At 42.1% G+C, this 72,089-nt stretch overlaps 1 protein-coding gene across 1 annotated transcript; it reads left to right on the top strand.

Moving 5' to 3' along the window:
- Window positions 1-15,828: 15,828 nt before the first annotated feature.
- grk1b (G protein-coupled receptor kinase 1 b) lies at window positions 15,829-42,616 on the top strand. The gene is made up of 7 exons (XM_034177452.1): window positions 15,829-16,709; window positions 33,877-34,004; window positions 38,802-38,959; window positions 41,610-41,693; window positions 41,769-41,893; window positions 41,967-42,168; window positions 42,420-42,616. The coding sequence occupies exons 1-7, from the start codon at window positions 16,011-16,013 to the stop codon at window positions 42,614-42,616; spliced, it is 1,593 nt and encodes a 530-aa protein (XP_034033343.1). The 5' UTR covers window positions 15,829-16,010.
- Window positions 42,617-72,089: the final 29,473 nt, after the last annotated feature.

Below are 72,089 nucleotides of genomic sequence, written 5' to 3'. Positions count from 1 at the left end.
AAATGACAGAATTGACATTAAGGAGTTATTCTATCGGTATTAATGTTATTATAAATCAAAACCATAAGTCAACACTGCTTTATTTTTCCAAGACCTCTGCCTGACCGGAACATTGTGATTGGGTAGAGAGCTGGCTTTGTGGCTGTGGCTGCTCTCAGGTTGCTGCTGTGCTGGAAGCTGTGTAGTAAACAAGAGCTTCCAGCAGGGGGCAAGATATTCAAAGACAGAAGCGTGGGCACATGTTTGGGTCTGTTGTTACTTTGATGCTACTAGAAGTGATCGCAGTGTTAAAACTCAAATTCAGTTTATTAGTAGTTGCAAATGTACCAGAGACCAATACTGGAATTTATCGGTTATCTGTAATTTCTGATACATTTTGGGTGGTTTATTCGTTTTATCTTCATCAAAGACAACTTTCAGTTATGTGATTCTCTGTTATCAAAGTTAATTTTTTTGGTCATCTGTGCCCACCACTGCAAATACACTATGAAGATGCAATTATGATCTTGGCTGGATTACATTAATTACAAATTAATATCCATATATCTTCATGCGTCCAAAAGATGGACAAAAATAGATGCAACATTGCTATCGGAATTTTTTTTTATTCAAAAGCATACTTTTCAAGCAAGGCCCACAGAAAAAGAGTTGAACGATAATGCTGTGTTACTGAACACATTCCTCATCAGTAATCTGTCCTTCAGTTACACTAATAGCTTCTGTCGAGGACTAATCCTCACAGCTAATGAACAATTAAGCAGGATTTCAAGTGGCAGTGAATGTCTTCAACACACCATGTTGAAGGACAAAACGTGAGAAGTGGATATTTGGAATGTTAAAATAAGCATGTTCCAATTGTTGACAGGTCAGAGATAATAGCTGTCAGTTCTTTTTGATGGCATAAGAAGAAACAAAGAAGAATCTGAAATATATGTCAAACTGGATATAGGATTTTAGCTTTAACCTCTTTCGTGATCCTGAAACGGCAAGAGTCAGGTGAGTGCTGCTATAAAGGTATACATGAAATAAAAATGAATGCACAGTACCATAAAATTAAATTGGAACGCTACTTATTGTTGTAATATTATAGCAATGTCATCTTTAATGTTAAAAAAAGCAACAATGGCCTTATATGTGTATATATAAAAGAATGGAAGAACAAGCTACAAACTACTCCAAAACTATTTGTACCATATGCTGAACGAGGCGGAGAGAGAGTAGGAAGAAGTGTCTGCTTTGGCTATGTACAAAATCCTTTCTGCAGAGGACTTTGAGTTTTAGAAGGTTACTGTTTTTAAACAGTTACAAAATAAAGATTATCTGACTGAGTACATTTCACACATTAAGTTTACAAAACTGTAGTAAGTTCATCATCATTACATGTTTGTTTGTTTGTCTGTTTTTTTTGTAATTTAGTTATTTACAAGATGATAGCAATTATTGTTGTGATATGCTAAACTGGAGGGAATCAGTCTATCTATCTACATAACAGTCATCGGTGCCTTCAGTGACTGCAGTTTGTAGGGTGCATGCCTAGGCTTTGGAAAATTCCCGGATCAATTAATCAGTATATGTGCAGATAAAAAGTCATGAATATAATTAGCAATGAAACATGACAACTTATTTTTGTGACCCTTTCCCATTTTATGGAGTACACTGATGTTCCTGTGAATTTGTTTTGACAAGAGTAACATCAGCACAATTTAACTTAATTGGTGACAAATTCACATCCTTGATTAACCCTTGTCTAATGACCAGAACTGTTTAAACACATCTTAAAGCAAGTCTAAAAATGTTGGCTGATTAGAAAGGAGGTTAATCACATAAGTAAGTCTTTGCTACCAACAGTCACTGTTAATTGGACCATGTGGAGTAGAGGAAGTCCTCCAAAACAGGTATTTTCACTTACATACACCATGTGAAAATAGCTAAATAATCTATATTATAATAGCCAAGTGGCCTCTGTGCATGCATGTGTGTGACTTTGATCACGCAAAAACCAGGGAGAGCTGACATTTGCGGTTTGGTATGTTTATGTATTTTGGGTCAAGGGTGAATGCTGCGAAAACGGAAAGTTCAAAAGACAAATATGTTTGGAGAAATCAACAATTTTAGATGAGCAATAAAAATTTTTGTTTATTTGGAGTTTAGGGTTTTAAAAACTGTTATTATGGTTCATGTTAGTTTAACAGTGTTGTTAGTATTATTGATTTATTGTGTTTCTGTAGTTCAATTAGCTTAGTCAGTTTAGTTAAGTGTTATGTTACTGTTACCATGAGTGGCTTGTGTCATGTTGGCACCATGAGTGAAATGTGTAGTGCTTTTAATGTCTGCCACCACCTCTGTTTGTCAAATTAAAAGCATCTGTGTACAGCAGAATGCAGAAAAGACAGACAGCTGTGCGTGTGCGTGCGTGTGTGTGCGTGCGTGCATGCAATTTTAATCATGCACAAACCGGGGAAAACTGACATTATCCATTTGGTATACTTATGTATTTTGGGTCAAGGATGAATGGTGCCAAAACCAAACGATAGGACCCATATTTTTAGAGAAGCTACAACAACACTGAACAATGGATACCGATATTTACATTCTGGACACACATGCCAATCTAGGAGGGGGCAGTAAATCATCTGTATATTAAAAGCATGTGCGTGGGGGCTGCGGTTTCCCTGGGGTTTGGTGTTGCCTTGTTCTCGCTTAGGCAGTTCATGATCTTGGGCTTGGTGTCCGGGGTGGGATCCAGGGTGGGGGTGGTTTGGGGGCTGGGGGGGTCTGGGGGGTCCTGCAGGATGCTTGGGGGTGTCTTGGGTGTCGGGGTGCCCTCATCTGCTTCCTGGCCCGGGGGGTGGGTCTCGCCTCTTTTCTGGGGGCCGGGTCCCGCCCTCATGTGCCAGCGGTCTCTGCCTGTGCTCTGGGTTCAATTGCGGTGGCTCCTTTGCCCCCTGTCCCCGTGGCCGCCTGCTCCTCCCTCTCGGGGCCGTTTGTGGGGTGGTGTGATTCTGCCCCCCCCCTTGGTGTGCCCTGCCGGCGCCCTGCGTGCTTTCCTTGGTATGGGGTTACTTCCTGTGCCTCTGTTGGGGTGGCGGTGTCGGGGGTGCATTCCGGCGTCGTCAGGCGACTCCCTTGTTGGTCCGTCGTGCTGCCCCAGTGGCGCTGCCTTTCCTGGCCCCTGTGCCCTTCCGCTTCCCTTTTTCACCTGGTTCCTCCTGGGGCTCTGCGTCCTGGGCCCTTTTCCGTCATCGCTTGCGGTCGGCTGTATGGCTTCCGACGTGCCGGAGTGGTCCATGTCTCACGGTAGTGTTCTGTACTTTTATCTTGGCCCAACACACAAGCCACAGTAGTGATCGGATATATAGCTGGGATCTGGGTCTCTGTGTGTGGCTGGTTACGTGTTTGTGGCCGACACCACAATTCGGTTTTGGGTGCTCTCAAGGGGATCAAGACTCTGGTGTCCTAGATTAGGGAATGAATGCTCACTAACTAGACAACAGACTGTTGCTGTCACTGCTTGTTCATGTGTGGTGGTTTGTTCCGGCATGTTTTATGTTGAGGCCCCATCTCCTCAGTGTCTCACTTCACAGTCTTCACAGTCTCCTCGGTGTCTTCACTTCACTTCACCACTTGTCTTTCGTTTTTGTCTGTCTTTGTGTTGGATGGATGGATGGATGGATAGCTTTTATTATCATTGTCATTACAACAACAAGATTTCCACACTCACATTCCACAGACAAACAACAATGAATCCACAATTATTACTTATTTACCGTAATAATGGCACACATCAGAATTAGGACAACACATATACATTTGACATTGTTTATGTGCACTAAACTTGAAACAGTCCGTTTTCCAAATTGAGGCGATGTGAGTGTGTGTAGCTGCTGCAACTGGAGTCGTGCCGCCTGCCAGCTTGGGAAGAACAGGGGCCTGCCGCGGGGGGGGCAGGAAGGGAGGTAAAAGGAGAAGCTGGAGCATGCTTCAGTCCATGTGTAAGTCATTTATTGTCTTTGTGGGTTGAGATAAGAATGGAGCCGAATAATCTCACCAAGGCCTGAATAAGTTCCTCTGGAGGTAAACAGTGGGCAATTTGACCTTGAGGCTAGATAAGCCTGGAGTGTTGTAGCTGAGCAGTGAAAAACACTTTTAACAGTTCCACTTGAACAACCAAATCCCAATTATGAATTAAGAATATTCCCAATTATGAATTAAGAATATTCACCGGCCTCCAAAACCTTCAGCTTCAACTGCAAGGCACGCATCAGCTCCAAGGTGTCATCCAATTTGCGTCTGAGTTCAAGAGTCAATGCAGTCTGAGAATGCACTGCCTTGCCAACCTCATTAATCATGATGGACAAGCGAGGGCCCGTGGTTCTTGATGCCGCCGTTTTGCCAATTTTCCGGTAGATCAGGGCAGCACATAAGCCAAAAAGTACCAGCCCTGCTACCATGAGACCAAAAATGAATAAATCCTCGGCATCCTCAATAGAGAAAGTCATTTCGGTGCGTCAGCAGCAATTCACCGATTATCACCTTGTTTCTGCTTAAAACAACCTTATTTCTGCTTAAAACTGACTTTCGAATGATTTAAGAGGTTTTACTTTGTCACTGTCAGGATGAGAGATTTTGTCATGTTGTTTGTTTTATTTTCTGGTCTGCTTTGTTACTTTTTCCTGTTCATTTGTTTTCTTGTATGTTTATTCTCTTGCTCAGTTTTTCCAACTTGGGTCTGTCTGTCCCTGTTTCTCTTGTCTGTCTCCTGGTTATTGGTGGTGGCGTTTCACACTCTCTGACCACACCGGTGCTTTCCACACACCCCTCTTCCTAATTGCAGCTCATCACCTGGGTGTATTTAAGGTTCACTGTTTGCTCTGTTCCCTCCCCAGATTGATGCGTCTTGTTCCTTCTCTCCAGCTCTGTTCCTCGTATGTCCTACAATGTGATTTCCTTGTTTTTTTATTCACATTTTGTCTCTCATAGTTGAAGTGTGCCTATGTTGAAAATTACAGACCTCTCTCATCTTTCTAAATAGGAGAACTTGCACAATCAGGGACTGACTAAATACTTTTTACCCCACTGTCAGCATCAGACGTAAAACCCAAGGCATGTCATTTGTAAATCAGAATGTCATGGTTAACCATGTCGAAACCCTTCTGAAGATCAAGTAAGACCATTCCACAATAACTGCTATGATCATTTTCACCTTTGATAAAATCATTTAAATACAGCGAACATGAATCAGTTGAATGAGACTTTTGAAAACCTGACTATAGATTGTGCAACAGATCACATGACTGAACATATTCATATACCTGGTTGAATACTACACATTCCAAAACCTTTGAGATTGTACACAAAACCAAAACTGGCCTATAGTTGCCACACACAGATTTGTTACCTTTTTTGTACAATGGTAACACCTTGGCCAGTTTAAATTCTTGGGATACAATACATTGAGCTAAAGAAGTGTTGTCAATGTGAGTGATACAAGGAGTGATAACTTCAGCACCATCAATTACAAATCTGGCCGGTATGTTATCAAGCCCGATGGCTTTGGAGCTATCTAGTTCACTCAACACTTTTTCAACTTTATCATCAGGGACTGATGATAAAGCAAATGACTCCTTTAACATAACTTTGTTCTGGTAAAAGTTAATAATAAACTCTTCACCAAACCTGCCAAGTGGGTTGGGTAACTGATCTACCAGTGTATTAGCAATGTTAATAAAGAAGTCAATAAACACAGTAGCAACTGTAGCTTTATCAAAATGAACAGTCCCATCTATTTCAAGGCCAATGTTATATTTGCTTTTTTCACTGTGTTAAGCCCTGTTTACACATAGACAGCAAGAGCTCTCGGAAGCGTCCCGGAAGAGTTTTTGGCTCCTCCGGGCCGTCTTAGGGATCAAACGCCGTTGTTAATGCCGGCGCTAGGGGGCGTGGGTTAGTTCCGGCTTCACCGGGAATCGTCGAAAAAATTATTCAACATGTCGAATAATTCCGGGAGCGCTCCCGGAGAATTCGCGTGACGATGGAGACAATGCGAATAACGGAGTTTGATACTTTTTAATCACCGTTTCATCCTGTCCCTTCCTGTAGTGCCACAGTTTACACCGCCGTTATTTGGCAGCCGGCGTTGTATCCCTAATCAACGGCGTATAAAACGGCGATAGAGCACACATCGACGTACACAACGGCATTTTAACTGGCGACAGAGACAGACAAAACGGCGGACAGTACGCCGTTCTAAACGCCACCTCCTGGTTAAAACAGCATTTCAAACGGCCGATATAGGCATCGGTCAGTATAAAACGCTAGTGCGCTGCATGCAGGCCTCTCACTCACAGCCAGAAGATGGAAGAAAAACAACAAGAAGAAGAAGCTCCAGATATTTTTGCAGAGAAGATGAGTCGCCTGTTGCCAGGAAGCAGATGGTGATGGCCAATTTGACTCCAGGGTCCAGTGCTTTCCTCCAGAAGGTGTCTTGCTTCTCTATCCTAGGTGTGATCCTCTGCAGAATCTCTTGGAACATTGCAGACTCCATTCGCATAAAGTTCTTGAATGCTGCAGGATCTTCCAGCTCAAGCTCCTTCATCAAATTGTCATAATGTCCCTGGTCCACCCTTCTTGCCAGCCAAGTTTTGACCCACCATCTCCTCTGCCTTCTCCTCTTCATCCTCCTCCTCCTCTCCTCAGCTGCTGCCTGCCTAAGCTGGATTAGCTCTCTGTATAATTCTAGGATCTGGAGTACACCTCGACCAAGTTCCAGCATGGTGCCTGTTGCCTCATGCAAGGCCTCAGCTTCATCAATGCCCATGGGCGTGTCCATGTCGAAGTTTTCTTGGTCAAAGTAGTCCATGGTGCTCCTTTTACAGCTCTGCTAGCAACTCCAGAATGATGGCAATGTGTGCAGAACCAGCCTATTATACTGGATACTCTGGGGGTGGTGCCTAATATGCAAATGATCCTGGAGTAACGCAGGATTTACCCTGTTTGCCTGGGTAAAAACCTGGGTATTAACCAGCAGTACACAGGGCATTATCAGCGGCAGCAGAACACCTCCATTCTCATCCGCGTCTTAACCTGCGATTGTAAGGGATAGAACTGGGTATTAACCCCCGTTGCCTGACGTGTGCCAGATGCTATGGCGTCAAAACATCGCTTTATTCGGCGGATTTAGCGGCATTTTATCCACCTATTTGTGGATAGTACGGCGGTCAAAATGCCGGCAAAGTGCTCCACCCCTTTCCACCGCGAAAATAGCTGGAACTACCACAAACTTCGGTCTACGTACTACCCGCCGACTAAACCATCTATGTGTAAACGGGGCTTTAGCCTCAAGTTCCTTTAAGGACTGCCAGAGCTTTTTCGGATCATTTTTATGGTTAACCACAGTTTCATGAAAAATAATTAGCCTTGGCTACATCAGGCAGTCTCTGTGACTTTTAACGCAATTTTTAAAAATCATTAAACCTACTTTCGGCTGCTCCCTTGTTTGCACTCGGGGTCGCCACAGCAAATCCAAGGTGGATCTGCATGTTGAATTGGCACAGGTTTTACACCAGATGCCCTTCCTGACGCAACTCCACATTACATGGAGAAATGTAGCAGGGGTGGGATTTGAACCCGGAGCCTTCTGAACTGAAACCAAGCGCATTAACCACTTGGCCACCACCCCTGCTTATGTTGTTTTATACTGACAGTTTTAAATGGTGCTAACAAATCTAGAACACCCAAGAACAATGTTTTAAATTAAGCCAGGCTCTTTCAACATCACTACACTCAATGACTGGAGCCCAGTTTACAGCATTCAGTCTGTCTACAAATACCACCTTGGAGTATTGTTTGACCTTACACATACTGTATTATGACAACCTATTTGTTGTTTTAATACCTTCCTAGTACAATAAGTGATCATATGATTGCCCACTCCACACATTATTACACCACTGTGCTATTTTATGTACATCAGATACAAGTACCAAGTCCATAATAGACTAATTTTTTGTTTTTGAAACTCTAGTAGGTTAATCTATTAACTGTTTCAAATCAAACATTTAAAAAGTATGATTTTTAACTAGCAGATTATTGCTAGCTGAAACATTGGTATTAAAGTCACCAATGGTCAGAACCTCTGAGTTCAAAAAAAATTTATCAAGTTTATTATAGAAACAATTCTGAGAAGGTGGCCTGTAGCATGTCCCGATAAGGATGGTCTTGGGTTTCGCTAATAGTAGGTTGGTCCACAATGCTTCAAGGTCATCACAGTTCATATCACTTCTATTATCTAAAGCAATGTCATCATGGACGTACATGCAATGGCAGATCATGCTTCAGAGGGCACAAATGTGAGTCCAGGAGGCCCCCAGCTAGGATCAAGGTGGCGAGTAAGAGCTTCCTGGACTACTTTGTCGACCTCCCACGTTAGGGCCCCCACGACCATGGAGTTTGGGACAATGAGGTCCAGAGTCTCTAATGTTGTGGAGGTAGTGGGCTGGAAGATCCTGGAAAGGACGTCCAGCTTGCCGTTCTGGTTGGTAAGTGATGGAAAAGTTAAACAGGGTGAAAAACAGCGCCCGCCTGGCTTGCCAGGAGTTCAAACTTTTAGCTGTTCTGATGTACTCTAGATTTTTATGGTTTATCTATACAATGAAGGGTACTGCAGCTCCCTCCAGCCAATTTCTCCACTTTGTCAGGGCTTCTTTCACAGCTAACAGTTCCCGGTTGCCTATGTCGTAATTCTTCTCTGTGGACATTAAGGGCTGAGAATAAAAGGCACATGGGTGCATTCTGTCCTCAGCCCATTGAGAAGGTTCTGCTCCTACCCCTAACTCTGAGGCGTCCACTTTGGCAATGAATTGTCTCTCAGGGTCAGGTTGGGTGAGCTGTGAAGAAGCGATGTTTCAATGTGTTGAATGCAGTGTCAGCTTGTGGTGACCATTGGAATGTGACCTTGGGTGATGTTAATGCAGTGAGGAGTGCAGTAACCCGACTGTACCCACGGATGAAGTGACAATAGAAATGGGCAAACCCCAGAAATTGTTGTAACTGATTGCGAGTTGACGGAAAGGGCCAGTCAGTTACAGCTTTGACTTTGGAGGGGACCAGATCAATACGGCTAGGAGATACTATGAACCTGTGTAGGTCGTAGGGCTCAAGAGTAGCTAGGGGCCACTTGGAAGATAAGGTGACTGATTCTTTGGTGGTCTCACGGGGCAGAATCGTGGAACACAGGCACCCGCAGTGGCAAGCCTCACTCCAATGGTTAACTGCCCCAGACAGCCAGTCAATTTTGGGATTGTGCTTGACTACCCAGGTGTGCAAGAACTAAGGGAGACATGGAAGGAACAACGAAAAACTGAATTTGCTCACTATGGTTACCAGAAACAGAGTGATCGGTTTGGTCTGGTGGATAACTGACGGAAGCGGAGTTCCGTCCAAGGAAGTCACAGCAAGAGTGACAGACAAAGGAGAGATAGGAATTTGATCTTTGGTAACAACTCTCTCGCTGAGAAAGTTGCCCTCAGCCCCGGTGTTCACCAGTGCAGAAACGGAAATGGAGAAATCTTGGAAGAGAATCGTGGCCAGGATTTGCATGCACCCTGATGACACACCCGTGAATTTAGCATGTCTCACTCACAACCTGGCTGTGACGAGTGAGCCCATCCTAATAGGCCGAACGGGGCCGTTAAGTCAGACATGCCGCAATACATACATTCTCCAATAGACAGTCTCCGCTCTCTCTCTTTCGGGGATAATCTGGCCCTGCCAAGTTCCATAGGTTCATCGGCAGGGGGAGCTGGTGAGCAGGAGTGGGGATGCTCAGTGGAGTGCGGGACAAACCGAGCCGGTCGCTCACGGGGAGGAGCCTGAGTGGAGGCGGTCCGATCAGACCCGCAATTCTTATCCTGGCATCTCTCTCTCATGCGGCAGTCTAAAAGGATTACCAAAGAAATTAATTTATCCAGGTCCCCTGGTTCATCGCAGGCCACTAACCCGTCTTTAAGAGGATCGCAGAAACCCCCGATGAAAATGATTTGGAGGGCTGCTGAGTTCCAACCCACCTCCACAGCGAGAATGTGGAAATCGATCGAAAACTCGGCTGCACGCCGATGCTCCTGACAGAGAGATAGAAGACGCTGAGCTGCGGAATGAGCTTTCATAGGATGGTCAAAAAAGAGACGGAGTTCACAGGAGAATGCGGAATATGTGTTTAACACGGGAGATTCGCTGCTCCAAAGAGTGGTGCCCAGGCTCATGCGTCACCACGCAGCAGATTTGTCACATAAGCAACGCGGCTGCTGTTGGAAAAGAACTGCAAAGGTGCATCAAAAAGGATGCGCACGTATCTACGCAACCAGAATACATTTCAGGATGACTAATCAACGGTGTGGAAGTCTCAGCGACAGACTCGGAGTTGAGAAACCAACTGCACGGGATGAGGGGAGCTGAAACAGAGGAGGCTACGAGTTCTGAGAGTTGATCAGTGAGCTGTGTGAGTTGATCAGCGAGCTTTGTAATGCGAGTGTCTAAGTGAAGGACCTAGGCTTCTAACTGGGAAAATTAAGTGTCAAAGTGATTACCCTGGGCTGAGAGGCTCCAGACCTGGGCTTGGATGGAGTCTAAGTCCGTGACCTGGGCTGAGAGGTTCTAGACCTTGTGTCACCTGGAATCTATATCCTGCTGAATTTTTCCCTAGAATTGTCCTTGAAGATTGAGAGCCTACTGAACGAGGTCTCCCGCTGAGTCCATCTTGTTTGGCTGGATTCTACTGTTGTGGTTAGAAGTCCAGATGAGACTGGACCGGTTCAGGCTATGGACCCAAATGCTTGGAGCAAGGAAACAGAGCTGGTTATTAATGAAAAGATATTTATTAAACAATGAGGAAATATAATGCTGTGGTGGAAAACAGGGAGCTACAGGTTCCCGAGCCAGTCTTGAAATGAACTGAGATTTTGAAATGTTCAGAGCCGGGACCAGGTGGGACGCACAGAGCCAAGACCAGAAACTTGAATATAGCTGCAAAATCTCTGATGTCAGAGCACATGGAAGCGTCAGCATAGACAAGGTCATGGATTTCTCATGGAAAGTAAACGTGTAGAATCCGGCAGTGAATGAGCTGAAAGCCTGGGTTTTACTAGCCTACCAATGATGAGTCTCTCATGCACAGCAGATGTGTGGCGGTAATGAGTGGTAATGCGCAGCAGGTGTGACTCAGCTCTGAGTGTGCCATCTGGGGGAAAAACTCACAAACTACAGACAAGGTTAAAACAGGACAGGGAGGCAGACCATAACATAAAACATTTAATGTCATCATTAGTGAGCACCATCAGTGTTGCTATTTTTTCAAAAACTGTATCTTTGGGTCAGCATAACATCATACTGATATGTCCTGACAGTCATATTCTAGAATATATTAGAACCCTACCCCCACCCATTTCATTCAAGAAATGTATTGGTTATCAAACTGAAAACTTTATTATTTTTTTTTAAAGGAAAATAGAAATACCAACACAAGCAAACCTGATTTCTTTGTAGGTGTATTGCCTGGTACATGACAATACAAAGGCAAGATCCAAGTTATCAATCATTAAGGGCCCTTTCACACATAGTATAAGAATAAGTACAAACCAGGGTGAAAGGAACGGAAATGGCGTTGTTCCAAATTAGAGGTGTTCCACCTTGTGTGGCGGGATGCTATTTTAGATTATAAGCATGCAGTACTGTCCACAAAGCCAGCCTATTACTCTGAGTTGATCAGTAAAAACAAACATAACTCAAAGTTCTTGTTTGACACGGTAGCATTTCTCATGCACAGGCAGCCACCTCTTAGTCGTTCTCCCTTTTCAGCTTTCCCTTCTTGGATTATTTTGAGAAGAAGATAGACAATATTAGGCTGAGCATATCTCAGCACGCCTTGGCCCAGCCATTAACTCCTGCTATGGAGGTGGGTGCTACCACTGAGGTGTTACGTAGATTTACAGAATTTAATAGTATTTCATTAAGTGTGCTGACAAAACTCGTGGCGTCGACAAAAAGCACAACCTGTTTATTTGATCCTATACCAACAAAACTGGTTAAGGAACTGTGCAGGAATCAATCTGTCATTAATCTCTGGATCTGTTCTGAAATGTTTTAAATCTGCAGTGATTAAACCATCACTTAACAAAATCAAATCTTGACCCTAGTGTATTGAAAAATTACGGGCCAATATCAAATCTATCATTCTGTTCCAAAATTTTAGAAAAGGTGGTTTTATGGCAGCTCATAGACCACGTCATTGAGAATGATCTTTTTGAGCCTTTGCAGTCTGCTTTTAGGAAATATCACTCCACAGAAACAGTGCTCAATAAAGTAGTGAATGATCTTCTGCGAGCAATGGACACCACTACGGTTTTGGTGTTGTTAGATCTCAGTGCTGCGTTTGATACCGTGGACCATCATATTTTGCTCGATAGGTTGGAGAATATTTTGGGATTACTGGAAGTGCCCTTGTGTGGTTGACGTCATACCTGTCCAGTCGTTCTCAATGTGTTTTGTATAATAACACTACCTCTAACCTTAGTGACATGAGACTCTGGGTTCCACAGGGATCCGTTTTAGGCCCTTTGCTTTTCTCCCTATATGTAGCACCCCTTGGGCATATACTGCGACGTTTTGGGATTGCCTTTCATTGTTATGCTGATGATACTCAGTTGTACATGCTGATAACTGCGGGAAATCTTATTTCCATAAAATCCCTGGAGGACTGTCTTCTATCAGGGAGAAGCTGGATGTCTAGTAACTTCCTACTTTTAAACTCTGATAAAACTGAAATGATGGTTCTTGACACGGACAAAGTGAGGAACCTTGGGGTAATTTTTTATCCCACATTGTCCTTTAACCTCCACATCAGAGATGTTACTAGGACTGCTTTTTTCCATCTGCGAAATATAGAGAGGATCTGCAGCATCCTGTCTATGGCTGATGCTGAGATCCTGATTCATGCTTTTGTTTCTTCCAGACTGGATTATTGTAATGTCCTATTTCAGGGTTACCACAGTCCAGCATTAGCGGTCTTCAGCTGGTTTAGAACGCTGCTGCCAGACTTTTGACACAATGCAGTACGTTTGAACATATTACACCCATTTTGGCATTTCTGCACTGGCTCCCTGTCTCTGTGAGAGCAGATTGTAAGGTTTTATTATTAACTTATAAAGTTGTTCATGGACTGGCGCCGTCTTATCTGGCCGATCTGGTGGAACCTTATGTGCCCGCCGGGGCTTTGCGGTCACAGGATGCGGGACTTCTCTGTGTTCCCAGGGTGAAGAAGAAGCCAGCGGGTTAAAAAGTCTTTTCTTATCATGCACCCGCTCTGTGAAACAGTCGTCCTGCGACTGTGAGGCAGTCAAAGTCTGTGGACATTTTTAAGTCAAGACTTAAAACCTATTTTTATTCTTTTTCTTACGAATAGTTTTTATTTTTTATCTGTTTTATTCTTTTACTTCTGTTTTTAATTATGTATTTGAATTTTTTTATTTATTTATTTATTTATTTTAATTTTTTATGTTGAACTGTTCTGTGTGAGGCGCTTTGAGATGGCTTTTGTTGTGATTTGGTGCTTTATAAGCTGATTAAATTCAAACTGAATTGAACCACAGTGGAACAGCTCGTATGACTGAACCAAGAAAACATCGAGTAGGGCAGGCATGAATGATCCCGCTGTGACGGTTTTGTGCATGCGACAGTGTCGTGCACGAGCGTGCACAACACCATCACAATGGGAACACAGTGCGAGTAGTTGGAGCATGTGTAACCACATCGCGCAGCTGCTGTGAAAAAAAACCCATGCCACCCACGGGATTCAAACCTGCAATTTATAAAAGCTGTGACTGCCAGCCAGAAAATTTACCACTGTGCTACCATAGCTGTCCTGTAAAAGGTGCAGAAAAATGCCTGAAATCAACAAAGAGATGGACTTATTTAAAAAATAAAACCACACATCGCATTTTGTTGAATCCCTCTTATCGAGTGGTCAATACAAGTATGATCGGTCTGTTCCTCTGTAGATGACCCATGGTCACAGACGTACAGTCATGAAATGACATTAATGAGAAGCAAGGTCTCCAACTCATTATAGAAACTTTGCATAATTTATTACCACCGTTGAAAAATGTCAGCTACTTATTTTATAAACACTACCCAATCTAGAGGGTAATGTGCTACTATATATATATATATATATATATATATATATATATATATATATATATATATATATATATATATATATATATATATATATATATATAAAACATAGTAAAAGTGTTGTGGTTAGAGGTCTGGACGAGACTGGACTGGTTCAGACTATGGACCCAAAAATGGACCCAGCTGTGAAAAGCTCCGATGTCAGTGCACATGGAAGCGTCAGCATAGACAAGGTCATGGATTTCTCATGGAGCGTAAATGTGTAGAATCTGGCAGTGAATGAACTGAAAGCCTGGGTTTTAGTAGCCTGTCAATGATGAGCCCCTCATGCACAGCAGGTGTATGGTGGTGATGAGCGGTGATGCGCAGCAGGTGTGACTCGGCTCTGAGTCTGAGACCCATGGTCACAGACGTACAGTCATGAAATGACATTAATGAGAAGCAGGGCCCCCTTATCATGTCTACTGGTCTGCTGTGTCCACACAGCCCGCACAGGTGTCCGGCCTGAGATGTGTGTCTTGTGGGCAGCGCATTGCGGGACAGACACTGCGTCATGTGGAACAGAGCTCACGTGGGTGACGTGAAGTTCAGATCGCCCACTGCGTGTTATGATCTGAAGGTCCACATCACCTGGGGTAGCCTGTCAATGTGCGCGCAGTGCTCTCGCTCGCTGCAGCCCATTGCAACAGCGATATATGTTTATATGTATGTCCATGTGAGCACAGTAAGCAGACACACATGCGTCACAGTGGAAAGTTTATGTCCGTCCAAAAATGGTACGTGTTCCCCAGCTGGGAAGTCCAGAACCACAGATCTCAGCAGCAGCTGCTGTTGGCAGACACATCCCCTGTCAGTTCAGCACACACACCAACATGTCACTCTCTTCTGGTTTATGTGAGCTGTCAGTGAGTCTCTGGTCAGCAGCTGACAGGCATCTCACTGTGCTGTGTGCTCAGACCTGCCTGTCCAGCCCCCATGTGATCGTGTCTGGGCAGCATACATATCAGCATTTTATGCAAGTGTGCCCCCCCACGGCATGCCACATATGTTTCTGTGGGGGGGAGAGTGACACACATGCACATGTGCGATACACATGCAGGCCACATGTGTGTTGCTTTTTGCAAAGCAACACTTGCTGGGGGCACTTAGACAAATTTCACATCCAGCTCGAAAGTGATTGTCTGCTGACTGTTGGTGTTAGATGTTCGTGTGTGTCACCTGGAATTTGGCCGACACCTGCTGCGAAAGGGCGTGAATGGGCTGTCACAGGGCACACTCTGTCTTTCAGCTGGTGTGCAAATAGTTGTAGCAACAGGTGCACGAGACGTTGGAGGCAGCCCTGACTTTTCACAATTGGCATGCAATTCCTCCTTCGTGCGCTAGTTGACTTAAATCGTGTTATTTCTGAAGGGGCCTTAAAAAAAGTTTGTAAAAAATACATCAAATACAATCTGATTTTCTTATTATTTGCAGAACATCAAGAGTAATGCATAATTTTATAATGAAAAAAATCTTTAAAGGTGAAAAGTGTGCACTTTGACAGAAGCTAGCTGCCATCTTCAGATGATGTCAAAGAATAGCAGATGAATTGAAATGGGTGGATGGAAGGATCGAAATCCATTAAGATTTCATTTGTTCATCAGAATGTAATCATAACCTGGAGTTATGGGCTCTATGAAGCTCTACTCTAAACCTTTTAAAGATAGAAACACAAGGAACAGGGTTCGCTAAAATATTGGCACTGTACATTTTGGGTACATATTTAGGACATAAAAGACAAATGATTTGTTTAAACTTATTTCCTTGTCATCAAAGGTGCAACCATGGACATTGGCAGTTTGGAGACTGTGGTGGCAAACTCTGCATATGTGTCGGCACGTGGCAGCTTGGATAGAAGTACAGCAGCCACAATGCGTGACAAGAAAATGCGGGCCAGGTTGAAACTACCACACATCAGAGATTGTGAGAACCTGAAAACAAGTGTAGCCTCGACCTTTGACAGCATGTGTGTCAAACAGCCAATCGGCAAGCGACTTCTTCAGCAGTACCTAGAGAGTGAAAGCACCCATGCAAGTGCTGGACAACTGTGGAAAGACATCGCAGACTACAACTTATCAGAGGAGAAGGACAGAATGCAAAAGGCCCAGAAGATGGTCAATAAGTATTACGAGTCAGCATCAAAGAGCTTTTGCAACTTCCTGGAGGAAAAGGTTGTCAGTCGAGTGAAAGAGGACTTCAAGAACGTCTGTGGTGACCTGTTTAAGGAGAGTGAGGAACAACTGTTGGGACACTTGGAGAACAATGCTCTGGAAGGCTTCAAAAACAGCATGTACTTCCTGCGTTATGTTCAATTCAAGTGGTTGGAGAGCCAACCTGTTAACGAGGAGTGGTTCACAGAGTTCAGAGTGCTGGGTAAAGGAGGCTTTGGGGAAGTGTTTGCTTGTCAGGCTAAGGCCACAGGCAAAATGTATGCGATTAAGAAGCTGGAGAAAAAGAGGTTGAAGAAACGCAAAGGCTATGAGGTAAAGCACTGGCATCACCTTAAATGATACTCTATACCTTCTAATATTGGAGCCATAGCCATGCAATAAAATACAGTATATGTTCTCAAAATATATGGCTTCAAAAACAGCTCAGCATCACATACATAGTCAGTGGTGATTAGAATTTAATCTTGTTGAATATCACAGACCCATATGATAGTCCTGAGGTCCTCCAGTTGCTGTACTGGATTGTTATGGTGAAGAAAGAACTGAGCCAGAAGGCGACTCTCAATTTATCAGTTCATTTATGCTCCTATCCTCACCTATGGTCATGAACGTTGGGTAAAAGAACAAGGTCATGGATACAGGTACAACCCCTGGCAAAAATTATGGAATCACCGGCCTCGGAGGATGTTCATTCAGTTGTTTAATTTTGTAGAAAAAAAGCAGATCACAGACATGACAAAAAACTAAAGTCATTTCAAATGGCAACTTTCTGGCTTTAAGAAACACTATAAGAAATCAGGAAAAATAATTGTGGCAGTCAGTAACGGTTACTTTTTTAGACCAAGCAGAGGGAAAAAAAATATTTGAATCACTCAAATCTGAGGAATAAATTATAGAATCACCCTGTAAATTTTCATCCCCAAAACTAACACCTGCATCAAATCAGATCTGCTCGTTAGTCTGCATCTAAAAAGGAGTGATCACACCTTGGAGAGCTGTTGCACCAAGTGGACTGACATGAATCATGGCTCTAACACGAGAGATGTCAATTGAAACAAAGGAGAGGATTATCAAACTCTTAAAAGAGGGTAAATCATCACGCAATGTTGCAAAAGATGTTGGTTGTTCACAGTCAGCTGTGTCTAAACTCTGGACCAAATACAAACAACATGGGAAGGTTGTTAAAGGCAAACATACTGGTAGACCAAGGAAGCCATCAAAGCGTCAAGACAGAAAACTTAAAGCAATATGTCTCAAAAATCGTAAATGCACAACAAAACAAATGAGGAACGAATGGGAGGAAACTGGAGTCAACGTCTGTGACTGAACTGTAAGAAACCGCCTAAAGGAAATGGGATTTACATACAGAAAAGCTAAACAAAAGCCATCATTAACACCTAAACAGAAAAAACAAGGTTACAATGGGCTAAGGAAAAGCAATCGTGGACTGTGGATGACTGGATGAAAGTCATATTCAGTGATGAATCTTGAATCTGCATTGGGCAAGGTGATGATGCTGGAACCAATGAGATTTATAAAGATGACTGCCTGAAGAGAACATGTAAATGTCCACAGTCATTGATGATATGGGGCTGCATGTCAGGTAAAGGCACTGGGGAGATGGCTGTCATTACATCATCAATAAATGCACAAGTTTACGTTGATATTTTGTACACTTTTCTTATCCCATCAATTGAAAGGATGTTTGGGGATGATGAAATCATTTTTCAAGATGATAATGCATCTTGCCATAGAGCAAAAACTGCGAAAACATTCCTTGCAAAAAGACACATAGGGTCAATGTCATGGCCTGCAAATAGTCCGGATCTTAATCCAATTGAAAATCTTTGGTGGAAGTTGAAGAAAATGGTCCATGACAAGGCTCCAACCTGCAAAGCTGATCTGGCAACAGCAATCAGAGAAAGTTGGAGCCAGGTTGATGAAGAGTACTGTTTGTCACTCATTAAGTCCATGCCTCAGAGACTGCAAGCTGTTATAAAAGCCAGAGGTGGTGCAACAAAATACTAGTGATGTGTTGGAGCGTTCTTTTGTTTTTCATGATTCCATAATTTTTTCCTCAGAATTGAGTGATTCCATATTTTTTCCCTCTGCTTGGTCTAAAAAAAAGTAACCGTTACTGACTGCCACAATTATTTTTCCTGATTTCTTATAGTGTTTCTTAAAGCCAGAAAGTTGCCATTTGAAATGACTTTAGTTTTGTGTCATGTCTGTGATCTTCTTTTTTTCTACAAAATTAAACAACTGAATGAACATCCTCCGAGGCCGGTGATTCCATAATTTTTGCCAGGGGTTCTAGCAGAAATGACATTCCTCCTTTATGTATCTGGGCCTAGACTCAGGGACAGGGTGAGCTGCTTGAATATCTGGGAGGGACTTAGTAGAGCCACTGCTTCTTTGCATCCAAATTAGCTTGATTTGCTGAGGTGGTTCCCCTAGGTTCACCCTAGGGACACAAAGTAGTCCTGCACCCTGAGAATACAGAGCCTGGGCCGGTACTTTTCTTATCCCATCAATTGAAAGGATGTTTGGGGATGATGAAATCATTTTTCAAGATGATAATGCATCTTGCCATAGAGCAAAAACTGCGAAAACATTCCTTGCAAAAAGACACATAGGGTCAATGTCATGGCCTGCAAATAGTCCGGATCTTAATCCAATTGAAAATCTTTGGTGGAAGTTGAAGAAAATGGTCCATGACAAGGCTCCAACCTGCAAAGCTGATCTGGCAACAGCAATCAGAGAAAGTTGGAGCCAGGTTGATGAAGAGTACTGTTTGTCACTCATTAAGTCCATGCCTCAGAGACTGCAAGCTGTTATAAAAGCCAGAGGTGGTGCAACAAAATACTAGTGATGTGTTGGAGCGTTCTTTTGTTTTTCATGATTCCATAATTTTTTTCCTCAGAATTGAGTGATTCCATATTTTTTTCCCTCTGCTTGGTCTAAAAAAAGTAACCGTTACTGACTGCCACAATTATTTTTCCTGATTTCTTATAGTGTTTCTTAAAGCCAGAAAGTTGCCATTTGAAATGACTTTAGTTTTGTGTCATGTCTGTGATCTTCTTTTTTTCTACAAAATTAAACAACTGAATGAACATCCTCCGAGGCCGGTGATTCCATAATTTTTGCCAGGGGTTCTAGCAGAAATGACATTCCTCCTTTATGTATCTGGGCCTAGACTCAGGGACAGGGTGAGCTGCTTGAATATCTGGGAGGGACTTAGTAGAGCCACTGCTTCTTTGCATCCAAATTAGCTTGATTTGCTGAGGTGGTTCCCCTAGGTTCACCCTAGGGACACAAAGTAGTCCTGCACCCTGAGAATACAGAGCCTGGGCCGGTACGTATGGTTTAATTAGGACAGCTAAGTAGGGAGGTGCCAGTCCGTGAACAATTTTATAGGTTAGTAGCAGAACCTTCAAATCTGATCTCACAGAGACAGGAAGCCAGTGAAGAGATGCCAAAATGGATGTAATGTTGTCAAACTTTCTGCTTTGTGTCAAACGTCTGGCAGCAGCATTTTGAACCAACTGGAGACCCCTCATGCTGGACTGTGGTAAACCTAAAAATAGAACATTGCAATAATCCAATCTAGAAGAAACAAATGCATGAATCAGAGTCTCAGCATCAGCCATAGACAGAATGGGATGAATCTTTGCTATATTTCACAGGTGGAAAAAGCAGTCCTCATAATATCTCTAATGTGGAGGTCAAAGGACAATGTAAGATCAAAAATTACCCCAAGGTTCCTCATTTTGTCAGTGTGATGTATGACATACGAACCTAGGCTAAGCATTAGCTGGTCAAATTGATGCCAATGTCTCAATGGACCAAGAACCATCATTTCAGTCTTATCAGAGTTTAAAAGTAGGAAGTTGCTAGACATCCAGCTTTTCACTGATGCAAGGCAATCTTCTAAGGATTTTATGTGGATGAGATTACCAGCAGTTATCGGCATGTATAACTGAGTATCATCAGCATAGCAATGAAAGGTAATCCCAAAATGCCACAATATGTTCACAAGGAATGCTATATAAAGGGAGAAAACTAGGGGGTCTAAGACAGACCTGTGTCACCCCAAATTTCAAGTCACTAAGAGGTAGTGTTATTGTACAAAACACAGTGAGAACAGCTGGTCATGTATGACATCAACCATGCAAGGACACTCCCAGTAATCCCAAAATGATTCTCCAGCCTATCAAGTAAAATATGATTATCCACGGTATCAAACGCAGTACTAAGATCTAACAGCACCAGAACCGTAGTGGTGTCTGAATCCATCGCAAGAAGAAGATCATTCTCCACTTTAGTAAGAACTGTCTCTGTGGAATGATATTTTCTAAAAGCAGACTGCAGTGGCTCGAAAAGATTATTCTCAGTAAGTGTCATGATTTGCCCCTGCTCAGTCCTTGACAGTTATGTTTTTCTGTCAGTCTGTCCTTATTGAGTTCTTTTGTCTGCTTTTTTGATCATCTGTTTATGTTGCTTTTGTCACAGCTGTTTGTTTTCTATTCATCAGACTTCAGCCACATCTTGAGTTCCATTCTGGTTTAGTTTAGTCTTTCATCCACTGTCTTTGATTTTTGTTCATCGTTGCTTTTGTCACAGCTTGTTGTTTTATGTTCATCACATTTCGGCCACATGTTGAGCTCTGTTCTTGTTTAGTTTTGATCCACTGTTTTTGATTGTTTCATGTTTGCTTATTTCACTAGTTTGATTTGTCTGGTTTACTACATTAGTCTTCGGTTGTATTGTTTGCGTCAGTTCTGTTCTAGTTTCAGCCTTTCATTTTTTTGTTGCCTTCTTTTCTATTTTCGGGTCAAGTATTAATCTTTTCTTGTCAAGATCCCATGCGTCCTTTGTTCATTAGTTCTTCTTGATCTTGTTATTTTAATATTTCTAGTTTATGGTTATTAGTCATGTCCGTGTTGTCACTGCACTCCCTTGTCTACACTCCTCATCTCTGTTCTCATGTAGTTTCATCTCATGCCTAGTTTCATTTGTATCACTGTCTCCCTCTGATCCCTGCACTCTCTTGTCCTGCACCTGCATTTCCTCATTTCTGTTGGCCAAACCCCATTTTGTTTGTCATCTCCTCACCCACTTGTCACTGCACTTTCTTGCCTCAGTGTCTCTCGTCTTTGTTTGTCCACGCCCTCCTCCTGCCAGCTCACCACACCTGTTTCACATTACTGCTAATTATCTTCTGTGTATTTAAACCCTTTGAGTTGTGTTCTGTGCTTGTTCGCTGATGTTGTCTCCGTTCCAGCTCATGTACCTTAGTTCCTAGCCATAGTTCTTTGTTGCCAACTGTGCCTGTTTTTCTTGACCTTGCCTTTGTCTCAGCTTGTAGTATACTGTTTGCTCTGACCTCAGCCTGTACTTTTTGACGATGCCCTTGCTTTACACCTGCCTGTACCTACACCTCGCCAGCTGCCTTTTTGTGTACCAGACCCACTGCCTGAATTTTTGATAAAGCCTTTTAGATCCTACCACCTGCTTGTGAGTCTGCATTGTACTTCCTACCTCCTGCTGTGCCAGCTCCCCTGTGAATCATGACAGTAAGATGATCCATGAGCTGCCGTGAAACCACCTTTTCCAGAATTTCAAAGCAAAATGATAGATGTGATACTGGCCTGTAGTTTTTCAATACACTAGGGTCAAGATTAAGTTTCTTAAGTAATGGTTTAATCACTGCAGATTTGAAACATTTAGGAACAGATCCAGAGGTTAATGAGAGATTAATCATTTCCAGCACAGTCGACTCAAGAGCAGGCCACAGGTCCTTAAACAGTTTTGTTGGTATAGGATCAAATAAACAGGTTGTGCTTTTTGTAGACGTTACAGGTTTTTTCAGCACGCCTAGTGAAATACTATCAAATTCTGTAAATCTAGGTAACACCTCAGTAATGGCGCCCACCTCAATAACAGTGTGCAGTGCCTTGGTTAAGGCATGCTGAGATATGTTTAATGTAACGTGTCGTCTATTTTCTTCTCGAAGTAATCCAACAAATCTTGTGCTGTAAAAGGAGAGTGACTTACAGATGGTTGTCTATGAATACGTGTTGCCACCACGTCGAACAAAAACTTTGAGTTATGCTTGTTTTTGTTGATCAAATCAGAGTAACAGGTCCATTTTGTAGCCAGTAGTCATGCTTATAGTCTAAGATAGCATCACGCTATCTTTTGTATTGTTTTCCATGTAATAAACACCGTATATAACAGATTTTTTTTTCACATCGGATAAAATGTCCTGTCCGATCACAATACATTTCCATTAAAAACTCCGAGCATGTGGGACTGGAGTCATTTCTGTTATTAAAAGCCTGTCTGTTAATTTTTTCACACCGTGCTCAGGTATGGACCCACAATCTGACTTGCACCTGTTAAATCAGACATAGCAAAAGGCTGTGATTTGACACTTTTCTGCCTTCAGTTTGTCTGCCATCATATTTTAATAGTTTTTGTAGCGCGCACACTGATTACATTTCGGGATCACATGCATTTGGCAGAAAAGTCCACAACTTTACAATACAGAGTCTGAAAAAGAGAAATTTGTACACCTTTGAATTGGATGTGATGATTGTAGAAAGAAAAGCTTGTTGAGGGTCAAATTAGTCCATAATAAAGCATAATCCAGCAACGGGGAACTTTAAAACTGTCACGTACGTCATTTCATGGCAGAGTTACAGAGCTGCAGAAGCGTTCAACAGGCTTTAAATTAATTAAATAAATCATCAGAAATTGTAAGTTCATGTAAATTTGATAGCGTAACTATTTTTATATTTATTTTGATAGTACCTGTACCTGGATGTCTTGCTGTATGTGGTTAAATGACACAAAAAATAAAATAAAAAAATGTTGAAAACATAAAAGGTCCATTGAGTTGTTCAGCACAGTTGGCCCCAAAATGGCGCCATCAAGCCCGGCGCCAGAAAAAAATATTAAATCCAAATCAAATCAACTTTATTTATATAGCGCCAAATCACAACAAACAGCTGCCCCAAGGTGCTTTATATTGTAAGGCAAGGCCATACAATAATTACGGAAAAACCCCAACTGTCAAAACGACCCCCTGTGAGCAAGCACTTGGCGACAGTGGGAAGGAAAAACTCCCTTTTAACAGGAAGAAACCTCCAGCAGAACTAGGCTCAGGGAGGGGCAGTCTTCTGCTGGGACTGGTTGGGGCTGAGGGAGAGAACCAGGAAAAAGACATGCTGTGGAGGGGACCAGAGATCAATCACTAATGATTAAATGCAGAGTGGTGCATACAGAGCAAAAAGAGAAAGAAACACTCAGTGCATCATGGGAACCCCCCAGCAGTCTAAGTCTATAGCAGCATAACTAAGGGATGGTTTAGGGTCACCTGATCCAGCCCTAACTATAAGCTTTAGCAAAAAGGAAAGTTTTAAGCCTAATCTTAAAAGTAGAGAGGGTGTCTGTCTCCCTGATCTGAATTGGGAGCTGGTTCCACAGGAGAGGAGCCTGAAAGCTGAAGGCTCTGCCTCCCATTCTACTCTTACAAACCCTAGGAACTACAAGTAAGCCTGCAGTCTGAGAGCGAAGCGCTCTATTGGGGTGATATGGTACTATGAGGTCCCTAAGATAAGATGGGACCTGATTATTCAAAACCTTATAAGTAAGAAGAAGAATTTTAAATTCTATTCTAGAATTAACAGGAAGCCAACGAAGAGAGGCCAATATGGGTGAGATATGCTCTCTCCTTCTAGTCCCTGTCAGTACTCTAGCTGCAGCATTTTGAATTAACTGAAGGCTTTTCAGGGAACCTTTAGGACAACCTGATAATAATGAATTACAATAGTCCAGCCTAGAGGAAATAAATGCATGAATTAGTTTTTCAGCATCACTCTGAGACAAGACCTTTCTAATTTTAGAGATATTGCGCAAATGCAAAAAAGCAGTCCTACATATTTGTTTAATATGCGCATTGAATGACATATCCTGATCAAAAATGACTCCAAGATTTCTCACAGTATTACTATCAACTCAATCAATCAACTTTTTTCTTATATAGCGCCAAATCACAACAAACAGTTGCCCCAAGGCGCTCCATATTGTAAGGCAAGGCCATACAATAATTATGAAAAACCCCAACGGTCAAAACGACCCCCTATGAGCAAGCACTTGGCCACAGTGGGAAGGAAAAACTCCCTTTTAACAGGAAGAAACCTCCAGCAGAACCAGGCTCAGGGAGGGCCAGTCTTCTGCTGAGACTGGTTGGGGCTGAGGGAAAAAACCAGGAAAAAGACATGCCGTGAAGGGGGGCAGAGATCGATCACTAATGATTAAATGCAGAGTAATGCAAACGGAGCAAAAAGAGAAAGAAACAGTGCGTCATGGGAACCCCCCCACAATCTACGTCTAAAGCAGCATAACCAAGGGATGGTCCAGGGTCACCCGATCCAGCCCTAACTATAAGCCTTAGCGAAAAGGAAAGTTTTAAGCCTAATCTTAAAAGTAGAGAGGGTATCTGTCTCCCTGATCTGAATTGGGAGCTGGTTCCACAGGAGAGGAGCCTGAAAGCTGAAGGCTCTGCCTCCCATTCTACTCTTACAAACCCTAGGAACTACAAGTAAGCCCGCAGTCTGAGAGCGAAGCGCTCTAATGGGGTAATATGGTACTACGAGGTCCCTAAGATAAGATGGGACCTGATTATTCAAAACCTTATAAGTAAGAAGAAGAATTTTAAATTCTATTCTAGAATTAACAGGAAGCCAATGAAGAGAGGCCAACACGGGTGAGATATGCTCTCTCCTGCTAGTCCCCGTCAGTACTCTAGCTGCAGCATTCTGAACCAACTGAAGGCTTTTTAGGGAACTTTTAGGACAACCTGACAATAATGAATTACAATAGTCCAGCCTAGAGGAAATAAATGCATGAATTAGTTTTTCAGCATCACTCTGAGACAAGACCTTTCTGATTTTAGAGATATTGCGTAAATGCAAAAGGGCAGTCCTACATATTTGTTTAATATGCGCTTTGAATGACATATCCTGATCAAAAATGACTCCAAGATTTCTCACAGTATTACTAGAGATCAGGGAAATGCCATCCAGAGTAACGATCTGGTTAGACACCATGCTTCTAAGATTTGTGGGGCCAAGTACAATAACTTCAGTTTTATCTGAGTTTAAAAGCAGGAAATTAGAGGTCATCCATGTCTTTATGTCTGTAAGACAATCCTGCAGTTTAGCTAATTGGTGTGTATCCTCTGGCTTCATGGATAGATAAAGCTGGGTATCATCTGCGTAACAATGAAAATTTAAGCAATACCGTCTAATAATACTGCCTAAGGGAAGCATGTATAAAGTGAATAAAATTGGTCCTAGCACAGAACCTTGTGGAACTCCATAATTAACTTTAGTCTGTGAAGAAGATTCCCCATTTACATGAACAAACTGTAATCTATTAGACAAATATGATTCAAACCACCGCAGCGCAGTGCCTTTAATACCTATGACATGCTCTAATCTCTGTAATAAAATTTTATGGTCAACAGTATCAAAAGCAGCACTGAGGTCCAACAGAACAAGCACAGAGATAAGTCCACTGTCCGAAGCCATAAGAAGATCATTTGTAACCTTCACTAATGCTGTTTCTGTACTATGATGAATTCTAAAACCTGACTGAAACTCTTCAAATAGACCATTCCTCTGCAGATGATCAGTTAGCTGTTTTACAACTACCCTCTCAAGAATCTTTGAGAGAAAAGGAAGGTTGGAGATTGGCCTATAATTAGCTAAGATAGCTGGGTCAAGTGATGGCTTTTTAAGTAATGGTTTAATTACTGCCACCTTAAAGGCCTGTGGTACATAACCAACTAACAAAGATAGATTGATCATATTTAAGATTGAAGCATTAAATAATGGTAGGACTTCCTTGAGCAGCCTGGCAGGAATGGGGTCTAATAAACATGTTGATGGTTTGGATGAAGTAACTAATGAAAATAACTCAGACAGAACAATCGGAGAGAAAGAGTCTAACCAAATACCGGCATCACTGAAAGCAGCCAAAGATAACGATACATCTTTGGGGTGGTTATGAGTAATTTTTTCTCTAATAGTCAAAATTTTGTTAGCAAAGAAAGTCATGAAGTCATTACTAGTTAAAGTTAATGGAATACTCAGCTCAATAGAGCTCTGACTCTTTGTCAGCCTGGCTACAGTGCTGAAAAGAAACCTGAGGTTATTCTTATTTTCTTCAATTAGTGATGAGTAGAAAGATGTCCTAGCTTTACGGAGGGCTTTTTTATAGAGCAACAAACTCTTTTTCCAGGCTAAGTGAAGATCTTCTAAATTAGTGAGACGCCATTTCCTCTCCAACTTATGGGTTATCTGCTTTAAGCTACGAGTTTGTGAGTTATACCACGGAGTCAGACACTTCTGATTTAAAGCTCTCTTTTTCAGAGGAGCTACAGCATCCAAAGTTGTCTTCAAAGAGGATGTAAAACTATTGACGAGATACTCTAACTCCCTTACAGAGTTTAGGTAGCTACTCTGCTCTGTGTTGGTATATGACATGAGAGAACATAAAGAAGGAATCATATCCTTAAACCTAGTTACAGCGCTTTCTGAAAGACTTCTAGTGTAATGAAACTTATTCCCTACTGCTGGGTAGTCCATCAGGGTAAATGTAAATATTATTAAAAAATGATCAGACACAAGGGAGTTTTCAGGGAATACTGTTAAGTCTTCTATTTCCATACCATAAGTCAGAACAAGATCTAAGATATGATTAAAGTGGTGGGTGGACTCATTTACTTTTTGAGCAAAGCCGATAGAGTCTAATAATAGATTAAATGCAGTGTTGAGGCTGTCATTCTCAGCATCTGTGTGGATGTTAAAATCGCCCACTATAATTATCTTATCTGAGCTAAGCACTAAGTCAGACAAAAGGTCTGAAAATTCACAGAGAAACTCACAGTAACGACCAGGTGGACGATAGATAATAACAAATAAAACTGTTTTTTGGGACTTCCAATTTGGATGGACAAGACTAAGAGACAAGCTTTCAAATGAATTAAAGCTCTGTGTAGGTTTTTGATTAATTAATAAGCTGGAATGGAAGATTGCTGCTAATCCTCCGCCACGGCCCGTACTACGAGCATTCTGACAGTTAGTGTGACTCGGGGGTGTTGACTCATTTAAACTAACATATTCATCCTGCTGTAACCAGGTTTCTGTTAGGCAGAATAAATCAATACGTTGATCAATTATTATATCATTTACCAACAGGGACTTAGAAGAGAGAGACCTAATGTTTAATAGACCACATTTAACTGTTTTAGTCTGTGGTGCAATTGAAGGTGCTATATTATTTTTTCTTTTTGAATTTTTATGCTTAAATAGATTTTTGCTGGTTATTGGTGGTCTGGGAGCAGGCACCGTCTCTACGGGGATGGGGTAATGAGGGGATGGCAGGGGGAGAGAAGCTGCAGAGAGGTGTATAAGACTACAACTCTGCTTCCTGGTCCCAACCCTGGATAGTCACAGTTTGGAGGATCCAAGAAAATTGGCCAGATTTCTAGAAATGAGAGCTGCTCCATCTAAAGTGGGATGGATGCCGTCTCTCCTAACAAGACCAGGTTTTCCCCAGAAGCTTTGCCAATTATCAATGAAGCCCACCTCATTTTTTGGACACCACTCAGACAGCCAGCAATTCAAGGAGAACATGCGGCTAAACATGTCACTCCCGGTCCGATTGGGGAGGGGCCCAGAGAAAACTACAGAGTCCGACATTGTTTTTGCAAAGTTACACACCGATTTAATGTTAATTTTAGTGACCTCCGATTGGCGTAACCGGGTGTCATTACTGCCGACGTGAATTACAATCTTACCAAATTTACGCTTAGCCAGCAATTTCAAATGTCCTTCGATGTCGCCTGCTCTGGCCCCCGGAAGACAATTGACAATGGTTGCTGGTGTCGCTAACTTCACATTTCTCAAAACAGAGTCGCCAATAACCAGAGTTTGATCCTCGGCGAGTGTATCGTCGAGTGGGGAAAAACGGTTAGAGATGTGAACGGGTTGATGGTGTACACGGGGCTTCTGTTTAGGGCTACGCTTCGTCCTCACAGTCACCCAGTCAGCCTGCTTTCCCGACTGCCCGGGATCTGCCAGGGGGGAACTAACGGCAGCTAAGCTACCTTGGTCCGCACCGACTACAGGGGCCTGGCTAGCTGTAGAATTTTCCACGGTGCGGAGCCGAGTCTCCAATTCGCCCAGCCTGGCCTCCAAAGCTACGAATAAGCTGCACTTATTACAAGTACCGTTACTGCTAAAGGAGGCCGAGGAATAACTAAACATTTCACACCCAGAGCAGAAAAGTACGGGAGAGACAGGAGAAGCCGCCATGCTAAATCGGCTAAGAGCTAGTAGCTACGCAACCTAGCGGATTCCTAAAAACACACAAAGTGAATAATGTGTAAATAATTTAGAGGTGATTCAGCAGAAGGAGTGCCCCAATCAAGGCACCAAACAGGCCATGAAGCAGCACAGGCAACGCACGACAACAGCGAACGCACGACAACGGTGCTAAAATAAAATAAAAATCGACTAAACACGCTGTGGAGCAGCACAGATAACGCACGACAACAGTGCTAAAAAAAAAAAAAAATAAAAAAATAAAACGAAAGCGTTAGCAAGCTAGTTAGCTTGCCAACGCTGATGAAAGTTAGCTGATAAAAGTGCTCCGTCGCGATGTTTCGACCGTTAGAGGTCTTCCTTAGGCGTTGGAGCACAGTAAAAAAGTAAAAAAAAAAAAAGTAAAAAGGTAAAAAAGTAAAAAAGTCTTGAAAAAGACTGTTAATTCAAGTCCAAAGCAGCAGGTAGCAGTCTCTGTGTAAACAGTCCCAACAGAGAGCCAAAATTCTGATGCAATCTCACTCCGAAGACGGCAACCTTGCAGCTGATTTTGTTGCTGCTCCTTTAACATATATTTTTAATCATAATTACTAGAGGTCAGGGGTAATGCCATCCAGAGTAAGGATCTGGTTAGACACCATGTTTCTAAGATTTGTGGGGCCAAGTACAATAACTTCAGTTTTATCTGAGTTTAAAAGCAGGAAATTAGAGGTCATCCATGTCTTTATGTCTGTAAGACAATCCTGCAGTTTAGCTAATTGGTGTGTGTCCTCTGGCTTCATGGATAGATAAAGCTGGGTATCATCTGCGTAACAATGAAAATTTAAGCAATGCTGTCTAATAATACTGCCTAAGGGAAGCATGTAAAAAGTGAATAAAATTGGTCCTAGCACAGAACCTTGTGGAACTCCATAATTAACCTTAGTCTGTGAAGAAGATTCCCTATTTACATGAACAAATTGTAATCTATTAAATAAATATGATTCAAACCACTGCAGCGCAGTGCTTTTAATACCTATGGCATGCTGTAATCTCTGTAATAATATTTTATGGTCAACAGTATCAAAAGCAGCACTGAGGTCTAACAGAACAAGCACAGAGATGAGTCCACTGTCTGAGGCCATAAGAAGATCATTTGTAACCTTCACTAATGCTGTTTCTGTACTATGATGGATTTTAAAACCTGACTGAAACTCTTCAAATAGACCATTCCTCTGCAGATGATCAGTTAGCTGTTTTACAACTACCCTTTCAAGAATTTTTGAGAGAAAAGGAAGGTTGGAGATTGGCCTATAATTAGCTAAGATAGCTGGGTCAAGTGATGGCTTTTTAAGTAATGGTTCAATTACTGCCACCTTAAAAGCCTGTGGTACATAGCCAACTAATAAAGATAGATTGATCATATTTAAGATCGAAGCATTAATTAATGGTAGGGCTTCCTTGAGCAGCCTGGTAGGAATGGGGTCTAATAGACATGTTGATGGTTTGGAGGAAGTAACTAATGAAAATAACTCAGACAGAACAATCGGAGAGAAAGAGTCTAACCAAATACCAGCATCACTGAAAGCAGCCAAAGATAATGATATGTCTTTGGGATGGTTATGAGTATTTTTTTCTCTAATAGTTAGAATTTTATTAGCAAAGAAAGTCATGAAGTCATTACTAGTTAAAGTTAAAGAAATACTGGGCTCAATAGAGCTCTGAGTCTTTGTCATCCTGGCTACAGTGCTGAAAAGAAACCTAGGGTTGTTCTTATTTTCTTCAATTAGTAATGAGTAGTAAGATGTCCTAGCTTTACGGAGGGCTTTTTTATAGAGCAACAGACTCTTTTTCCAGGCTAAGTGAAGATCTTCTAAATTAGTGAGACGCCATTTCCTCTCCAACTTACGGGTTATCTGCTTTAAGCTGCGAGTTTGTGAGTTATACCACGGAGTCAGGCACTTCTGATTTAAGGCTCTCTTTTTCAGAGGCGCTACAGCATCCAAAGTTGTCTTCAATGAGGATGTAAAACTATTGACGAGATACTCTATCTCACTCACAGAGTTTACGTAGCTACTCTGCACTGTGTTGGTATATGGCATTAGAGAACATAAAGAAGGAATCATATCCTTAAACCTAGTTACAGTGCTTTCTGAAAGACTTCTAGTGTAATGAAACTTATTCCCCACTGCTGGGTAGTCCATCAGAGTAAATGTAAATGTTATTAAGAAATGATCAGACAGAAGGGAGTTTTCAGGGAATACTGTTAAGTCTTCAATTTCCATACCATAAGTCAGAACAAGATCTAAGCTATGATTAAAGTGGTGGGTGGACTCATTTACATTTTGAGCAAAGCCAACTGAGTCTAATAATAGATTAAATGCAGTGTTGAGGCTGTCATTCTCAGCATCTGTGTGGATGTTAAAATCGTCCACTATAATTATCTTATCTGAGCTAAGCACTAAGTCAGACAAAAGGTCTGAAAATTCACAGAGAAACTCACAGTAACAACCAGGTGGACGATAGATAATAACAAATAAAACTGGTTTTGGGACTTCCAATTTGGATGGACAAGACTAAGAGTCAAGATTTCAAATGAATTAAAGCTCTGTCTGGGTTTTGGATTAATTAATAAGCTGGAATGGAAGATTGCTGCTAATCCTCCGCCCCGGCCCGTGCTACGAGCATTCTGGCAGTTAGTGTGACTCGGGGGTGTTGACTCATTTAAACTAACATATTCATCCTGCTGTAACCAGGTTTCTGTAAGGCAGAATAAATCAATATGTTGATCAATTATTATATCATTTACTAACAGGGACTTAGAAGAGAGAGACCTAATGTTTAATAGACCACATTTAACTGTTTTAGTCTGTGGTGCAGTTGAAGGTGCTATATTATTTTTTCTTTTTGAATTTTTATGCTTAAATAGATTTTTTCTAGACCCTAGTTTACTGCCCTCAGCCCACTGGGAAAGGATGGCCCCAATGTCTGAGGCATTGACCTCCACGATGAACTGACAATCTGGGTCTGGTTGTATGAGTATGGGTGCAGTGGTAAACCAGTGTTTAAGTGACTGAAATGCTCTTTCGGTTTCAGAGGACCAATGAAAAGGTGTTTTAGCGAAGGTGAGTTTATGAAGAGGGGCTGCAACCTGACTGAAATTGCAGACAAATCTGTGGTAGAAATGGGCAAACCCAAAGAATTGTTAGAATTGTTAACATTGAGGGAGTGGGCCAGTCAGAATCAGCACAGATCTTAGAGGGATCAGGTTTGATTTGATTATGTTGGAACACAAAACCCAAGAATGAAATAGTCTTCTGGTGGAATGTGCATGATTCTCTAATAACTGATTCAATACAAGACGAACATGGAGAATATGTTCTGAAAGATCTTTGGAGAAAATTAATATATCGTCCAGATATACAAAAAAGAGACAATTGAGAAATCTTGCAACAGGTCATTTACCAGGGCCTGAAATGTAACGGGTGCACTGGTGAGGCCCAAGGGAATGATAAGATATTTGAAGTGAGCTAAGGGGTGCTAAACGCTGTCTTCTACTCGTCTCCCTATTTGATTCTGATCAAATGGTATGGATTATGCAGACTGAGTTTGATGAATATAGACACTCCGTGTAAGGAATTAAATGCAGAATCTAAGAGAGGAAAATAATATTTATTGTGAGCGGTGATGGCATTTAACCCCCAAAAATTGATACAGGGGTGTAAGGTCCTGTCCTTTTTCCTGATGATAAAGAAGGCTGCCCCAAGTGGGTAGGACGAGGGTCATCTGAGTCCTGCAGCCAAGGAGTCTTGTATGTACTGCTCCATCGATTCTCTCTCCGGGTGTGACAGGTTGTAAAGGGGGCTGGAAGGAAGGGATGCATCTGGAAGCAGATTGATGCAGCAGTCATAGGGTCTGTGCAGAGGTAATGAGAGTGCCCGACTTTTACTTAACACTTTGCATAGGTCATGATATTGTTCCAGTACGGAGGAGACATCCAGGGGGGTCGTTTCATACTCCTTGCCATTGGGGGTAAGTGGCATGAATGGGCTAAGGCACCTAAGGTGGCAGGCTTCGCTCCACCGGGTAATAGCTCCGGTCATCCAATCTATGTCTGGGTTGTGCAGGGAAAGCCAGGTGTGCCCTAACATCAGTGACAGAGGGGAGGAGTAAATGAAAAAATTAATGGATTCATGGTGATTTCTTGAAACAATCTGAGTTTTGGGAATGGTTTGGTGAGTTATGGTGGGGAGTGGAGTACCGTCTAAAGAATTCACCAAATCAAATCAATTTTATTTATATAGCGCCAAATCACAACAAACATAGGCCTGCCAATTGCCTCCACTGGAATGTGAGCTTTAGTGATTATGCTGTGATCAATGAAATTGGCCTCACCTCCTGAATCCACCAGTGCCTGCAATTACAGGGACTGATCTTCATAAAGAATACTATGGCCGGGATTTCACTGTGCGGAGTGCGATCACCCATGAGACGTGTATGGCTCACCAATAGCCCGGGGTCTATTGGTGAGCACTGGCTTTTGGCTGATCTGGGCATTCACGGAGGATATGCCCCCGGGCACTACAGTACAGGCACTCCCCAGATTCTAACCTATGCTTGCGTTCTTCGGGCGTTAGTCTAGCCCTGCCAAGCTGCATCGGCTCCTTCACAGGGGGCGCTGTGGGTCCGGGGAGTGTGCTGCCGGTGGAGCGCGAGGAAGAAGGCGCAGGACCTGGAAGGAGGTGATGCGTGTCCTTCAAAGCCTATATAAAGTGAAATTTGATCCAGAATCTGGATCATCTACAAAGTTGAATGGAGTCTTTCATTCAATTTTGTATCTTTTCACCACAGATACATATCCCATCAAAAACTGTGCAGTAGTTTAGACGTAACCCTGCTAACAGTCAGACAAACAGACAGACAAATAAAAAAACGTTAATTTATTACATCCTTAGTGAACGTAATAATAACAGGCATTTGTTACTGAAAATATTTTTATTTATTACAGGAGGAAATACACAGAGGATACAATAACATTAAAGGTTATTTGGCACATCAGGTCTTGAAACTGATTACATTACTGATTTTGGGTTTGTGTTTAGGGGGCTATTGTGGAGAAACGCATCCTTGCCAAAGTTCACAGTCGCTTCATTGTGTCGCTGGCTTACGCCTTCCAGACGAAAACTGACCTCTGCCTAGTTATGACCATCATGAATGGCGGTGACCTCAGGTGCTGTATAAAAACACAAAATACACACATTTACACACAGTGCTCTGTACATTAAAGATTATGACATGGCAAGTTAACACTTAACTTGATAGAAATGATTATCTGAAATGTATTTATGACTCGTCAACATTCTAATTTAATGTGCCTGTAATGACATTTTCTTTGGTTGAAATTCAAATTGAACACACCTCTAATTACACTCTGACTAGTAAGAATGAACCTTGACCTTCCCTAAAATTCTATTTTAAATGATCTATGATTCCATTTTAACTGATTACTCGACACTCTTATTCAAATGATCTTTATTGTAGTTATGAACAGTCATTCAAATTACAGTATTCTTAATTTAGTGTATCTTTGAACCAGTTCATGGAATAAAAACCAGAAATGTTTGGTATTTTGCTAGGAATGAAAACAGTTATTTTTTTGTTCTTGAAAAGGGTTCCATTTACAATGAGGTCAGGTTCACTTCCCCCTGATGTTTATTTTGATTGTTACTGGCAGGACAAAGTGTCAGCGTCCTGTGTTTCACCCTGAGAAACACACCTGGAGCAGTCAAACTGAGGGATTTCTTTAAAAAACACTGCATATATTGGGGTCATTATTATGCTTTTTTTTTGGGTGAATTAAATGGGATTTATTTTCATCGTGAGAAAAATGCTGAAGATACATGGTGAAGAAATGCTGAAGATGGCTGAACGCTAGAGGGAGTATATTTCAACTTTTATTATAACTTAATTTTGTTGGTGTTAATGGGACAAAGCACTGGAGTACTCTGGTTTATGGAGAGAAATGCACCCTGAGCAGACAAACCCAGAGGGACTTCTTTAAAAATGCTACGTTTCTTCAGTAATTTTTTTTCATGATAAGAAGTTAAAGTATTTCCCAGACATTGTCTTCCAAAAGAAGGATGACTTATCATCAGGCTGTGATGATGAATCCAACTGAAATGACATAACAGGTCAGATTGAGACTTTATATTTACTCAGTGTGTGAATGGTTTTAACATTTGAAACAGTCCAACTGTATGAATGGTCGTGTGAGGACTGGAGCGTTAGCTGTTGAGCTAGTCAAAGGACAGCAGTGGGTTAGCCCTCTGTCCATTATTTTGGTCTGTGAGGTTGAAAGCAACACAGCCATCTCGTTTAAAAATGGACAAACACACTGCTTCACTTTAAATACACATTAAATCTATTTCAGGTGATCTGCGCGTACCCTCTTTCTCTTAAAAGGCTTTATTTTACTTAGTGTCCTATTTTGGAACGTTCTAGCTTCTGCTGCCTGCTACAGAACATTGTATTTTCTTCTACGTTTTTGTGGGAGCATTACAGCGCCACTTACAGGTCTGGCATATACAGTGGGGTAAAAAAGTATTTAGTCAGTCCCTGATTGTGCAAGTTCTCCTACTTAGTTCCTTCTTAACAACAGTTTATACTTAACTGCTACCTCCATGTCATTTACATAGAACAGAAATAATAGAGGCCCCAAGATACTTCCTTAGGGGGACTCCACATTTTACTATAGCAGGTTCAGATATGACATCATTTACATTAATCATTTGGTTTCTACCTGACAAATAACAGTTGAACCATTTACAGTGGGGCAAAAAAGTATTTAGTCAGTCCCTGATTGTGCAAGTTCTCCTACTTAGAAAGATGAGAGAGGTCTGGAATTTTCAACATAGGTACACTTCAACTGTGAGAGACAAAATGAGAAAAAAGAATCCAGGAAATGACATTGTAGGATTTTTAAAGAATTTATTTGTAAAGTATGCTGGAAAATAAGTATTTGGTCAATAACAAAAGTTGAACTCAGTACTTTGTAACATATCCTTTGTTGACAATGACAGAGGTCTGACATTTCCTGTAAGTCTTCAGCAGGTTTGCACACACTGTAGCTGTTTTTTTTGGCCCATTCCTCCATGCAGATCTCCTCTAGAGCAGTGATGTTTTGGGACTGTCACTGGGCAACACAGACTTTCAACTCCCTCAACAAATTTTCTATGGGGTTGAGGTCTGGAGACTGGCTTGGCCACTCCAGGACCTTGAAGTGGTTTTTGTGGAGCCACTCCTTCGTTGGCCGAGCGTTGTGTTTGGGATCATTGTCATGCTAGAAGACCCGTCCACGTTGCATCTTCAATGCTCTCACTAATGGAAGGAGGTTTTGGCTTAAAATCTCACGATACATGGCTCTGTTCATTCTTCCCTTAACACGGATCAGTCATCCTGTCCCTTTGGCAGAAAAACAGAACCAAAGCATGATGTTTCCACCCCCATGCTTCACAGTAGATATGGTGTTCTTGGAATGCAACTCAGCATTCTTCTTCTTGAAAAAAACGATGAGTTGAGTTTTTACCACAAAGTTCTTTTTTGGTTTCATCTGACCACATGATATTCTCCCAATCCTCTTCTGGATCATCCATATGCTCTCTGGCAAACTTTAGACGGGCCTGGACATGGCACTGCAGGATTTGAGTCCCTCTCTGCGTAGTGTGTAGCCTTTGTTACTTTGGTCCCAGGTCTCTGCAGGTCATTCATCAGGTCTCTCTGTGTAGTTCTGGGATATTTGTTCACCATTCTCATGATCATTTTGACCCCATGGGATGACATCTTGCATGGAGCCCCAGATCGAGGCAGATTATCAATGGTCTTGTATGTCTTACATTTTCTTACAATTGCTCCTACAGTTGATTTATTCACACCAACCTGCTTGACTATTGTAGACTCACTCTTTCCAGCCTGGTGCACATCTACAATTTTCTTCCTGGTGTCCTTCAACAGCTCTTTGGTCTTGGCCATGGCTGAGTTTGGAGTCTGACTGTTTGAGGCTGTGGATAGGTGTCTTTTATACAGATAATGAGATCCAACAGATGCCAGAAGAAGAAGACGTTACAGGTCTGTGAGAGAACCAGAAATCTTGCTTGTTTGTGGGTGACCAAATACTTATTTTTCACCATAATTTAAAAACAAATTCTTTAAAAATCCTACAATGTGATTTCCTGGATTTTTTTTTCTCATTTTGTCTCTCACAGCTGAAGTGTACCTATGTTGAAAATTACAGACCTTGAACTTGCACAATCAGGGACTGACTAAATACTTTTTTACCTCACTGTACAGAGTTTTCAATGTCCTACAACTGACATGGAACATTATTAAGGGCCTCTTTACACATAACACGAAAGATGCAGAAACCAGAAGAAAATCTGCGAACTAAACACAAAATAAGGAACCACAAACCATCGTGCGCGTGCATGAACACAGTGTGAGCAGCTGGAACGTGCTGCACCGCATCGCACCGCTAATGTGGACAAAAATAAAATAAAAACCAGCTGTATAATTAGTGACTATCACGGGGTTGATATAAATAATAAATAAAATGGGACACAATACAGAACCCTGCAGTTAAGTAACCCTGGTAAAATAAAAAATAAATGCCACTCACAGGATTCAAACCTGCAATTTACAAAAACTCTGATTACCAGATGGAAATTTTACCACTGCGCTACAATCACTGCCTTATAACAGGAGCATAAAATGGTTAAAATCAACAGGGAGATAAATGTATTTTTTAATGCTGTAATAATTGACAAAATGGCGTTTGTTACGGCGTATTTTTGGTGATACCTGACTGAAAGTGGCGTATTTGTGGCACTGTTGGCTTGTCAAGTCATCATAGTCCTGCGGCCCGCGTGTTCTGGCGGAAATGTGCATTGGGCCAGACACATGTGACATTCAGATTGCCTGCTGCATGATCTGACAGTCCATTTCACATGGAGCAGCCTGCCAATGTGCATGGTGTGCGACCACTGCAGGCCAGCTGTGTGCGCTCAGACGTGGCTGTCCGGCCCCCGTGTGATCATGTCTGTCAATACATATCATCAGGATGTTATGCGAGTGTGCTCTCCCCCCGCACGCCACGTGTGTGTGTGTGTATGTGTTGGGGGGAGGCAACACACATGCACATGTGCGATATACATGCACACCACATATCTGTTGGTTTTTGCAACTCCACAGTCGTGGGACACTTCAATCGTGTTATGTGTGAAGGGGCCCTAACCGGTTTGGGAATTATATTTTTTTGTTCTAACCAGTTTGGTAACATCAATTTTGGGTGGAACCCTAAACCGGGAATCCAGTTTTTGGCCTATTAGGCTATAAACAGATTCATTCATTAGTCACTATTCATTCATTAGTCAATGATCTATTGTTTGACCTTGTAGTAATGGTGATAGTGTGCATGGAAAGTGACACATAAAATCAATGGCTCTCTAAGATAGCTAGCCAGGCTACTTAGCATATAGCTGACCTGAAAATGCGCAGATTATTCTATACCCACTTCATGATTTTATTCAATAATTTAACCCTACGATTATGATATTATGTGTTGTAATTAGCCTCACAATGGCAAAATGCCCAGTCTGTGAAGGCACCATATTGAAGAACTAGTTGCCGTGCAATTCTTTTGCAAACACACGTAGACAAAATTTGCATGGTCAATCGCTTGTATGACTACCACATAAAATATCTAAAAAGCATATGTAATGATGTAATTTTTCTAATTACACTGGTGCCAATTGTTAATAGCCTGTTGCTATGGGAGATGTGTGTTTTCAGGAATACTAAAAAGAAAATATATTTAAAAAAAATTGAGAAGGAGGAGGGAAGATCATATTCAAAGACAATTCTCAGAATTTCTGAGTTTAAATGTGTAATTTACAAGAAAAAACTATGGGTGTGGCACTGAATAACAGAATTTAAGAAGCGCTGTGTAACATTTTACTTTTTACTTCATTTTTAGGTTTCACATGTACGATGTAGATAGCAAAAATCCTGGTTTCAGTGAGCTTAGGGCTTGCTACTACACGGCCCAGGTTATTTGTGGACTGGAACACCTTCACCAGCACAGAATCATCTACAGAGACCTGAAACCAGAGAATGTGCTGCTGGACGATGCAGGTAAGCACTTTTATACAGGTACCATGAACATGGCCTACCTCCGGCAGCTGATGGAAGCAATAATCAAAGCGACAGAAGTTATCAACTCTGCCTGTTTGTTTGTGTGATTGTGGACGATATCTCAAAAAGTAAGATTTCATTTAAATCTTATGGTCCTTGGGTCTGAAGGGGGTTGATATAGATTTTGCAACAGTGTGGATGCATTTTTTCTATTCATTGTATTCCTTATCAAGGCAAGATTGATTTTCAGGATCTCCACATTATCTGAGAGGAAACCAGCCCTTGTAGACACGGGAAATGTGCAAATTTACAGAAAGGGGTAATGTCAAGTTAAAACGTTCTTGCTGTCAACTGCACTGCTGTGTTGTGAAACAGACTGATAGGTCTGAGTTCTAAAACCATTTGAAAACCAGAGTCATAACAATTTTTTACAACCATCCATCTATTTTGTCCTTAAAACAACTCAGTCATTAATGCACATGGGTGATTCTTAACTACGGGCACTATTGGCCTTGTAATTTCCACCACACCATTGCCTTACAATATACAGCGCATTGGGGCAACTGTTTGTTGTGATTTGGCGCTATATACATGCGCTCTGATGTCACTGTTTATCTCCATAGAAACTACCCAAACAATCTTTCATACAAACTGTTTAAAGGGACATTACAGTGTTGTGGTGGAAATTATGGCAATAGTGTGGGACAACTACATTTTGTTTAAAAAAATCACAACAGTTGTATGACATTGAATACCCCAATTATGTTTTGATTATTTTACTGATATTTTATTCAGAGATATTTTAAAACATTAGAAAAAACGTTTCTTTGCCATTCATTTTTATCATTGAAGATCAAAAGTCTGGGTGTGGGACAAACACAAAACGGCAATATTTGCATATAATGATGCAGAAAAAAGGTGAAAAAGTCATCATAGACTACTAGAACAAATTTCCTAACACACTTTCATTGTAAAGATAACTATAAAAGTGTGAAATTTCCCCTTTTTTCTGTTTTTCATACAATATGATCAAAGGACATAATAAGTGCCTGTAGTCTAAGAATCACCCACATATAGATGTAGGGGGCGAGTTCAAGTTCAACCCCTCCCAAAATGTTATGCACATCGCGAAGACGGAAAGAAGAGTTTGTGAAACATTGAAACAAATGAACAAATTGCATGAGAAAATATTTATCCCGAAGTGCCTGAAACCCTAAATGCCTTTTGGCTTCTCTCTTGTTTCACTCAGGATTGCCACAGCACATCAGATGTGGATCTGCATGTTGATTTATCACAAGTTGCAGGGGTGGCCTTGAACTGGGCACATTTTGCAATGGAAACAAGCGCACGTAACCGCTTGGTCATCACCCCCACTGAAGTCCTAATTGAAACAACTGCTTCAGAAAATGATTCACCCTTCAAGAATCAATTTTTTTTTAAAGTGTCTTTCAAAAACAATTCTATCAAGCATTTTAACGAAAAGGAAGGCAATCGCTTGTCAAAACAGTTGAACTAATTGAAAGGATTGCTTCAGTAAATGTTTCACTCATTTGAAATCCTTCAAATGCTAAACTGCTGAAGAAAAATTAGTCTGTCAAAAGGCTCCAAATACTAAAAACTCCCACATATAAAACAGCTGTTTCAGAAAATGGTTGTCAAAACATTTTAAGAAGAAAGTGAAGCAAATTTTCCTGAAAATATTTTTTTATTATTATTTATTTATGGAAATACCTTAATCACTATGTGGATGTTTCAGAAAATAATGATTTTCTCAAAGTGCTCCAAAGAATAAATTTTAAAAATTGCGTCAGAAAAGGATTCTTTTGAAATACCACAAACACTGAGCAGTTGTTCAGAAAATAACTATTCTGTCAAAATACTTCAAATGCAAAATGAAACAGTTGCTTCAGAAAGTAATTTATGTTTTTCGAATTCAGAAAAAAAAGTTGTGTCAAAACAACTCAAACACAAAGTGAAGCAAATGCTTCAGAATAGGATTAATTCTTTTGAAATGCCATAATGACTAAATTGATACTTCACAAAATAGCAATTATGTCAAAATGCTTTAAATAACAAAAGAAACTTTTACTTTATAAAATGATTCACCCTTTGAAACACCATAAACAATGGGCAGGTACTTCAGAACAAAATTAATCTAAGCTCCAAAAACAAAATGGAACAACTGCTTCAGGAAATGATTCACTCTTTGATGCACCCTAGACATTGAGCAGTTGCTTCATAAAATAATGATTCTGCTGAAATTCTTCAAATGTTAAGTGAAACCTTTGCTTTTGAAAATGATGCACTCTTTTGAAACTTTCAAAAAACACAGCAAACCATTTGCTTCAGTGAATGATTGAAAACAGAATGATGCCATTACAGCACTGTGATGGCATCACCTTGTGGACAGTGGGACCCCCACAAAGTGAATTCGGAACCACTCCCTTGCAAAACGACAAATGACTGACAGTTTTTCCATGTTTACTTTTACTGTTGTGTAATTCTTTAATTGCCAACAAGTTTTTCGGTGCAAATAAATTCTGATTATTACCTGTAAATCGATTAAGTTCAATGAAGTTTATTAAATGAACAATTAAGTGAACGAGTCAGTGTCCATGTGTCAGTGCACTAATGAATCCTGTTTCATCAGGTCATGTGCGTTTATCAGACATGGGTTTGGCTGTTGAACTTCCACCAGGAAAAGATAAAACTAATGGATATGCAGGAACACCAGGTTAGTTATTCACATCATTTTGACATGATGTTGAACACAATGGTGGAGTAAAGAGAATATCTTCTATGAATTCAGGTTTTATGGCTCCAGAACTTCTCCAGAAGAAGGACTACGACTACACTGTGGACTACTTCACTCTAGGAGTCACCCTGTATGAAATGATCACAGCCAAAGGCCCCTTTAGAGTACGACGAGAGAAGGTGTGAAGCAAATACAAATACTCTTAAGTCACTTGCTCGCTCTGTGGCCAACATGTGTTTGTCATGCTTTCAGGTCGAGAATGATGAAGTGACTCGCAGAATTATTAATGACCCGGTTTCATACCCAGCCAACATTGGCAAAGTTTGCATGGACCTTTGTGAGTGTCTGATGGAGAAGGACCCGGCAAAACGCCTCGGCTTCAAAAACAATGACTGTGAAGAGCTCAAGAATCATCTTTTCTTCAAGGACATCAACTGGGGCCGCCTGGAAGCAGGTGGGTAACACCTCCAACATCAAACATAATGAAAAGTATCAATTTTAAGACACAAATCATTTTGATTCTTCATGCGATAGATCAGCACCTTATGCTCCAAAGAGTCACATGGTCACTTTTTAAAAAATCAAATCCTGTCAGACATTAATGGGCAACATGAACATTCCACTTTGAATGCACTGATACCTCAAAAGTGAAACAATATTAATTAATTAATTTTCTACATTTGTCACTGATTTCTCCATCTAAAGGCATGCTGCCGCCCCCATTTGTCCCTGACCCTAAGATGGTCTATGCAAAAGACATCGATGACGTAGGCGCCTTCAGCACAATTAAGGACATTGTTCTTGGTGGCAAAGACGTAGAGTTCTTCAATGACTTTGCATCTGGCAAAGTCCCAATCCCCTGGCAGGAGGAGATGATCGAGACGGGTGTTTTGGAGAGCTGAATATCTGGGGTGAGAAAGGAAAACTGCCCAATGACCTCGACCCGAACTATGTGGAAGCCAAAGGTGGAGGGTGTGTCCTCCTTTGACTTGTAGTACTGGATGGAATTTGTGTTGTATGTTTGCAGTAGAATGTTAAAATAAAGAATGACTTTTAAACATGTCCAGATTTGGTAATTGCTCTTGCAGTGCTATATACCTAATCTGTATAACATACAATCTGGAAAATAATCAGTTACTATTGTATGGAACTCATTATATATGTATATAACTTGTAATAAACACTCAGATACAAATGTACATTTGTAATGCTTATAGACACACAGTTTGTCTGGATGCCATCACATCACTGAAATATTGTATTAGAATTGTTCTGTCATTGTAATTTTTCTGCTGTAATCCTAAAAGTCAATACAATTGCAGCAAGAACTTCAAAACTGTTTTGTTGAAAGAATAAAAAAAAAATACTTGGTATAAAACCTAATTTAAAGACCTAATTTTTTAGCATTGTAATATTATATAATTACTATTTATTTACTGAGTGTGGCAGGGGTGGTGGCCAAGTGGTTATTGCACTTGGTTTCATTGTGGAAGGGTCCCAGGTTCAAACCTCACCCCTGCCTCATTTCTCCATGTAATGTAGAGTTGCATCAGGAAGGGAATCCAACCAAATCAATATGCAGACCCACTTTGGATCTGCTGGTGACTCTGAATGAAAACAAGGGAGCGGACTTTGGGATTCGTTTTTGTCAGTATTATATAGATTGTAAAAGAAATAGTAAAATGTTTTAAATACATACAGATTTGTCATTCCATGTCTCATGTCCACAGGCTTAAGTAAACCAATATTAATAACATATGCATACACCATATATTTCATATTATAGCAATACTATAATTACTAAACTTAGCACAACTTAGATACCGTATTTTCTGGAGTATAAGTCGTTTTTTCTAGTTTGGGAGGCCCTGCAACGTATGCTTCAGTGCAGCTTATATATACAAGTTTGTTATTAATAATAGTAATTATAATAACTATTTATATAGAACTTTCCCAAGAATCAAAGCACTAAACCCAGCATGCCCAACCAATCGATAGCAGCCTACCAGTCAATCGCATGAAAAAAATATCTCATGAGCAAGGTCAAAAGGGCGCGAGAAGCTACACTAGAGCAAGTGGATACTACAATGGAGGAAGCTATAAAAGCTAAACCTTATCATTTTCATTCAGAGTGGGAGGAGGATTTTTTTTTTTTTTTCGTTTATTCAAATTCATCTGTCTTATCTGCATTGCAAATGTGGCTTTACCAAAGAATGGTAATTTGGAGAGGCATTTCAAGATGATCCACAAGTGCTACAATGCAAACTTCCCGGCTAAACCACCTCTGTGCACCCGAGAAGTCCAGGAATTGAAAAATCGGCGAGCAGCACAGCAGTCCATTTTTACCAGGCCCAATACCATGCGTATGGCTGCGACCATAGCTGCTTCCCATGTCAGTCGTATTCTTGCAAAAGGAAAGAAATCTTTCAAGGATGGTGAGATTGTGAAAGAAGTGTTCATGGAAGCCGCAGATGTGCTCTTTGCTGATTTTAAAAATCAAAAGGAGATACTGTCTGCTATTCAGGATATGCAGCTATCAAGAAATTCTGTTACACAATGATGCGAGGGAATGGTGGAGGATGTTGAACTGCAATTGAGGAATGATATTGACACATGTGACTGTTTTTCTTCCAATTCGATGAATCCACTGATGCTGTGGATGTGGCTATGTGTTTTCATTAGAATGGTTTTTGATGACAAGAATGTAAAAGAAGAGCTGCTGACCATTTTGCCTTTGAAGGGCACAGGAAAGGCACAGATATTTTTCAGGTTTTTATGGAATTCATTAATAGCCAGTTTCATTCAAACTCATCTCCATTACAACCGATGGAGCTCCAGCGATGGTTGGATGCACTGCTGGGTTCATCGGATTGTGCAAACAGTGTGAATGTTTCCCAGATTTCCTGAATTATCATTGTATAATTCACCAACAAGGGTTGTACAGGAAGATTTTAAATATGGAAGATGTGATGGATGTGGCTAACAAGATTACGTGTTATTTTCGGGTCAGGAGTCTGCATAGGCAGTTATTCAGTGCGCAGCTGGTGGAGACAGGTGCAGAACACACAGATCTGCTGCTGTACACAGATGTTAGGTGGCTCAGCAAAGCTATCAAGCAGGTTGCAACAGTGTGATCTGCAGACCTTTCACACATGGACACAGAACTTAAGTATCAGGGCAAAGACTGCAGAGCTTGAGAGTGCATGTTATGATGATCAAGTGCAGAGCATCTTGTCAGAATTTCACAGGTGCGTTACTGACTTGCATCCATTGAGCCTGTTGGGGAAAATATAGATGTAGATTGTATAATACCCAAAGTGCCATCACTCTTCAACCTGGATAGCTGTGGTATTGAGAATGAGATCCTCACACTGAAAAATGACACTGAGCTCAAATCCAGAGCAACACCTGACATGAATATCCAATTCTGGAATCTAATGCAGAAATAGAAGTACCCCAACCTTAGGCAAACTGCACAGAATTTAACTGCACGTTTTGGATCAACATATTTGTGTGTCTGCTTTTTCACATATGAAAACCATCAAGTCAAAGTACAGATCCACCATGACTGATGACCACCTTGCGGCCTGCTTATGGCAGGCACTCAGCTCCTACTGTTCAGACTAGAATACAATAGAATAGTCTTTGTCATTGTATGGTGGGGTACAACGAAACTGAGGAAAGACTAGCTTCCTCCACTCAGTGCTGAGGTAGAGAACAACTTTTCCAACTTGAATTTGGCATTGTATAATTTGGGTTGTTTATTGTGTTGTTATGGGCCAGTCCTAGACCTACTTGTGCTTATTCTTTGCACCACACACATTTACTCCAATAATGTATTATTATTGTTAAAACTTTATCTTTGTGCCAGAAAAAATGTGTTATCATACTGATGCACAATAAATTTCAGCTATGTTATGGCTTTTGATATGGCTTGGTAGATCTCAACACACTGTCAACTTGAAAAGCAGATCTTGGTTCAAAAAAGGTTGGGCACCCCTGCACTAAACAAAATCAACTCCAATAATAAAAGAATAAATGCCAGTAATAAAAAATACACTCCAACAATGCACAAAAATCCCAAATTATAGAGCTCATAACACAGAAAAAGGTGCAACTTATATTCCGGTGTGACTTATATATATTTTTTGTCTTCAAGAAGCATTTTTGACAGGTGCAATTTACACTGTGGTGCAACTTATATTTCGGAAAATACGGTATATACTGTTATTGTTGTACAAGTCCATTTGTAATATTAACTAATCAACAGAATAGTTAACGAATGTTACAACTTGTTTCAACTGCACATCAATTTGAAAAAAGAAAAAGTTATATATTGTCCCAGATATTATCTAATTTATCCTCATGTTTTCTTCATTGTAAAATGTTGAGGTGTGTGTGTGTGTGTGTGTGTGTGGAGACTTGTCTGTGTTGCTGTGGCTATTCAGCTTCACACCATGGACCCGACTGTATTGCAGTATCGTGTACTTAGATTTTAAACGTGTCACATTGTCCTTATATTTTGCCAGGCACATGTTAACTGATTGAAGATAACTGTCATTACATATTAACTAAAGCACCAAATTCATTGCAGGACCACCCTATAAATTAATCACTTCATGTCATTTGGGTTCAGAATGACAGCTCAGAAAAGCATAGTGACACACTGAACTTTAAACTTTAGATAAACTTGAGTTTGTTAAGAAGACCAAAAGGCCATTTCTGCTATTACTCTATTTCTGATATTATAATAGATCGCTAAGTCTTTTACTGTTGGGAAAATATGATTTTTTTTTTTAATTGATGATGATGGTAATAATAATAATAATGATAATAATAATAATAATAACAATAATAAGTGCACTAGAAGATAAACAAGTGCTAGTGCTTGAATTTAGCTAAAAGTACTTTTGACTGAAAAATCAGCAGACTTGAAATTTAAATGGAAAAATAACCAGAGCACTTGCAGTAAAGTCTGCTAATATATATATATATAGTGAGGAAAGTAAGTATTTGAACACCCTGCGGTTTTGCAAGTTCTCCCACTTAGAAATCATGGAGGGGTCTGAAATTTTAATCTTAGGTGCATGTCCACTGTGAGAGACATAATCTAAAAAAAAAAAAAAAAATCCGGAAATAACAATGTATGATTTTTTAATAATTTATTTGTATGTTACTGTTGCAAATAAGTATTTGAACACCTACCAACCAGCAAGAATTCTGGCTCTCACAGAGCCTCTTATTCTGCACTCTTTACCTGTATTAATTACACCTGTTTGAACTTGTTACCTGTATAAAAGACACCTGTTCACACACTCAATCAATCACACTCCAACCTGTCCACCATAGCCAAGACCAAAGAGCTGTCTAAGGACACCAGGGACAAAACTGTAGACCTGCACAAGGCTGGGATGGACTACAGGACAACAGGCAAGCAGCTTAGTAGAAGACAACAACTGTTATGATTATTTATTAGAAAGTGGAAGAAACACAAGATGACTGTCAATCTCCCTCGGTCTGGGATTCCATGCAAGATCTCACTTTGTGGGGTAAGGATGATTCTGAGAAAGCTCAGAACTACACAGGAGGACCTGGTCAATGACCTGAAGAGAGCTGGGACCACAGTCACAAAGATTACATTAGTAACACATGATGCTGTCATGGTTTAAAATCCTGCAGGGCAGCAAGGTCCCCCTGCTCAAGCCAGCACATGTCCAGGCCCTTTTGAAGTTCACCAGTGACCATCTGGATGATCCAGAGGAGGCATGGGAGAAGGTCATGTGGTCAGATGAGACCAGAATAGAACTTTTTGGAATCAACTCCACTTACCATGTTAGAGGATGAGAACAACCCTAAGAAAACCATCCCAACCATGAAGCATGGGGGTGGAAACATCATACTCTGGGGGTGGTCTTCTGCAAAGGGGACAGGACGACTGCACCGTATTGAAGGGAGGATGGATGGGGTCATGTATTGCGAGATTTTGGCAAGCAACCTCCTTCTCTCAGTAAGAGCATTGAAGATGGGTCATGGCTGGGTCTTCCAGCATGACAATGAGCCAGGGCAACTAAGGAGGGACTCCGTAAGAAGCATTTCAAGGTCCTGGAGTGGCCTGGCCAGTCTCCAGACCTGAACCCAATAAATAATCTTTGGAGGGAGCTGAAACTCCAAACCTGAAAGATTTAGAGAAGATCTGTATGGAGGAGTGGACCAAAATCCCTGCTGCAGTGTGTGCAAACCTGTTGAAAAACTACAGGAAACGTTTGACCTCTGTAAATGCAAACAAAGGCTACTGTACCAAATATTAACATTGATTTTCACAGGTGTTCAAATACTTATTTGCAGCAGTAACATACAAATAAATTATTTTTAAAAAATCATACATTGTGATTTCCAGATTGTTTTTTTTAGCTTATGTCTCTCACAGTGGACATGCACCTAGGATGAAAATTTCAGACCCCTCCATGATTTCTAAGTGGAAGGACTTGCAAAACTGCAGGGTGTTCAAATACTTATTTTCCTCACTATATATATATATATATATATATATATATATATATTACATATGTGTGTGTGTAATGACATTGTTGGATCACAGCTGGTGGCCTGCTATTTAAGAAGAGCTGCTCATAAAAGCTATCAATAATATTAATTAATAAGGCCAAGTGTCTTGACGTAGTGACTTCATCAAAACTCCATCTCACACACAGATGACTGTTCAAAGTTACACAAACTTCACTATGTTTAAATATGTTTTACTGAATGCATGGATGAATCAACATGACTGAACTTGTACAGGAATCATAATCTGTATTTGGCTGAGTGTTTGCACAAAGCTTTGCTCGATGACACGACAATTTAAATGTGAAAGCAATAGTCAGCTAAGCACATGACTAAATTTACCACTGATATCACAGCGGTGTCAGATGGTACTAAGTTTACAAGGATAAAACTGAAGTAACATGAACATCACTGTTGAACATCGGTTAGACTAAGTAGATAAATAATAAAACCAGATATAAATATTTTCTCTTATAAACAGACAAACTGGAATATACTATTATATACATTAATTTAAGCCATGAAAATTAGTTACACTTTCTCATTTGTTTTTGGTGAGACAGACAGCATTTGGTGAGACTTGTGATTTGCAGCACATAACCCCAAGTGTTTATGGATGTAAGGGCCCTGTCCCACTGGGGAGAGGATTAATTGTGCATGAATTGAGTACACAAAGTACGGGTGTTCGTTATCGCCCGGCCAAAAATGGCCAAAAATGACAAATGTCCCAGTATGAATTACTGATATATTAATAATATATAGCGAATATATGATGAACAATCACAGTTATATAACGCATGTAGTGAGAAAACTGATCCGACACATTGAGATTATCACGGCAGTATTACGGGTGTATTATGAATGCATCGCACACGTGTTGCACGTGCACGGCATCTGCATTGCGGTCATAAAAGAAGCGCACTCACTCCTTTCGGCATCACTATTCACACCAACAATACAGCCTCGGGAGCATTTGCTGGACTTGGACAAGTTGATCACAGAATGTTGTCATGCGAGGGTTAACTGTTCATGAGTTTGGGGAGCGGGAGGGGGGAAGCCGCTCGGGGTGTGAGACGGTGTTTTTTTTTTTTTTTTGAGAGTGTCACAGACAGCGTGAGTTGTGGCTAACAGCAACTCTTCCTTTTGTTGGTGTTAAATAAAAGTCCTGGATTGCAGCAGCTATTACATCTTTGTGGATTTACACCGCCAGACCGGCATTGACTGGCAGGGTGTACTATATGTGGCTTTCTGACACATATAGTACTTTGGGTTTACGTGACGTGTTGGTTATGCATTCACAGATTGTCCGCAAATCACCTGCAAAGCAGATGTAATAAAAACGCTTTATTCGTGGCCAATTTGTATGCAGTCGCTACAACATATTTTAGTTTGTGATGTGGACATGATGGGCACGCAGTATATCTGTTTTACACACTGTCTTGGTCCGCTGCCAAGCCGCAAATCCCCGTCAGTTGCGGATATTTGCGGTTAACGGCAGATATACAGCGCATAGAGTGAGTATGTATTGTGTATGAATTGAGTATGTATGGAGTATGTGAGGCGGATGTCATCCGCATCCAGATTTTTGAACAGTTCAAAAATCCTGGCTGCGGACATGCACGCCTCTGTGGATGATCACGGACGTGTTCGGATGACGGCCGACTCATACAGGCATGTTACACGGATATTGCGGATGTTTGGCGAATATGGGCCAATTTTGTGCGCAATCCATACGCAAATCTAAACGCCAGTGGGACAGAGCCCTAACATTGGGTTTGTGCGTGTGTGCGTGCTTGTGTGTCTGTGTGCATATGGTAGTGTGTTGCAGAATACTGTAGGTTTATAGGCTATCACATGATGTAATTACATTACTGTTTCCTGCTTACAAATTACACTACAGGACAATTATCTGTCTGAGGGCTCCATATAAGACTGGGATGTGTGAAGTTGACGTGGGAGAAATCCATCGTGGGTGAGGGGGTTTGGCCGTGCATCAGGGTTGGGGTGAAAATTGGGTCCTGTCCTACTTTAATGAGTGTTTTGGCATCAATACAAAGACTGATTTGCCAGTTGTAATTAATTTTACTGGAATTCTGCTCTTCACTTCCAGTTTGTCCTTTGAGTCACCTGTCCTTGTGATCACTCAACTCTGTATGTATATGGTTGATTATAGCATTTCTGTCTCTGTATGTACACTTCTTTGATGTACTTTTTTTTCTTTTTGTTGTTTTACTTTGGTCAAAGCAGATGACTGCCCTACTGAGTCTGGTCTGCTTGAGATTTTTTCCTCTGATCAAAAACGCATAATGAATTTTTTTCTAACTAGTGAGGCAAATGTGCTTGCCCACGGGCTGGGCAAGGTTTAAACCTTGTGTAGCACCACCATTGAGAGACCCTAGGTGGCTTGGACCAGTGCTAGGTTTGTAGAAGCAGTTAGTAAGTAAGGGGGATGTATAGATACATCCATCCATTTCCTATACCTGCTACTCCAGCTAAGGGTCACGGGGAGAGGGGGAGCTAGAGCCTATCCCAGCAGTCATGGGATGTGAGACAGGGTACACCCTGGACAGGATGGCAGTCTATCACAGAGCCACCTATAGACAGACAAACACATTCACACCTGCAGGCATACCTACGGTCAATTTAAAGCTTCAGTTCACCTAACGTGCATGTATTTGGATGTGAGAGGAAGCCGGAACACCCAGAGAGAACATGCATGTCAGGTTTTTGGATTGTTGGGTTGTTTTTGTGTTCTGTCTGTCTCTTGCTCTGTCTTTCTGCTTGGGTTTTCTCTGTCCTGCTTTTCTTGTCTCTCTCTCTCTTGACTCCGTGGTATAACTCACAAACTCGTAGCTTAAAGCAGATAACCCGTAAGTTGGAGAGGAAATGGCGTCTCACTAATTTAGAAGATCTTCACTTAGCCTGGAAAAAGAGTCTGTTGCTCTATAAAAAAGCCCTCCGTAAGCTAGGACATCTTCTACTCATCACTAATTGAAGAAAATAAGAACAACCCCAGGTTTCTTTTCAGCACTGTAGCCAGGCTGACAAAGAGTCAGAGCTCTGTTTGAGCCGAGTATTCCATTAACTTTAACTAGTAATGACTTCATGACTTTCTTTGCTAACAAAATTTTAACTATTAGAGAAAAAATTACTCATAACCATCCCAAAGACGTATCGTTATCTTTGGCTGCTTTCAGTGATGCGGTATTTGGTTAGACTCTTTCTCTCCGATTGTTCTGTCTGAGTTATTTTCATTAGTTACTTCATCCAAACCATCAACATGTTTATTAGACCCCCATTCCTACCAGGCTGCTCAAGGAAGCCCTACCATTATTTAATGCTTCGATCTTAAATATGATCAATCTATCTTTGTTAGTTGGCTATGTACCACAGGCTTTTAAGGTGGCAGTAATTAAACCATTACTTAAAAAGCCATCACTTGACCCAGCTATCTTAGCTAATTATAGGCCAATCTCCAACCTTCCTTTCTCTCAAAAATTCTTGAAAGGGTAGTTGTAAAACAGCTAACTGATCATCTGCAGAGGAATGGTCTATTTGAAGAGTTTCAGTCAGGTTTTAGAATTCATCATAGTACAGAAACAGCATTAGTGAAGGTTACAAATGATCTTCTTATGGCCTCGGACAGTGGACTCATCTCTGTGCTTGTTCTGTTAGACCTCAGTGCTGCTTTTGATACTGTTGACCATAAAATTTTATTACAGAGATTAGAGCATGCCATAGGTATTAAAGGCACTGCGCTGCGGTGGTTTGAATCATATTTGTCTAATAGATTACAATTTGTTCATGTAAATGGGGAATCTTCTTCACAGACTAAAGTTAATTATGGAGTTCCACAAGGTTCTGTGCTAGGAACAATTTTATTCACTTATACATGCTTCCCTTAGGCAGTATTATTAGACGGTATTGCTTAAATTTTCATTGTTACGCAGATGATACCCAGCTTTATCTATCCATGAAGCCAGAGGACACACACCAATTAGCTAAACTGCAGGATTGTCTTACAGACATAAAGACATGGATGACCTCTAATTTCCTGCTTTTAAACTCAGATAAAACTGAAGTTATTGTACTTGGCCCCACAAATCTTAGAAACATGGTGTCTAACCAGATCCTTACTCTGGATGGCATTACCCTGACCTCTAGTAATACTGTGAGAAATCTTGGAGTCATTTTTGATCAGGATATGTCATTCAAAGCGCATATTAAACAAATATGTAGGACTGCTTTTTGCATTTACGCAATATCTCTAAAATCAGAAAGGTCTTGTCTCAGAGTGATGCTGAAAAACTAATTCATGCATTTATTTCCTCTAGGCTGGACTATTGTAATTCATTATTATCAGGTTGTCCTAAAAGTTCCCTAAAAAGCCTTCAGTTAATTCAAAATGCTGCAGCTAGAGTACTGACGGGGACTAGAAGGAGAGAGCATATCTCACCCATATTGGCCTCTCTTCATTGGCTTCCTGTTAATTCTAGAATAGAATTTAAAATTCTTCTTCTTACTTATAAGGTTTTGAATAATCAGGTCCCATCTTATCTTAGGGACCTCGTAGTACCATATCACCCCAATATGAGACCTTCGCTCTCAGACTGCAGGCTTACTTGTAGTTCCTAGGGTTTGTAAGAGTAGAATGGGAGGCAGAGCCTTCAGCTTTCAGGCTCCTCTCCTGTGGAACCAGCTCCCAATTCAGATCAGGGAGACAGACACCCTCTCTACTTTTAAGATTAGGCTTAAAACTTTCCTTTTTGCTAAAGCTTATAGTTAGGGCTGGATCAGGTGACCCTGAACCATCCCTTAGTTATGCTGCTATAGACGTAGACTGCTGGGGGGTTCCCATGATGCACTGTTTCTTTCTCTTTTTGCTCTGTATGCACCACTCTGCATTTAATCATTAGTGATCGATCTCTGCTCCCCTCCACAGCATGTCTTTTTCCTGGTTCTCTCCCTCAGCCCCAACCAGTCCCAGCAGAAGACTGCCCCTCCCTGAGCCTGGTTCTGCTGGAGGTTTCTTCCTGTTAAAAGGGAGTTTTCCTTCCCACTGTAGCCAAGTGCTTGCTCACAGGGGGTCGTTTTGACCGTTGAGGTTTTACATAATTATTGTATGGCCTTGCCTTACAATATAAAGCGCCTTGGGGCAACTGTTTGTTGTGATTTGGCGCTATATAAAAAAATTGATTGATTGATTGATTGATTGATTGATTGATTGGCTCTTGGTGGTGGGTGTCTCTGTCTGGCCATGCCCCGATTCTGGGAGCTTCTCCACACACCTGTTCTTGATTTGCAGTTAATCACCTGGCTGATTTGTAAGCCTCACAGTTTGCCTTTGTCCCTCGCCAGATCGATGTGCCTACTGCCTCTTTCCAGCTCAGTCCTTGTATGTTTTTTTTTTTTTTTGCCTTGCTCTGTTTGCCTCATCGTTTTTTGACTACCTGCTTGTGTACCTCAACCACGCCTTTTTGCCTGATGCTTTTGCTACTGTTGCTCTGCTTGGACTGCTTTTCTGTGTACCGACCCCTGCCTGTTAACCCAGTAAAGGCTTTTACTCTATTGAGCTGTGTTACTGCGTCCTGCATTTGCGTCCAGCCTGTCCTGACTATCAAACCTGATAATGCATGTATAAATACAATAAAAGAATAAATCAGACCAACACACATGTGGTGTGCCAGAGTGTTGTTGGCTCTCCCCTCAACACCTGTAGCCTGTGTGTGTATTGCACGTGTGCGCGTATTTCGCCCCCCCCTACGCAACACATGTGGCGTGTCTTTTGCCATGAGACAAGTGCATCAAGTAATTCATGTAAAACATAAAAGGGAGAGCAGTAATCCACGTCATTTCACTTCTACCTGGTGTACGTCTAGGGGGCTAAATCTGCTCTTTATAACAGGAATCAAGTATTATAAATTGTGGTGTTTTTGTTGTGCTGCTGTCCAACTGCTGTGTGCGCGACTTTTCACATGCTCGCACTGTGTTCGTGCACGCAAACACGAGCGTGCATGAAACCGTCTCCACGGTATCATGCACACCTGTCTGATCGTGTATCTGTTAATCAAGATCAACAGATACAGTTCCATGTATCCATATTAAATACAAGGACATTCCCTTTCACACTCAGTGTTTCACCATTCCAGGGTTCCAGGTCCTTGAAGGAAGTTTTATTCTGTGCACTGTAGCAAAACACTGAAATAAAATGGTTAACTTACCACTGTTCAGAAGAACGGAAACAGTGTTCTTGTTCTTGACTGTCAGCACAGAAGACTTCGCAGGATCACAGCTCTTCAGTTTTGAAGCTTCAATGGGTGGCTCGCCAGTGGGATCCAGTCCAACCTTGAGCTGCAAACACCAAGAACTTCATCCCACATAAACCTGGCCTGTTATACAACAGTGCAGTGTGCAGGTATTTAAGTTTCATGTAAAGCACAGACATGCAGGTCAGTTTCCACTTAAAGTGAGAACGCACATAACGGTGGTGACACACTCTGCCGCCAAGCCTAAGCATCTATTGCAACCCTGCTGCACCTCTTAGAAAATCACTTTACACAACAACACGAGTGAAACAAGAGCAAACAGAGATTTCTGATGTCCGCCAGTCCGGATCCTGCTAACAGACAGACAAACAAATAACTAAACATCAATGATTTTATTTGGTCTTGGCAGACATAGTTATACAGTAAATTCATTTCCAACTTGTTGACTTAGTTTCTAGGGGATATGTCAGATAGTCATCGACCTCAGAGTGATATGCTGAGTTTCGATTATCAAGATCAGAATTTGGACGGTAACCTGTGTTTGATGGTTGAGGCCTATTTGACACGTCTGGAGGCTCACTGTCAACATGTGGACAATGAGCAAAGACCCTATGCAAAGTCTCTATGCAAGTCCCTACGGGACCACTTTTGTGGTCCCGTAGGGACTTGTGTTTTGTGTTCGGGCTTCACTGTGTGGAATTGCACATCTCCATTCTGATTTGCAACAATGTGAACAATAGCTTCCCACCTATCCTTTAGCTTTTGCTTCTTCTTTAGAAGGATATTTCTCACCAGTACATAATCATCAACTTCAACAGTGGATTTGTTGACATGTTTGTCAAACTTCCTCTTGTTTTTTCTGCTGTTTTGGCAGCATACATAGTAGGCAAGATCAATAAGTTAGCGAGATTGCCGTCCAAACATTAACTCGTAAGGCATAAACCCGGTTGTTTCATGTTTCGTACAGTTACAGGTGGTTGGAAACTTTATCACTGTGCTACAATCACTGTCTTGGAACAGGAGCGTGAAATGGGTAAAATCAACAAGCAGATAAACAAACAATAAACGCTGTTATAACTGACCAATACGTTGCTTGGTACGGTGTATTTCTGCTGATACGTGACTGAAAGTGGCGTATTTGTCATACTGCTTGCTTGCCCAAGTCCTGCGGCGCTCCGCTCACAGCCCTCACGGCCCGACATGCATGTCCTGTCAGACATTACACTCAGATCACCTGCTGCGTGTCCAAACGAACTGATGGCCCATTTTTCCTCCTATCACAAAAGCGACATATATGTTTTTATGTATTTCCACACAAGCACACACACGTGTCCGTCAAAACACGGGACATGTGCTGCAGCTGTGATGTCCAGAACCTGAGATATCCCAACAGCTGTGGCCAGCCAGCCACGCCCCCTGTCCTGTCAGCACACTGACCAAGATGTCACTCGGTGATCAGATGAAAGATGCCGCACCTGCAGTGGGGGGGGAACCATGTGCACAGATGTGTTGTGGGGGGGAGACGGGGGGGGACGCAAAACACACGCACACGTGTTGTGGGGTGAGCCGACACTCTGGCACACTACATGTACACTCGGCAACTTCACAGTCGTGGGGGACTTAGATAAATTTCACATCCAGCTCAACAATGAATGTCTGCAGACTGTTTTTGTGATGATAGTATGAATGGCCACACATTTTCTGTACCAAATGAGCCGTGATAGATGTACGTGTGTGTCAGATGAAATTTGGCCGACACCTGCAACGAGAGGGTTCGATGGGCTCGCACAGCACACACTCTGTCTTTCTGCCACTGGTGTGCACAAATGTTGCACAAGTTGTTGCAACAGGTGTATGAGGCGCTGAAGGCAGCTACAAAATTACACGTTTTTGCACACAATTCCTGCTTCATGCGCACTTTCTGCGCAAATCGACCAAATTTGCACTATGTGTGAAGGCCCTTAACACAGTAATGTCAGTGCCTTTTGTCCTCACCTTTTAGTGTGCCAAGCATGTTTAGGAGCATGATGTTAAACCTTTCAACAGGGTTTCCCCTGGGATGATAAGGCGCAGTTCGGACTTTTTGCATTCCTGCAGTCCAACAGAGTTCTTTGATGGCCTTAGATTTGAAATCTGGCCCTTGAACACTCTGTAGTTTCTCAGGGATGCCATAGTGAACTACAACCCCTGGCAAAAATTATGGAATCACCGGCCTCGGAGGATGTTCATTCAGTTGTTTAATGTTGTAGAAAAAAAGCAGATCACAGACATGACACAAAACTAAAGTAATTTCAAATGGCAACTTTCTGGCTTTAAGAAACACTATCAAGAAATCAGGAAAGAAAATTGTGGCAGTCAGTAACGGTTACTTTTTTAGACTAAGCCGAGGGAAAAAAAATATGGAATCACTCAATTCTGAGGAATAAATTATGGAATCATGAAAAATAAAAGAACGCTCCAACACATCACTAGTATTTTGTTGCACCACCTCTAGCTTTTATAACACCTTGCAGTCTCTGAGGCATGAACTTAATCAATCAATCAATTTTTTTTTTATATAGCGCCAAATCACAACAAACAGTTGCCCCAAGGCGCTAAATTAGTGACTTAATGAGTGACAAACAGTACTCTTCATCAATCTGGCTCCAACTTTCTCTGATTGCTGTTGCCAGATCAGCTTTGCAGGTTGGAGCCTTGTCATGGACCATTTTCTTCAACTTCCACCAAAGATTTTCAATTGGATTAAGATCCAGACTACTTTGCAGGCCATGACATTGACCCTATGTGCCTTTTTGCAAGGAATGTTTTCACAGTTTTTGCTCTATGGCAAGATGCATTATCATCTTGAAAAATGATTTCATCATCCCCAAACATCCTTTCAATTGATGGGATAAGAAGTGTCCTGTTGGGGAAAGTGTAATGACACGGACCCACAACAGGGGGCGCAAATGAACGGTCAATAGATGAGCCAAAAGGTAACAATTTAATGTTCTGAATGTGCACAACGACTATACAGACAATCTCAGAATATGATAGCAGAGAATTACCTTCACAGGTAGATGATATCTCGGCAATGAGGTGGAGATGACGTCCGGGTTTTATGGAGTAGTATGATGAAGTGTAGATGGGTGACAGCTGGCATGAGATAATGAGTGACAGCTGTCACCCCCGGCTGTGTCCGTGGCGGCAGCGCCCTCTCGTGCCTGAAGCCCACACTTCAGGCAGGGCGCCCTCTGGTGGTGGGCCAGCAGTACCTCCTCTTCTGGCGGCCCACACAACAGGACCCCCCCCCCCCCTCAACGGGCGCCTCCTGGCGCCCGACCAGGTTTATCCGGGTGTCGGCATTAGAAATCGGCCAGGAGGGCCGGGTCCAAGATGAAGCTCCTCTTCATCCAGGAGCGTTCTTCGGGTCCATACCCCTCCCAGTCCACCAAATACTGGAACCCACGGCCCATTCGACGGACGTCCAAGAGCTGGTGCACTGTCCAAGCCGGCTCCCCGTCAATGATCCGGGCAGGAGGCGGCGCTGGACCGGGAGCACAGAGGGGTGAGGTGAGGTGTGGTTTAATCCGGGAGACATGAAAAACAGGGTGGATCCGTAGTGAAGCCGGGAGCTGGAGCTTCACTGCAGCAGGACTGAGGATTTTGACGATCTTGAATGGTCCAATGAACCTGTTCATCAGTTTGGGGGAGTCCACCTGCAGGGGAATGTCCTTGGTTGGCTTGGTTGATAACCACACCTCCTGCTCAGGCTGGTATGCAGGGGCCGGGGACCGCCGGCAGTCTGCATGGGCCTTAGCCCTCGTCCGGGCCTTTAACAAGGCAGAACGGGCAGTGCGCCACACCCGACGGCACCTCCGCAGGTGGGCCTGGACCGAGGGCACACCGACCTCTCCCTCCACCACGGGAAACAATGGGGGCTGGTACCCCAGACACACCTCAAATGGGGAGAGGCCGGTGGCAGAAGACACCTGGCTGTTATGTGCATACTCGATCCAGGCCAGATGGTTACTCCAGGCCGTCGGGTGCACGGATGTCACACAGCGGAGGGTCTGTTCCAACTCTTGGTTGGCCCGTTCTGCCTGTCCGTTCATCTGTGGGTTTTACCCGGACGAGAGGCTCACGGTGGCCCCCAGTTCTCTGCAGAAACTCCTCCAGACTTGAGAGGAAAACTGGGGACCACGATCCGAGACTACGTCAGTTGGTATCCCATGCAGATGGACGACGTGGTGGACCAGGAGGTCTGCTGTCTCCTGGGCCGTTGGGAGCTTCGGGAGGGCCACGAAGTGGGCCGCCTTGGAGAATCGGTCCACTATCGTGAGGATGGTGGTGTTGCCCTGGGACGGTGGGAGGCCCGTGACGAAATCCAGGCCGATATGGGACCAGGGGCAATGAGGCACAGGAAGCGGCTGGAGAAGTCCTTGGGACCTTTTGTGGTCTGCCTTGCCCCTGGCACAGGTGGTGCAGGCCTGGATATACTCCCGGACGTCGGCCTCCATAGACGCCCACCAGAAGCGCTGCCGGACAACTGCCACGGTCCTTCGCACCCCTGGATGACAGGAGAGCTTGGAACCGTGACAGAAATCCAAGACTGCAGCTCTGGCTTCTGGTGGGACGTACATACGATTCTTCGGACCGGTTCCGGGGTCCGGGCTCCGTGCCAGGGCCTCCCGGACGGTCTTCTCCACGTCCCAGGTGAGGGTGGCCACGATAGTGGACTCCGGAATGATGGGCTCCGGTGGATCCGACAGCACAGTTTTGACTTTGTCTTCGTGTACCCGGGACAAGGCATCCGATCTCTGGTTCTTGGTCCCGGGGCGATAGGTGATCCGGATGTCAAAACGTCCGAAGAACAGTGACCAGCGGGCTTGCCTGGGGTTCAGCCGCTTGGCGCTCCTGATATACTCCAGGTTCCGATGGTCAGTGAAAACCGTGAACGGCACAGATGCTCCCTCCAACAGGTGTCTCCACTCAAGAGCCTCTTTCACCACAAGGAGTTCTCGATTGCAGACATTATAGTTCCGTTCAGCGGGGGTCAACCTGCGAGAAAAGTAGGCACACGGGTGAAGAACCTTATTGGTCATCCCCGCTCTGGGATAGCACGGCTCCTATCCCTGAGTCAGAGGCGTCCACTTCAACCACAAACTGGCGGCTAGGTCGGGCTGCACCAGAACTGGTGCAGACGAGAACCGGCATTTCAACTCCTTGAACGCGGCTTCGCACCGATCCGACCAGGTGAAGGGGACTTTTGGAGAGGTCAGGGCTGTCAGGGGGCTAACTACCTGACTGTAGCCCTTAATGAACCTCCTGTCAAAATTTGCAAAGCCAAGGAACTGTTGCAGCTTCCTACGGCTTGTTGGTTGGGGCCAATCTCTCACCGCCGCAACCTTGGCCGGATCAGGGGCGACGGAGTTGGAGGGAGATGATGAACCCCAGGATGGACAAAGAGGTGCGGTGAAACTCACACTTCTCGCCCTTCACAAACAGCCAGTTCTCCAACAACCGCTGCAGGACCTGACGTACATGCTGGACATGAGTCTCAGGATCCGGGGAAAAGATGAGTATGTCAACCAGATACACGAAGACGAATCGGTGCAGGAAGTCCCGCAAGACGTCGTTTACCAAAGCTTGGAACGTCGCGGGGGGGCGTTGGTGAGGGCCGAACGGCATGACCAGGTACTCCAAATGACCCAATGGGGTGTTAAATGCCGTCTTCCATTCGTCTCCCTTCCGGATCCGAACCAGGTGATACGCATTCCTAAGGTCCAGTTTGGTGAAAATTTGGGCTCCATGCAGGGGCGTGAAACACTGAATCCAACAGGGGTAAAGGGTATCGATTGCGAAACCGTTATGTCGTTCAGCCCCCTGTAATCAATGCATGGACGGAGTCCGCCATCTTTCTTGCCCACAAAAAGAAACCTGCACCCATCGGTGAGGTGGAATTCCGGATCAGCCTGGCAGCTAATGAGTCCCGGATGTAGGTCTCCATTGATTCGCGCTCAGGACGTGAGAGGTTGTACAGCCTGCTGGACGGGTACTCAGCGCCTGGGACCAAATCAATGGCACAATCGTACGGATGGTGCGGGGGAAGGGTGAGCGCCAGATCCTTGCTGAAGACGTCAGCAAGGTCGTGGTACTCAACCGGCACCGCCGTCAGATTGGGAGGGGCTTTAACCTCCTCATTATCATTTACACCGGGAGGAACCGAGGATCCTAAACAATTCCGGTGGCAGGTTTCGCTCCACTGAGTCACAACCCCAGACGGCCAATCAATCCGGGGATTGTGTTTAATCATCCATGGGAAGTCCAAAATCACGCGGGAGGTAGAAGGAGTTACAAAAAACTCAATCTCCTCCCGGTGATTCCCAGACACTACCAGGGTTATAGGTAGTGTCTTGTGTGTGATAAAAGGGAGAAGAGTGCCATCTAGTGCTCGCACCTTCACTGGCAAAGAAAGCGCCACCAGAGGGAGCCCTACCTCCCTTGCCCATCTGCTGTCGAGCAGATTCCCTTCTGACCCTGTGTCCACCAGTGCTGGGGCTTGAAGGGTTAATCCCCGCTCAGGATTTTAACTGGGAGTCGTGTAGACAGATGTGTATGACCCACGTGAATGTTTTGACCCCCCCTCAGCCCAGTCTCTAAGGGTGGGCGTTTGTGTTTTGACCGTTTGAGGCAGTCTCTCTGCTGATGCTCACTCGAGCTGCAGACAAAGCACTCCCCACGGACCAGCCTCCTCTGTCTGAATGTGGCCCTGCTCGTGTCCCTAGCACCGTCAGCAGGGGGAGCTGTAGCCACACGGAGCGCTGTGGCTGTGGAGCGTGGGGAAGACGGCTCCCTTTCGGACCCGGGAGGAAGAGGGACGGCTTGTGCCTGACCACGCCCTTCGCCTCGCTCCCGTCGGCGTCATTGAATGACCAGTGGAACGTCTGTATTCGGCACCGGGTTGGCAGGAGGAGGAGCTGCAGCAGCGCCCTGAGCGCGCGCTTCCACCTGCGCGAGTGAGAGCCTCCATCCTGCGATTAAGGATGACGTGTTGCTCGGTCATCAGGTCCATCCGAGCGGTAAAGGCGGTGAGGATATGCTGCAACTCACCAATCATGCCTCCAGCCGACGCCTGTGCACCCTGCTCTTCCATTGGCTGTCCAACAGATGGTTGATGCCCCTCGGGATCCATGACACGTGGCCGAGATATCCTGTTGGGGAAAGTGTAGTGACACGGACCCACAACAGGGGCTCAAATGAACGGTCAATAGATGAGCCAAAAGGTAACAATTTAATGTTGTGAATGTGCACAACGACTATACAGACAATCTCAGAATATGATAGCAGAGAATTACCTTCACAGGTAGATGATATCTCGGCAATGAGGGTGGAGATGACGTCCGGTTTTATGTAGTAGTATGATGAAGTGTAGATGGGTGACAGCTGGCATGAGATAATGAGTGACAGCTGTCACCCCCAGCTGTGTCCGTGTGGCAGCGCCCTCTCGTGCCTGAAGCCCGCACTTCAGGCAGGGCGCCCTCTGGTGGTGGGCCAGCAGTACCTCCTCTTATGGCGGGCACCCAACATGTCCAAAATATCAACGTAAACTTGTGCATTTATTGATGATGTAATTGACAGCCATCTCCCTAGTGCCTTTACCTGACATGCAGCCCCATATCATCAATGACTGTGGAAATTTACATGTTCTCTTCAGGCAGTCATCTTTATAAATCTCATTGGAACGGCACCAAACAAAGTTCCAGCATCATCACCTTGCCCAATGCAGATTCGAGATTCATCACTGAATATGACTGTTCATCCAGTCAGCCACAGTCCACGATTGCTTTTCCTTAGCCCATTGTAACCTTGTTTTTTCTGTTTAGGTGTTAATGATGGCTTTCGTTTAGCTTTTCTGTATGTAAATCCCATTTCCTTTAGGCAGTTTCTTACAGTTCGGTCACAGACGTTGACTCCAGTTTCCTCCCATTCGTTCCTCATTTGTTTTGTTGTGCATTTTCAATTTTTGAGACTATTGCTTTAAGTTTTCTGTCTTGACGCTTTGATGTCTTCCTTGGTCTACCAGTATGTTTGCCTTTAACAACCTTCCCATGTTGTTTGTATTTGGTCCAGAGTTTAGACACAGCTGACTGTGAACAACCAACATCTTTTGCAACATTGCGTGATGATTTACCCTCTTTTAAGAGTTTGATAATCCTCTCCTTTGTTTCAACTGACATCTCTTGTGTTGGAGCCATGATTCATGTCAGTCCACTTGGTGCAACAGCTCTCCAAGGTGTGATCACTCCTTTTTAGATGCAGACTAACGAGCATCTCTGATTTGATGCAGGTGTTAGTTTTGGGGATGAAAATTTACAGGGTGATTCCATCATTTATTCCTCAGAATTGAGTGAGTCCATATTTTTTTCCCTCTGCTTGGTCTAAAAAAGTAACCGTTACTGACTGCCACAATTATTTTTCCTGATTTCTTATAGTGTTTCTTAAAGGCAGAAAGTTGCCATTTGAAATGACTTTAGTTTTGTGTCATGTCTGTGATCTGCTTTTTTTCTACAAAATTAAACTGAATGAACATCCTCCGAGGCCGGTGATTCCATAATTTTTGTCAGGGGTTGTATAAAGTTTTCAAAGAGATACTTGGCTACTGTTCTGGCTTTCTGATTCAGAGTTGGTGTTTCCACTGCATATTTTGTGAAATAATCACTGATAACCAGGACATATTTGAATTGCTGCAGTCAGGCTCTATGGTTAGGAAATCCACGCAGACAAACTCAAGAGGTCACATAACGTGAGTGTTTACAAGGGATGCAGCTTTGTCTGGTGGTGCTATCCTCCATACATAGTGTTTACACTCTTTTATCTTTTTCTCATGTCAAAGGCCATTTTGGGCCAACAGAACTGTGATCATATGAGGGTCAAGGGTCTGATCAATACCTAGATGACCCATGTCATCATGAAAACTCTGTATAACCATTCTCCTCAAGCTTTCTGACAGAAGTAGCTAGTATTGAGTTCCATTGCCAACCTGCCTCTTACGAGAAAGAATTCCATTCTGCAGCTCAAGCTTATTAAACTTTTGTAAAAGAATGGGGAGCTCACAAAGTTCTCTCCTCATGGCAGGAGAAAGCATTTCACCTGTTTCCAGCTTGCAAATCTCATGATCGCAAGATCATTCCTCTTTTCTTATCTCAATTATTCTTCTGAACTACTAGAAATGACAAGAAAACCATCACACTGTTCAAAGCTCTCTGGAATGGCTTCAGCAGACATGGCAAGACATTAAATGGCTTCAGCAGATGGTGAGACATGTTACAAGAGGACAATGACCACTTTCATCCATGTGAAAGAGCAAATATACAAGGTGTCTCTCACAAATATCACCAGCGGCACTGTGGGGAACATGAGTGAAACTGCAAAACTCAGGTGGGTGTGTGCTCAATAAACTGGCAGATCCATTCCTGTTGTTTCTGGGAGACTAAATCGTTGAGTGGCTGAGTATGAGGCTGTGAGAGAGACCATTAGCATCTAGGTTCTGTTTCCTGGGTCTGTACTAGAGCTGGAAATATCAAATCAAATCAAATCAATCAATTTTATTTATATAGCGCCAAATCACAACAAACAGTTGCCCCAAGGCGCTTATATTGCAAGGCAAAAGCCATACAATAATTACAGAAAAACCCCAATGGTCAAAACGACCCCCTATGAGCAAGCACTTGGCGACAGTGGGAAGGAAAAACTCACTTTTAACAGGAAGAAACCTCCAGCAGAACCAGGCTCAGGGAGGGGCAGTCTTCTGCTGGGACTGGTTGGGGCTGAGGGGAGAGGAATCAGAAAAAGACATGCTGTGGAAGGGAGCAGAGATCAGTCACTAATGATGAATGCAGAGTGGTGCATACAGAGCAAAAAGAGAAAGAAACACTCAGTGCATCATGGGAACCCCCTACCGTCTAAGTCTATAGCAGCATAACTTAGGGATGGTTCAGGGTCACCTGATCCAGCCCTAACTATAAGCTTTAGCAAAAAGGAAAGTTTTAAGCCTAATCTTAAGAGTTTCTGAACACCAATGAGATTGTTCAAAACACCAAAAAGTCTTTAAGGTTGATGTCACTCATGCTCTGAGGCATCCTATTGAACTCCCAGAAACATAACAGGTACGCAAAAGCAGTTTGAGGCTTGCTTGTGTATCCACCTAGATCTGATAGTACCCTGACTTGGGGTCAAAGTACAGTAAACCACTTCAAACCGCTGACAACAGAGAAAGTTTCTTCTAGGTTCAGCAAAGCATAGGCATCTTTAATACCCCCGTTGCACTAAGAGGCTGAATGCGCCTGAATCCCATTTGAATGAAAATTCGACCTCCATTTGGACCAAGTGGAGTTGCAATTGAAATCTCTGACAGCAGTCTGAGTGCACTCCAAACATTCGCGCACAGTCGCGCGGCCAGCCCGATTGTAGATCACATGCTGTCTACTTTTGGGGTGTGTTTGAGGTAGAAAACATATTGAACAGCAGTCGAGGTGGTTCTAACTGCATTCTGACTGTGATTGAAATATTCTCACGGCATCTAAAGAGCATTCAAACAGTCTGATAGAACTCAAGAGACATTCGCCATGGTCAGGCACGTCAAACCTGCGGCATGTCCCGGCACCACCAGTGCATCCTGTTCGGGGTGCGCAAAGGACATATTGTAATGAACAAGGTCTGTGGCACGCATTCATTTTGCGAATCAGACGTGAACATTGCGCCATCAAACCGGCAACATCGTGTGTCGCTATGAGTGAATGTGCCTCAGAGCAGTGCCGCGGAGCAGCATGCACATCTGAAAGGGGTGTCACATCATAATAACCATAATATTACAGATACATTGTCACTCCCTCTTATGGGTTAGATAAAGTATCGGTGATATTATGTTCATCATAGCTGTAACACTACGTGCTGCTGTGCCACAGCGAGTCAAAGCGTTGCGATGGCTCGGCGCAGCACAGCACATCTGACCTGGGTGTCACAGCTGTAATTAACATATTATGACAGGTACACCATCTAACTCATTAGAAGAACTGACGATGCAACTTATTTACCACGGCATTACAATGTAAATAAAATAATTACCTTTGGAACGGTTCCAGATGCGTCTCTCACCGCACATCGCTGCAGCCTGTGATGTAACCCGTGTGAACCTGGGAGCAATGTCGATAGTGACATCTGCCATGATCCGAGGGAAAATGTACCATCCACTATGAAATACTGCCGTCCAGCTGCTGCACGCAGCGATGTGGGTGGACAGTTCTGTGACAGTTCTGAAGAAGTTTTTTTATTCTACTCTTAGATCCTCACTACCGGTTCAGATTGGGCCTGAGATTCCTGCTCATTCTTGCTAAGTGTGACTAATGGTCTGAAGGTTTAACAATATCAACAAAAAGTCTTGCATCTCCATTTCTCTTCCTAACCACCACTGTGGGGGAAGAAAAGGATGAGCCAGGCTCTCTGATTACTAAAAAATGTTAAAAATTTTATACTTACTGTTATTCTAAACATAAACCTAACCTGAAAATGACTTTCGGAACATTAAATGTCAAACCCAATGCAAAATGCACGTTGCATATGCGCACGGAAATTTGTAGGAATATACACAAAATATTGCAGTTATATATTTGTATGATATCATACATGCATAGTAGAATAGTGTTGAAAACCCACACCCATATCTGGATCATACCCACCTTATCACTTCTTCACAAATGTTTCTAAACCAAACAAATAACCGAACAAGGGGGTGATCACATTCAGTATTAGTGAATTCTGGAGATAGCAAGAGGTGCAGGAATACAAAAAAATGCTTTAGTTTTTAAGAGGACTTACCCATTAAGTCAGGGTTCAACGCGGACGAGTGCATAAATATTCTTTTGACAGTTTGAAGGCAGGAAAATAAAACATTAACAGAGACAAGATTATGAGCTGAAGCCTGAGTGTCTGCCTCTACTGTAACTATATGGCGGACCTTTGAACCAAGCGTTTGATTGGCTGCGACATCTTGCTTTTTGATAAGATAGATACCAACCGCACGTGCTGCTTTGAAGTTTTCATCAACAAAGTCTTTATAAGTCCATGATGAGGTCTCTTTATTTGTTGAGGAACGTATGGAAAAATGTTTAAATTGCGAGTGACTGAGCCACCCGGCCTTTACGGAACCGCTTTTATGCAACGCTATTCGTCAACATCATGGTTTAAAGTCATCTCCTCCAATACCATAAATGGATTTACAAAGAACACAAAATGTATCTTTTGTTTCCGTTTTACACCTGTTAATGTTTAACTAGTGCTAAACACTTTCTGCATTCAATAAATCACCCGCCAACTACTTTTCCTCCACTTTTAAGTGTTTGCTCTACCCTTTATTCCATATTTCCTCATATGTATTTGAAATGACCTCTCTAAAATCATAAAGCTACCAATTCCTCAAAGGGATACGGACAGGAGGATGAGATGACGTGAGCAATCAGAAGGAGAAAATTGATGCCCAGCTTTAAAATGTTCTCTTATCTGACTAACATCAAGTACAATATACTGGTTTCAATTAATGAGCCTCCTTTTCATCATATTAGTACAGATTATTGTTAATTATCTCTTAACTGCTTTTGAAAAATTAATGGACATGTCAGAGAATTGGTGCCAAGTCCAGCTGTCAATTTAAGGTTGTGCTGATGGATTTTAGAGCCATCATAATGTTTTACAAGATGTATCCCTTACCTCCATTGTGCAATCAAAAGTGAAAAAAATGCTCATTGTATATTTCTATGATAACTTCCCAGTCATGTGAAATGTCATCAATTTTGGGCGTGAAATAGCACACTATAACGTTGCTACAGTCAATGATTCATGGATTCAAATCCTGAGTCAGTTCTCCTAAAATGTGCACCAGACACAGAAGCTGTGAATAGAGCTCCCAGGAGAGGAAACATCTATAGGTTTTATTACTTCTTACTACCATATTTCTTTCAAGATGATGGCGATCATTGAGGTTGTAGCACTTTTTCCTTGGTTTTTGCGAGTTGGATACTGATTATGGTATCTCTGCAAGATCAGTATTGGAAGGAAATCCACACAGATGGCAGCGTCATTACGACCTCCACAATCTACGAGAACCTCTGATGTCTTGTGCAAGTGATTCACTGGGATTCTACAACTGTCGTGACTTTCCATCCCTGTTTGCTCTGCCAGGTAAGTGAGATTTGATCACAAAGTTTTGATATTTCAAAGTTGAAAAGCACAAAACAAATTAAGTTTTTGGTTTATAAAAACAGATTTCTCTGTCAAGTACATGCAAAAAAGACTCATTGGACTGGATTTACATCTAATAAATACATGTAATACCAATTAAATTAATTAAATTATCTGCATGGATGTGCTTATTTTGAGTTGGGGCTACATATATTTATAGATGGAAATGCTGCACATAACTGAATTGAGTTCATCCAATGAGCATTAAATGCATTATGTATGCTTTATTGACTTCAAAGATATGTTTTTATATCAGCAATGAGCTCAGATTTTCCCTAGTAATTCAGCTACACAGTAATTTGTTGAGTAAAATTTACTCTGCCAGGATAACATTTGGTCCCAGTCTAACTAGGTTAAATACACTCTATTATAGAGTGAAATTACCTCTACTGTTTTATCAAATCAAGTTTTTCTACTCCAATAAGAGTTGATTTTACACTGTGATAGAGTTGATTTAGCACTGTGATAGAGTTGATTTAACTCTATTTGTACTGGGACCAAATGTTATCCCAGCAGAGTAAATTTACTCTGCAAATTTACTGTGTATAACTTCATATGTTCACCAGTACAAATATATAAAATAAAGTAACCCACTGGATGAACTCAGCTCTTTCCATACAATAAATATGTGTGCCCCAACTTAAACAAAGTAATTCATACAATATAACGTAGCTGAGTTTGGCTACATATATATAAAGAATGGAAATCCCTGCACAAATGAAATTGAAATCATCCATTGTTTTTTTTTTTGTAAGTGCAGCTATTTTCCAACTATTGCATTGCATTGTGGAACAAGCAGCTTTATTTGAATTTATTTAAATTTTTGTTCTCTCAAGTAAATGCATTTGACTATTAGCCCATCTACTGTCATGCATTATACATTATCTTCGAAAATAACACTCCACATAAATCAGATTTGCAGTTTAATTCATTATTCAAATTTTCCTCTTTCTGTTCAACATAAAAATTATGATTAGAGTAGGGAAATATTTTTTCCATTTTATATATTTGTAGACACAACATCAATGTGTTTGCAATATATCAAAATAATGTGTATGCAAGATATCATAGTTGGTAAGGTACTGTCATGTATTATGTGGAAAATTTACATTTCACTGGCTTATGTGAGAAACTGATTATTTGGAATCACAACATAGCTTTATCTTTAAAGCAACATAGCTTATCTTTAAAGCTATGTTGTGAAGTCAGTCAGATTTGACTGGGTGGGAAAAACAAACACCTCCCCAATCCCTTAGTTTTGCAAATGTTATTAAGATGAATGAGTATTTATCCTTCTCTGCCATTTTGAGTAGATTTTTGTAATTGTAAATTTTAAAACAGGTTGCTCTATTTGCAGTTCTGTATAAAACTATTTTCAGTTCTGGATAAACTGCATAATTTTATGCAGGTGTTTTTTCACCTTTTAACTATTTACGTAAGTCTATGGGCTCTGTCCCACTGGCGTTTAGGAGCATTTGCGTATGGATTGCGCACAAAATTGGCCCCCATATTCGTCAACACATCCGCAATATCCGTGTAACATGCCTGTATGAGTCGGTCGTCATCCGAACACGCCCGTGATCATCCGCAGAGGCACGCATGTCCGCAGCCAGGATTTTTGAGCTGTTCAAAATCTGAAAGCGGATAACATCCGCCTTACATACTCCAAATATATTCAATTCATACACAATACATACTCACTCTATGGCTGTATATCTGCCGTTAACCACTGATATCCGCAACTGACGGGGATTTGCAGCTTGACAGCGGACCAGGACAGTGTGTAAAACAAATATAGTATATCATGCCCATCATGTCCACATCACAAACTAAATAAGTTGTAGCGACTGCATACAGAGTGGCCACAAATAAAGCGTTTTTATTACACCTGGCGTTGCAGCTGATTTGCAGACCAATCTGTGAATGCATAACAAAGACGTCACGTAAACCCAAAGTACTATATTTGGCAGAAAGCGACATACCTGACAGTCAGTGCGGTCCAGCTGTGGTGAATCCACAAAGACATAGCTGCTGCAATCCAGGACTTTTTATTTAACACCAACAAAGGAAGAGTTGCTGTTTATAGCCACAACTCCCGCTGAAGTCTGTTTTCTGTGAGGCTTTCAAAAAAAAAAAAAAAAACATCTCACACCCAAGTGGCTTCCCCCTCCCGCTCTCCAAACTCATGACCCTCACATGACAACAAGAACATTAACTTGAGATCACTTGTCCAAGTCCAGCAAATACTCCAGAGTCTGTATTGTTGGTGTGAGTAATGATGTCAGCAGCCCGAGTGAGCTTATTTTATGACCGCAATGCAGATGCCGTGCACGCACAACACTGTGCGCGATGCATTCATAATACACCCGTAATGCTTGCCGTGATAATCTCAATGTGTTGGATCAGTTTCCTCACTACATGCGTTATATAACCTGATTGTTCATCATATATTCGCTATATATTATTAATATCTCCGTGATCATACTGGGGACATTGGTCATTTTTGGCCATTTTTGTTGCGGACGACAACGAACACCCGCAATTTGTATACTCAATTCATGCGCAATTGATCCTCTACCCAGTGGGACAGAGCCCTATGCATGCTGCAGGTGTGTCAGCTGCTTTTACAGGAGCAATTTGCAGTGAAGCACTGCTTAATGTTAACTGGTTTGTGCAAGAGGACACTAAAAATCTCCCTGCAACAACAAAAACAGATTCTGCAGAGACTTTTCATGTTCAGATTTAAGACACACTTATTTTCCCCTTTCGTATGGCTAGCATACTGGCACAGTGTGTTACTATGCTTTTTACTCTTTTAAATTATGTGGGCTGTGGCCTCACCTTTACCTAAAGTCTGGGTCTTTTAGTGAGGTTAGCGCTAGTCACCAGCGATCACCTTAGTATTTCTTCTGTTTTTCTTCTTGCTCAGTGCTGACAAATTATAATGTATTTGTTGTCTTCCTGATGCCTGATTCTGTTTTTTCGCTGTTTGATGTGCGGCTCCATCCAGAGAAGGGTGTGGGGTCTCTTCTGCAACCCTTAAAGTATTGCGCACCAGCAACATTTCCTGTATATTCGTTTTGTAAATTGTTTTGTCAATTGTGTTTGTAGCACGGCCCAAGCAGAGGGTCACTCCTTTGAGTCTGGTCTGCCTTGAGGTTTCTTCCTCAAATCGTCAGAGAGAGTTTTTGCTTACCACTGTCGCCCGTGTGCAACTTTGTTGTGATTGTCGCTATATAAATGAAAATAAATTGAAACTGAAATTAAAAAATACTCAAGCAATTGCTTCACTGCCCTCGTAACAACTACATTATACATTTAAAAGAAAAATGGACAAGTCTTAAAGCCTCATTTAAGCTAAAAAAAAAAGTGTTTCTGCAGCCTTTCAATTGTGGACCATGTGGTGATGCACTGCAGCTGCTCCATCCTTCACAGTATCCCCTCAAACAAAAGCTGAAGTAAGGAGCAGAACGCTACTCGGATCCCATCAATAACTGATTTTGTTGACACAGTATTCAAAGGAAATGACCAAAGGTGAGAAATCTCTGTGCATACAGATGTTAGCCAGCAGGTTTGAAGGTGGGACCTTTTTGTTGCCTCTTGAGCAAGGCAAACATCACACGCCTTTGAAAGGTTTCAATAGACCTGAGAATAATAGTGGAATCATAAGTGAGTAATTGGTATTAATCATTGATTTTGTACTCTTCTGAAGGTATCTTAGCTTACGTGTTGTTGAGAACTCATGTGGCCATCCAGCCCTCGAGCCAACTGATACCTCTGTGGCATAAACAACGAAAGCTTGGAGAAGCAACAATGAATTGTGTTGACGCTCTGCTAGTGAGACTAAGCGAACATGAACGCGATAGTGGAGGGTTTTGCTTTGCTTTTGGGTTTTTTGGCCTGGGTGATGATTGGGATTGCCCTTCCAAATCAATACTGGAAAGAATCTACAGTGGGCAACGTTATCACCACATCAACAATCTACGAGAACCTGTGGATGTCCTGCGCAACCGATTCGACGGGAGTTCACAACTGTCGGGATTTTCCATCATTGCTTGCACTCGATGGTATGTGGCCGTTTGTCTTTTGCATTTATCTGCCTGAAATGGTTTAACTTCCAAAGGTAAAAACAGAATTGTCTTAAATTGTTTATATGGAGTATGGTTCTGAGCAAACAATGACACTTTGAAAGTGATTCAGGTACAGATCCATTAATTTTTGAAACCAAGATAAAGTGTTTGAGTTTATTGGACTACAGTCATGTAATCCAATT

The sequence above is a fragment of the Thalassophryne amazonica genome, chromosome 9 (genome assembly GCF_902500255.1).
Source record: "Thalassophryne amazonica chromosome 9, fThaAma1.1, whole genome shotgun sequence".
In the NCBI taxonomy this organism is placed as follows: Eukaryota; Metazoa; Chordata; class Actinopteri; order Batrachoidiformes; family Batrachoididae; genus Thalassophryne; species Thalassophryne amazonica.
Note: the sequence above shows the minus strand (reverse complement) of the source record. Positions and strands in the feature narration are given on the sequence as shown.

Excerpts from the sequence above, each read along its gene's own strand:
- grk1b (XM_034177452.1), top strand. The coding sequence starts at position 16,011 with ATGGACATTGGCAGTTTGGAGACTGTGGTGGCAAACTCTGCATATGTG. Across the intron at positions 16,710-33,876 it reads AGAAACGCAAAGGCTATGAG|GGGGCTATTGTGGAGAAACG; the intron begins GTAAAGCACTGG and ends GTTTGTGTTTAG. Across the intron at positions 41,694-41,768 it reads TGGATATGCAGGAACACCAG|GTTTTATGGCTCCAGAACTT; the intron begins GTTAGTTATTCA and ends CTATGAATTCAG.